Below are 72,089 nucleotides of genomic sequence, written 5' to 3'. Positions count from 1 at the left end.
CATCCAGATGATCGATCTCTTCCAAAACCTGCACAGCAACAAACACAAAAGATTCACATTGAACCAAGTGGCAAAACCACTTGGCTGTTAGAAATAATTCAACAGTGAAGATAAGCATAGCACATCCGAGCTGATCCAAGCCAGGGAACAAGTCCCAACTCAAAGCATGCACACAACTCACAAGGATCAGTGCATGCCCAACACCAACACAATCACATAGGCTAGTCAGCACAGCCCAAGCCCTTGTTGTCGACCAAGGAGAGCAGGGCATAGCCATATAAATGAAGTGTTCCAGGAAACTAGATCAACACATCGACAAGATCATCCAAACAACATAGTTGTTCATCTTCAAGAACACCACTTAGCCACAAACCAAAAACATGGGTAGCTAGAAGAACTTGCAATAATAGCCAAAGAAGGAGAAGGGCAGTATCACAAGCACATCACCAGCATCACAATAGCAGAAGCAAAACCTCTACATCAGCAATTATCTAGGAGCTAGAGTGAGGTATACCACAAATCCATGAGCAAGCAAATGGTTTTGCTCATACTTGCACAACATGCACTAACACAAAGCCATAGGGTAAGGTTACGCTAGTTCATCATCACTTGGTCCTAGACCATGTGATGCTCGCAATAAGGGAGAGGCCAGAGATATAAGCCATATAGAATCCTGGGTATGCCCAAATGAACCAACATAGTGGCACAGCCAAGAGAATCCAAATTTGGACTTAATCAACTGCAAAGCCTAACCAGAATCACCTAGCAGAAGAAGTGAGCCTAGCTCATTCGGTTAGGGAAGTGGATGTACAACCCAGCCACCCAGGTTCAAGTCCCCACGGACACAGAAATGGGTTCTTATTACTGAAGGGCTTCCCCTACCGTATTCCTCTCAAAAAAAGAATCACCTAGCAGCACTAGCCTGGCAGAAACCTATGTGATTTTTCAACATCAAAGGCTACTAGAATCAAAGAATTGATTACCAGTAAGTTTGAGCCTTGCACAGAAAGCATCCCATTTGGTAGAAGCAACCATAGCTAGCAATAGATTACTGCTAGGGTTACAACAACTACCCAACCAACCATATATAACTATCATTACTCCAGAGAGTTCAAAAGTAAATTGGGGTACCAACAGTAGTTGGTTTCCATCCAAACTTGTACAAAATAATAAGGAAATCATCACCGCATAAAGCAGTTCATTCCAAATATCTGAAATCTTGAAGCAAAGCTTCTTAGATAATCATATCAAGCAACAACAAGCTTACAGAGATGATAAACAAGCACCAGGTAAATCACCATAGCTACCAGTATGCTTTAACAAGCATAAGCAACCACCAGTACATGGTGAGGAGCTTCACAGACCAAGCAGTAGTATATGATAATAAGTAATATATACATATATATATATATATATATATATATATATATATATATATATATATATATATATATGAAGCCAGTAAGTACATGAACAACATGTGATGATCACATGATCATACAAGGCCTGCATACACATGCAGGTGTATCAGTAGCCACCAGTAATGGTGAGGAACTGCAAGCAATTGCAGTAGCAGCAACAACTAAACATCATAATTTTATAATTGTATCCAAAAGCACATCAATAAGGAATTGATGCACCACAACAGCAATAGACAACACCGGCACCAGCATATCAAATCCTATCATGGATTCACCAGCACCACTGGCACTTGCTCAAGCAAGAACTGCTAGCAGCAGTTTGCCAGGGAAACCTCACAGAGGTAGATGGGAGCAGGAACTAGCAGCAGCAACTAGAACAACATAGCCAAGCAATAGCAGTAGGAGTAGCATGAGAAATCCAACAAGAGCATGACAAGGCTAGGAGCATGGCAGTATTAGCAGTAGAGCTAGCACAGGTGAACTGGCAGGGTCAGTGCCCTAAGATAGGGAGTTGGCCAGTGCATCCAGAGGAAGGAGATGAAGGAGGAGCGATAGAGAGAGAGAGTAGAAACAAGTACCTGGAGCTGGAGCACCGTAGACACAGCCATGGCGACACGGCGACACGGACCGGCCACGGTAACGCCAAGCCACGGCCAAGCCAGGTGATGGTACTTGACGTAGCGTAGATTGCACACCGTTGGGAAACCCCAAGAGGAAGATGTCATGACCACATCAGCAAGTTTTTCCTCAGTAAGAAACCAAGGTTTAATCGAGCAGTAGGAGAAAGGCGTGGAACCTGCACACAACACAACCAAAATACTTTGCCCCAATGATACGTCTCAAACGTATCTAGAATTTTTGATGCTCCATGCTTGTTTTACACCAATTCATATATGTTTTGCTTACACTTTGTTGCACTTTTACACGATTTCCGGTACTAACCTATTAACAAGATGCACAATGCCAGTTTCCTGTTTTCTGTTGTTTTTCTATTTCAGAAAAGTTGTACAAGAAATATTCTTGGAATTGGACGAAACATAAGCCGAAGTAAATATTTTACCGAAACGAGACGAAGTCCGGAGGGGGGACAAAGTGGCGCCACAGGGTGGCCACACCTGCCCTTAGCGCGGCCAAGCCTGGGCCCGCGCCAAGGCATGGTGTGGGCCCCCCAGGCACCCCACGGACCTAAATCCTCCACCTATTTATACATCTTCTCGGGAAAACCTTGGAGACCCGAGTCTCCATCCACAAAAAGTTCCATCGCGGCCGACATCGTCGAACCCATCTCGGGGGGTTCTGGAGCTCTTCCCGGCACCCTACCAGACGGGGAAATCATCGCCGGAGGCATCTACATCACCATGTCTGCCTCTGAAGTGATGTGTGAGCAGTTCATCCCTGGACTATGGGTCCATAGCAGTAGCTAGATGGTTGTCTTCTCCAAATTGTGCTTCATGTATAGATCTTGTGAGCTGCCCTACATGATCAAGATCATTGATGACCCACAAGTATAGGGGGTGTATCGTAGTATCTTCGATAAGTAAGAATGTCGATCCCAACGAGGAGCAGAAGGTGTTGACAAGCAGTTTCAATGAAGGATTCACTGTAAATGCTCACAGACAAGTATTCAGGGGGTTTTGATGTAGCAGATGAATAAAGTACGACTAAGTAAAGTGCGAGAATAATAATTGCAGCGAGTGGCCCAATCCTTTTTAGCACAAAGGACAAGCGGTTTGTTTACTTATAATGACCAAACGTTCTCGAGGACACATGGGATTTTAGTCTAGTGCTTTCGCTACATACGGCTAATTAATCTTCATTGTTTTGATAAGTGTTGTGTGGGTGAACCTATGCTAATGTACCGCCCTTCCTAGGACTAATACATACTTGTGATTATACCCCTTGCAAGCATCCGCAACTACAAGAAAGTAATTAAGATAAATCTAACCACAACCTTAAACTACGAGATCCTCGCTTATCCCTCCTGCATCGATATACCAACGGGGGTTTAGGTTTCTGTCACTCCGGCAACCCCGCAATTGGCAAACGAGTACAAGATGCATTCCCCTAGGCCCATAAAGGTGAAGTGTCGTGTAGTCGACGTTCACACGACACCACTAGAAGAATAACACCACAACTGAAATATCATAACATTGAATATTACTCAACCATACTTCACTACTAACATTTAGACTTCACCCATGTCCTCAAGAACTAAACGAACTACTCACGAGACATCATATGGAACATGATCAGAGATGATATGATGATGAATAACAATCTGAACATAAACCTTGGTTCAACGGTTTCACTCAATAGCATCAATAACTAGTAGAAATCAACACCGGGAGAGTTTCCCCTATCAAACAATCAAGATCAAACCCAAATTGTTACAGCGGTGACGATGTGCAGCGGTGGAGACGGCGGTGATGATGATGATGGTGATGGAGATGATGTCCAACTCGATGGCGGTGACGATGGCGTCGATTTCCCCCTCCGGGAGGGAATTTCCCCGGCGGATCTCAGCCTGCTGGAGAGCTCTTTTCTCTCTGGTGTTCTCCGCCCCGCAGAGGCGGCTGTGACTCTTCGCGACCTATCCCCTGAGCTTAGGTTTTCGGGACGAAGACGTTCGCGAAGAAAAGGAGGCGAGAGGGGGCTGTGGGCCCCCTCCTCACAGGGCGGCGCGGCCAGGCCTTGGTTCGCGCCGGCCTATGAGGTAGGCCCACCTTGGGTCCCCTCGGCTCCCCCTTCTGGCTCCCTTCGTCTTCTGGAAAAATAGGATTTTTCATATAATTTCCATCAACTGTTGATCTTCCGAAATATTGCATTCTGACGGCGCTTTTTCCAGCAGAATCCTGACTCTGGTGCGCGATCCTCCAATAATCATGAATCATGCAAAATAGATGAAATAACATAAGTATTATCCCCAAATATAAAATATATCAATGAATAACAGCAAATTATGATATAAAATAGTGATGCAAATTGGACGTATCAACTCCCCCCAAGCTTAGACTTCGCTTGTCCCCAAGCGAAACTGAACTCGGTAAACAGGACCACATGTTTATGGAGTGAAGAGTCGATAAATAAAATACGGACAAGAAGCATCATATTCATTCACACAAGACATTCTAGTAAACAACTTCCTCATATAATTCAACTTGAAACAAGTATAAGGTAATCACAATGAAAGGTGCATAAGAAATCATAGTTGGTGATGGCAAACTTCGTTCTTGGTCAAAGAAAAGTTAACAGGTTATACTTATCTATCGAGCAGCGCTCTTATGTTAAAGTTTGTATGGCACAACTTGCATACTCAATCTTAATAATCTCCTCATGATCATTGATAACTTTCAAAGCTATATTCATTCAGATAAAACTTGTACTAAACAAGGAAGAGTAAAAGACATGATGAGGTAAATCACAATATAGTTGTTTGATCACAACAACTCAAATGCTTGCTTAAGATGGAGGGAAATAGGTTTACTGACTCAACATAAAGTAAAAGATAGGCCCTTCGCAGAGGGAAGCAGGGATTAAATCATGTGCTAGAGCTTTTTTAGTTTTGAAATCATATAAAGAGAATGAAAGTAACATTTTGAGAGGTGTTTGTTGTTGTCAACGACTGGTAGCGGGTACTCTAACCCCCTTGCCAGACCAACCTTCAAAGAGCGGCTCCCATTTTATTTTTATTTTTGTGTGGCACTCCTTCCAACCTTTCTTTCACAAACCATGGCTAACCGAATCCTCGGGTGCCTGCCAACAATCTCATACCATGAAGGAGTGCCTTTTTATTTTAGTTTTATTATGATGACACTCCCCCAACCTTTGCTTACACAAGCCATGGCTAACCGAATCCTTCGGGTGCTGTCCATCAATCACATACCATGGAGGAGTGTCTATTTAGGTTAATTAGTTTGGGACTGGGAATCCCATTGCCAGCTTTTTTTGCAAAGTTATTGGATAAGTGGATGAAGCCACTAGTCCATTGGTGAAAGTTGCCCAACAAGATTGAAAGATAAAACACCACATACTTCCTCATGAGCTATAAAACATTGACACAAATAAGAGATAATAAATTTTGAATTGTTTAAAGATAGCACACGAAGTATTTACTTGGAATGGCGGGAAATACCATGTAGTATGTAGTTATGGTGGACACAAATGGCATAGGTTTTGGGTTGAGGTTTGGATGCACGAGAAGTATTCCCTCTCAGTACAGGTCTTTGGCTAGCAAGGTTAATTAGCAAGCACAAGAGTTGAGGGAAACAAACAAATATAAATGTGATAGAAACAATCATGCATCTTCCTTGTAAGCACAAACAATTTTAACTTCAGAATAATAAACTATGAGCTAACAAGAAAGGAAGATAATGAAACAACTACGAGTATTTCTCTTTTCTAATCCTCAAAGTGTTATTGCTATTGACCAATGCTAAGTTTGCCAAAACCAAATAGATTTATTCAATGCTCCCAAAGTGATACCAATACTAATAACAAGATCAATCATATAATAAGGATTGCAAACTAAAATAAGATGTGCAATATGTAAATGATAAGACTTCTCATTAATATTCCATAACGATAACTCACACCAAGGGATACATAGACAATCAACTAAAGGAGAGATACTTCCACACTGCAACCCATCTTATATGATAACTTCCCTACTCATGATATGACACTACTTGATAGTAAAAAGTAAAAGATAGTGATGATGTGATACCGCGGCACTCCCCCAAGCTTGGAACAAACCAAGGGGATGCCAATACCGATGATGAATTACTCCTTCGGCGATGGTGGTGATGAATTCCTCCCGCGCTTCTTACAGATCTCTTTCAGCTTCAGTTTCTCAGTTTGGCAATTCTGCACTAAGACTCGAAGAGATTCATTGTTATCTGAAGTTGGCGGTGGCGACCTTGTGATGGGAATCGAGTAATATTCCAGCATTCAACGGAGACGGTAATTCTCCTCCTGGAGTATCTCCACTTCTCTTCTTAGAGCCTGGTATTGATCACAAAACTCATCGGTGGTCCGTAGAGCTTCTTCCAACACGGGGAAAGAGTCGAGGCTAAGAGTCGGTGGTAAGGGTCCCTGCAAGTTATGAGAAAAAGAACGTCGAGAGTCAACAGATCCCACCAAGATTTGCTTACTCCCAACGGCTTGTTGCTCTTGTTTTGATGACACCCTTTTCACTTCTTCCTCCGAAAGCCCCTTGCCCTTGTTGTTGGAGGCCATGGTGCTCCTAGATTGAAAACGAATCCTGGCAGAAACAGCTCGAAACAAAACACGTCGAGAAAACGATATACGGACCTCCAGGGGTCCGGGGGATTATATAGCAGGAATTTGTATGTCATAAGGAAAGTACCAGGTCGAACCAGAGTCGGAAAGAGGCGACGAGGCGGCCAGCTCATAGGGCGGCGCGGCCTGGCTGGGGCCCACGCCGGCCTATGAGGGCACGCCCTCGTGCATCTCCTCCACTCCGTTTCGATCTCGTAATTTTTCATATTTTCTAAAAACAGCAAAAACATTGTTCGGAAAGTAAATTGCGAACTTTTCATTACCAGTGCTGTTACCTATTCAAAGTCGAGTTCTGGCGGACTGTCAATTTGACCTTTGATGAAAGCTCCGGTGTTTCCACTCGAATAACATCAACATCTACATTGTAAGAATCACCTGAGATATAATGCTTGAGTCTTTGTCCATTCACCACTTGTGTAGCATTGCCTTGGAGAGAGCTAATTTTTATTGCTCCTGAACGATACACCTCCTCAACAACATATGGTCCTTCCCATTTTGAGTGTAATTTCCTTGCAAAGAATCTGAGACGAGACCGATACAATAGGACTTTATCCCCAATATTAAATTCTCTTTTGATAATCCTTCTATCATGCCATTTTTTAACTTTCTCTTTAAAGAGTTTAGCATTTTCATAAGCTTCACTTCTCCATTCATCTAGAGAACTCAATTGCAGCAACCTCTTATTACCAGCTAGTTTACGATCCTTATTTAATTCTCTAACAGCCCAATAAGCTTTGTGCTCTAGTTCTAAAGGTAAATGACAAGCTTTTCCATAAACCATTTTATAAGGTGACATTCCCATGGGATTTTTATAAGCAGTTCTATAAGCCCATAGTGCTTCCTTCAATTTACTAGCCCAATTCTTTCTAGTTTTATTAACAGTCTTTTGCAAGATAGATTTAATTTCTCTATTTGATAATTCTACTTGCCCACTAGTTTGAGGATGATAAGCGGAAGCAATTCTATGATTAATACCATATTTAGCAAGAGTTTTTCTAAAACCGCCATGAATAAAATGAGAACCTCCATCAGTCATAATATATCTAGGAACTCCAAATCGAGGAAAAATAATATCTAAAAGCATTCTTAAAGAAGTCTCACCATCAGCACTTTTTGTAGGTATGGCTTCCACCCATTTAGTAACATAATCAACAGCAACAAGTATATGAGTGTTACCTTCTGAAGAGGGAAAAGGTCCCATGAAGTCAAATCCCCAACAATCGAACGGTTCAATAACAAGAGTATAATTCATAGGCATTTCATTGCGTTTGGAGATATTACCAACCCTTTGACATTCATCACAAGATAAAATAAACTTCCTTGCATCTTTGAAGAGAGTTGGCCAATAAAAACCTGATTGTAGAACCTTTTGCGCGGTTCTATCTCCGGCGTGATGTCCTCCATAAGCACTACCATGACATTTACTCAATATCTCTTGTTGTTCATATTCGGGAACACATCTTCGCAGAATACCATCCACTCCTTCTTTGTATAAGTGTGGGTCATCCCAGAAATAATGCCTCAAGTCATAAAAGAATTTCCTCCTTTGCTGAGCTGAAAAGGTTGGAGGCAAGTACTTGGAAACAATAAAGTTAGCATAATCAGCATACCAAGGACTGTCTCGCGAGCTCACCTTTATTACAGCCAATTGTTCATTTGGAAAACTATCATTAACAGGAACAAGATCATAAGCAATATTTTCCAATCTAGACAGGTTATCAGCAACAGGATTATCAGCACCTTTCCTATCTACAATATGTAAATCAAATTCTTGCAACAGAAGTACCCATCTAATAAGCCTTGGCTTAGCATCTTTCTTTTGCATAAGGTATCTGATTGCAGCATGATCAGTATGTATAGTAACTTTTGAGTCAACAATATAGGATCTAAACTTATCACAAGCAAAGACTACAGCTAACAATTCTTTTTCAGTAGTAGCATAATTTCTTTGAGCAGCATCAAGAGTTTTACTAGCATAATGAATAACATTCAATTTTTTATCTACTCGCTGTCCAAGAACAGCACCTACAGCAAAATCACTAGCATCACACATAATTTCAAATGGTAAGTTCCAATCAGGAGGTTCAACTATAGGAGCAGTTGTTAAGGCTTGCTTTAGAGTTTCAAAAGCTTCCTTACAATCATCATCAAAAACAAAAGGTACATCTTTTTGAAGAAGATTAGTAAGAGGCTTTGAAATCTTGGAGAAGTCTTTAATAAACCTCCTATAAAACCCAGCATGACCAAGAACACTACGAATACCTTTAACATCCCTAGGATAGGGCATCTTCTCAATTGCTTCAACTTTAGCTCTATCAACTTCAATACCTCTCTCAGAAATTTTATGTCCCAATACAATTCCTTCATTAACCATAAAATGGCATTTCTCCCAATTAAGAACAAGGTTAGTTTCTTCACATCTCTGCAAAACTTTATCAAGGTTCCGCAAGCAATTATCAAAAGAATTCCCATAGACAGAAAAATCATCCATGAATACCTCTACAATACTCTCGCAAAAGCCATGAAAAATAGCAGACATGCATCTTTGAAAAGTAGCAGGAGCATTACATAAACCAAAAGGCATACGTCTATAAGCATAAGTTCCATAGGGACAAGTGAAAGTGGTTTTCTCTTGATCCTTAGTTTTAATAGCAATTTGTGAAAACCCAGAATAACCATCAAGAAAACAAAAATGAGTATTCTTAGACAACCTTTCTAACATTTGATCAATAAAAGGTAAAGGGTAATGATCTTTCTTAGTAACTTTATTAACTTTTCGATAATCGATGCACATTCTATACCCTACAACTACTCTTTGAGGTATGAGCTCATCATTATCATTAGGCACAACATTCATTCCTCCTTTCTTAGGAACACCATGCACAGGACTAACCCATCTACTATCGGCAATAGGATATATAATACCAGCTTCAAGAAGTCTTAATACCTCATTTCTTACCACATCCTTCATCTTAGGAATTAGACGACACTGAGGTTCAACAACAGGCTTCGCATCATCTTCCATATTAATGGCATGTTGGCAAATAGAGGGAGAAATCCCCTTCAAGTCATCAAGAGTGTAGCCAATAGCTCCTCGGTGCTTCTTCAGTATTTCCAATAACCTTTCTTCTTCAAACTCTGAAAGCTTAGAACTAATAATAACAGGATATATTTTCTTGTCATCAATATGAGCATATTTAAGATTATCAGGCAATGGTTTTAAATCAAAGACAGGATCTTCCTTGGGTGGTGGTGTTGTACCCAGATCTTCTACCGGTAAATCATGCTTAAGAATAGGTTGACGAAGGAAAATTTCATCAAGCTCATCTCTTTCTTCCCTAAAAACTTCACTCTCACTATTCTCCAAATGTTGCTGCAAAGGATTATTAGGAGCAAGAGCAATAGATGCACACTGTTCAACTCTAAAATCATTATTAGGCAAATCAGCTTTATAAGGAGTTTTGGTAAATTTAGAGAAGTTAAACTCATAAGATTCACCAACAAATTTAGTCAAAATTTTCTCTTTCTTGCAATCTATAATAGCTCCACAAGTATTTAGAAAAGGTCTACCAAAAATGATAGGACAATATTTACTAGCAGCAGAACCAAGTACCAAAAAGTCAGCAGGATATTTAATCTTACCGCATAGAACTTCCACATCTCGAACAATACCAATTGGAGAGATAGTTTCTCTATTAGCCAACCGAATAACCACATCAATATCTTCAAGTTCACAAGAACCAATTTCGTGCATAATCTCCGTGTAAAGCTCATAAGGAATAGCACTAATACTTGCACCAATATCACATAAACCATAATAACAATGATCCCCAATTCTAACAGATAACATAGGAACACTAGCTTTCTTAGACTTATTAGGATGTGAAACAATATTAGAAGCATCTTCACAAAAAATAATATGACCATCCTCCACATTTTCAGTCACAAGATCTTTAACTATTGCAACAGCAGGTTCAACTTTTATTTGTTCTTCAGGTTCTATAGGTTTCTTTTCACTTTTATGAACCGCACTATTTATAACAGAGTACTCCTTCATTTTAGCAGGGAAAGGAGTTTTTTCAATATAAGCTTCAGGAATAACATGATCAACAGTTTCAACTACAACACATTTATTAATAGATGAATCAATTTTATCTTTATACGGTTCATGATACTTATCAAAATTATTCTTAGGCAATTCATAATGAGAGGCAAAAGCTTTATAATGATTTGCAGCAACTTGAGAATCAAGACCATAAGTAGCACTCATATTACAAAATTTATCAGTATCCATAAAAGCTTCAATGCATTTGTAATCATAATTTATACCTGATTCTCTATCTTTGTCGTTCTCCCATCCTTCAGTATTTTCCTGGATCCGATTAAGAAGGTCCCTTTTAAACTCTTCTTTGTTGCGCGTAAATGATCCAGAACAAGAAGTATCCAGCAAGGTCTTGTCTTCAAAAGAAAGTCTTGCATAGAAATTATCAATAATAACATTACCAGGAAGCTCATGAATGGGGCATTTGAGCATTAAAGACTTCAATCTCCCCCACGCTTGGGCAATACTCTCTCCATCATGAGGCCAAAAATTATATATGCGGTTCCGATCCTTGTGAATTTCACTTGGAGGATAGAACTTAGAATAAAACTGGGGCACAATATCATTCCATTCAAGAGAATCCCCATTATCCAGTAATTTATACCAATGCGCCGCTTTACCAGACAGCGATATAGAGAATAGTTTCTTCCTCACTTCATCCATAGCAATACCTGCACACTTGAATAAACCGCATAATTCATGTAAGAACAGTAAATGATCTCCAGGGTGGACAGTTCCATCCCCTGTATAACGGTTATCCACTACACGTTCAATAATTTTCATAGGTATTTTGTATGGCATTTCTTCCTCTCCTGGCGCCTCATCCACTACCTTTGCAGTAGTAGTAGATTTTCCAAATAAAAACTCAAGAGAAGATCTCTCCATAATGAATTATGGCAGCAGGCAGAAATAAAATCAGCACAAACAGTAGAAATTTCCCTTACCAATTCCACTTACCAGTAGCGCTTCATGATACGTCCAAAACGTATCTACTTTCCCGAACACTTTTGCTATTGTTTTGCCTCTAATTTGTGTATTTTGGATGCAACTAACACGGACTAACGCTGTTTTCAGCAGAACTGCTCTGGTGTCTCATTTTTGTGCAGAAATCCAACTTTCGGGAAAATCCTCGGAATTTATGCAGAAGGCCCTATTTTCTCAGGAAACTAACGGAGCCAGAAGGAGAAGTCAGGTGGAGGCCCGAGGGCCCCACACCATAGGGCGGCGCGGCCCAGGGGGGGCCCGCGCGGCCCTGTGGTGTGGCCCCCTCGGCCGGCCTCCGACGCCCTCCTTCGGACTATTTATCGGCCTCGACCTAAAAACGCACGGGGAGAAGTCGAAGTCGCCAGAAACCCTCCAGAACGCCGCCACATCGCGAAACTCCGTCGCGGGAGCCAGAAGTCTCCGTTCTGGCACTCCGCCGGGACGGGGAATTGGAGGAGATCATCACCGCCATCACCGCCATCACCTCTACATCAACCAGCCATGTTTCCCCCATCCATGTGTGAGTAATTCCCCCGCTGTAGGCCGAAGGGGATGGTAGAGATTGGATGAGATTGGTCATGTAATAGCATAAGATTGTTAGGGCATAGTGCCTAGTGTCCGTAATTGGTACTTTGATGATATTGTTGCAACTTGTTATGCTTAATGCTTGTCACTAGGGCCCGAGTGCCATGATCTCAGATCTGAACATGTTATTGCTTCATCAAGATAATCATTGTTTATGGTCTTACCTATAAGTTGTATACACATGTCGCTGTCCGGAACCGATGGCCCCGAAGTGACAGAAATCGGGATAACCGGAGGGAATGGTAGCGATGTGAGGATCACATGTGTTCACGGAGTGTTAATGCTTTGCTCCGGTACTCTATTAAAAGGAGTACCTTAATATCCAGTAGTTTCCCTTGAGGCCCGGCTGCCACCGGCTGGTAGGACAAAAGATGTTGTGCAAGTTTCTCATTGCGAGCACGCATGACTATATATGGAACACATGCCTATTGATTGCTTTGTACTTGGACACCGTTTTATTATTATCTGCAAATACCCTGCTATGATTGTTACATGAGTTTCTCTCATCCATGCAACGCCCGTTATCCGTCCCCGTGCCTACAGTATTTTAATCCTGCTGTTTACTAAAATCACTACTGCTGTCTCTTTACTCGCTGTTATTTCACTACTGCATCTGCTATAAACCTGTTACTCTTGATAAACCCTTGCGAGCAAGTCTGTTTCCAGTGCAGCTGAATTGACAACTCATTGTTAAGGCTTCCAAGTGTTCTTTGTCTCCCCTTGTGTCGAATCAATAAATTAGGTTTTACTTCCCTCGAAGACTGTTGCGATCCCCTATACTTGTGGGTCATCAAGACTATTTTCTGGCGCCATTGCCGGGGAGCATAGCTTTATTTGGAAGTTCACTTGGATTAATATTGTTCGCTGCAAATTCTCCATCATGGGTAAACCTCGCGATACTAAGATCGCCATATTACCATCCACTACAAGAAAAGGTACAATTCTGAATACCTCTGCTGCTCTTGATTCACCATCTGTGATTGATAAACTTGTTTCACCGCCACATGCTTCGCATGCGGGTACTTCTGCTGAATCTGAAAACTCTCATAATATTGATAATGTTTCTGCTGTGCTTGATGATAGTGGTTCTTTGGGATCCTTTCTAGATGCTACAATTGCTAGGTCTAGACAAATTGAAAATACTGAAACTCCTAATGCTACTACACCTGTTAGTTCACCTGAACTTGATTATTTTAGTGATGATCCTGATGAAGATTATGTGGAGCTTAATGATGATTTTATTGAAAAATGCAATGCTACTACTGATGCAAGAAAAATTAAAAAGTTGCTTGCAGAACATGCCGTTAGATATAAAGCTGTCTCTGATCCTAAGTTTGCCACATCTCCTATAAACATTAGGGATAAAGATTATGATTTTTCTCTTGATTTATCTCATATAGCTATTGTTGAGAAAACACCCTTTTGTGGTACTGAAAAAGAAAGTGCTGTTGAACACATGACTGAGTTATCTACTCTGAGTAGCTTGTTTTCTGATGATGTCAAGATGCGTACTTACTTTGTTGCTAAAATCTTTCCATTCTCATTGAAGGATGACGCTAAAACTTGGTATAATAATTTGCCACCTAATTCTATTAGAAGTCCGAAAGAATTGCTTGATGTTTTCTTCCGCAAATACTTTCCTGCTAGTGCTCAACATATTGCTTTGCAGAGAATTTATAACTTTGATCAGGGAGATGAAGAGAAATTGCCTGAGGCTTGGGCGAGATTTTGCTCTCTTATTAGAGCTCAGCCTGATCATGATTTGGAAAAGCATGATTTACTTGATATATTTTATAGCGGACTAACCATTGAGTCTAGGGCATACCTGGATAGTTGTGTTGGTTGTGTTTTCAGGAAAGAACTCAGGGCGACGCTGAAGAATTATTGGCTAAAATAAGCCGGAATCATGATGATTGGACTACGCCTGAACCAACTCCAACGCCAATATTGAAGAAGAGGGGTTTAATTAAATTGAATGATGAAGATATGAGGGAAGCCAAGAAGTCTCTCAAGGAGAAAGGTATTAAATCTGAAGATGTGAAGAATCTACCTCCTATAGAAGATATATGTGAGATAATTCCCCCTTCATCCATGATTGAGGTAAACTCCCTTCAACGCTTTACTAGGGAAGATATTCCGTATTCGAAACCTCCTGCACAATGCTTAGATGAGTTTGATAATTATATTGTTAAGCAAGAAAATTTTAATATGAGAGTAGAGAATCATTTAATGGAAAATTCTCGAGCTATTAGTGAATTGCATGATATTGTGGAGAGAACCTCCAATGATGTTAAGATGCTTGTTAAACATTTTCATATGATTCAAACTCAAATTGATCAACTCACTAAAGTGCAAAATGACTTGTTAGGGAATAATTCTAAAGAGAAACATGCTTATGAAGTAACAACTAGAGGTGGTGTCTCTACCCAGGATCCTCTATATCCTGAAGGGCATCCCAAAAGAATTGAACAAGATTCTCAACGCATTGAACCTAGTGCTCATTCTAGGAAGAAAAAGAAGAAGAAGCATAAAAATGTTGCAGAATCCTCTGAACCTGTTAATGATCCTAATAGTATTTCTATTTCTGATGCTGAAACTGAAAGTGGTAATGAACATGATAATGATAAAGATAATGATAAGAATGATACTCCTGATAAAGAAGAGGTTGAAGAAGAACCCGAGAAGCATGCTAAAAATAAAAAGTACACTAAAGAAGATTTTATTGCTGAGAAACATGGTAATGAAAGAGAACCTTGGGTGCAAAAGCAAATGCCTTTTCCCGCTAAGAAACTAAAATCAAAGGAAGAAGAACACTATAATAAATTTTGCGATTGGATGAAACCTTTATTCTTGCAAATCCCTTTGACTGATGCTATTAAATTGCCACCTTATTCAAAGTATATGAAAGATATTGTTACTAACAAAAGGAAAATCCCCAATGAGGAAATTTCCACTATGCTTGCTAATTACTCTTTCAATGGCAAAGTTCCAAAGAAGTTGGGCGACCCAGGTATACCTACTATTCCTTGTTCTATCAAGAATAATTATGTTAAAACTGCTCTATGTGACTTGGGAGCCGGTGTTAGTGTTATGCCTTTTTCTCTTTATAAGAGACTTTACTTAGATAAGTTGATACCTACTGATATATCTTTGCAAATGGCTGATAAATCTACTGCTATTCCTGTTGGTATATGTGAGAATGTTCCTGTTCAAGTTACTACTAACTGCTTGATATTAACTGATTTTGTTGTGTTGGAAATGCACGAAGATGATAATATGTCTATTATTCTTGGGAGACCTTTTCTTAACACCTTGAGGCTGTTATTGATTGCAATAAAGGGAAGGTTACTTTCAATGTTGATGATAGGGAACATACCGTTTATTTCCCCAAGAGGATTGAGAAAGCGTGTGGAGTTAATACTATTTCTAATGTGAAAACTATCAAAGTGGGAACTATTGATTGTCCTATATATGAGCCTAAAGAAGAATATCAAACTCTCGTGATTGGATCCATATCAATACAATTCAAGGTAACATGATTGATTTGAGGTTTATTTCTTCTTATGCTATGAAAAAGTTATTTGGTGACAAGACTTGATCAACCTTGTTAACAAATACCTTTTACATGCATAGAGAGGGTAAACAACATCTCTTTCTTCCTCCACTTGCTCTAGTTGCTGTAGCACTTTTAATTTGCAAAAGTTCCTTAGTTATTTGAAGATTTCAAAAATTTTCCTGGCCAGTAATAATAAACTAAATACCCAGAAATGTGCGTTTTTCAAAGTTTTCAAAAATTCACAAAAATTATACCGTTGGTCCTATTTTTCGACGAGGCACCTGGGAGCACCAGAGGATGACCTGTGGGGCACCAGAGGGCGCCAAACCACAGGCCGGCGCGGCCAAGGAGGTGGCCGCGCCACCATGTGGTGTGGGCCCCCCTTTGCCCCACTTTGTCATCTCTTTCTCCCAGCACCTTCTCTCTCCCGAAAAAACTCGTACCAAGTTCCTCTCACTCGCGTTTTTGCTCCAGAGCTCCAGATTTCTCGATCTCTTTGCTCAGCCCAGATTTCTGTCTGAAATTTGGCACATTTGCTCTTCGGTATGTGACTCCTCCACCCATCCAAGTAGAATTTTGTTTGGTTGAGTATATCTTGAATAATTTGCTGCTGTAGGTAACATGTTTAGTGAGCTTGCATGCTTGTTCTAAGTGGTAGAAACTAGTTTTGATGCATGATTAGTACTCTAGCAAGTTCCTATGGTAGTTTCCCTCAATTATATGTCACCAAATCAAATTTTTATATTGTTTGTTGAAATTTCAGAAAATGGAGTGGAATAGATATCACTTGAACCAGCAAGAATTGGAAGTCCAACAAGTTATGATAGTCAATCGTGAAGAGGGAGTATACCCCTCTTACTACCCGTGCGCGGATTTCATGAGAAGCGTGGGGATATTTGAAGATGTTCAAACTCTAATTTCTCGTGCAGGGCTGAGTGACTTTGTTGAAGGAGAGCCAAGACAATATGTAAAATTAACTATGTCTTTTGTGCAGGACTTCAAGTTCAATTGGTCGCGATCTAACCCCACGGTCCAGTATAAAATTTACAATAAAGCTGTCAACTTGCCATTTAGTGCTTTTTGTGCAGCAATTAGAGTACCGCAATGGGGGTCATGCGAGAAGATAAGGGGATCGCCGCAAGAACTCTCGGATCTCTACAAGATGATTTGCGATGGAAGGAGTTTCTCAGGTGATAGTGGTAAAATCACTAGTATTCAGCTCCCGGCTATCCGCTACTTTGCCTATTTTATTACCAAATGCGTTCTTGCTAAAAGGATTGGTGGTAAACTTTCTATCCCGGATTTAGCTTTTCTAGCTGCGGCACTGCAAAATAGTAGGACTTATAATTTGGGGGCATTGATAGCCTATAGACTTGCTACTAACCGTGAGAAAGGTGGAATTTGTGGAGGTCTCATCGCCTCTCGTTTACTATCTTTTCATAATGTAGAACCTCATCATTTTGATATTCCATTCCCCATAGAAAAACTTGACATAGCATCTATGATTAAACATGAATTTGTTTCTGATTCCTCCAACTTGGGTAACCTGTATTACAAGATGATATTTTATAAGAAAGTCTGGAGAATAACTAAGAAAACTGAGAAATTAGTAAGATTGCCTGCGCCTGTTCTGTCTAACCTTGATTCCAGGGAAGATTGGTCGGTCACAGAAGGTGCACTGGATGCACACATAGAGAGAGGAGGCCATCATGCAAGAGACGACATAGAGGTCGAGGAGCACCTCGACTCATCATCCGATGCAGCAAGTTCCTCGCATCAACATGGTGGATATGCGGAGCCTCCACGCTTTTCTTCTGCACAGGAACTTTACTATGACTACTCCATGGACTACCCACCGGCGAGGAACAATGACCCTCGTTGGGGTTGAACTTCACTTAAGCCAAAAGCCTAAGCTTGGGGGGAGGTATACCGGCATCACTCATTCTTTGCATATTATGGTTGCTGGATACTTGCACATACTTGTTTTGTTCGTTTGAGTGGTTTTCTAATGAGAGGAAGATGATATTTGGGGAAGTACTGCCTGAAAACAGATTCTGGAACGTTACCGTAAAAATTCTCAAAAATAGCCAGAGCGTCATTTAGAGCTTCCAATTTTTGTGCAGGTTCCCCAGGTTGTTATCTAACTTTCATTAGTTGAACACTTTTCGATCTGAGCAAAGTAAGATTTTTGTAAAAATCGATTTCTGTACTGCTGTCAAGTTTTGGCAGATTTCTGTCATCCAGCTGTTCTGTGTTTCTTTTAATTTGCTATTTCTTGTTCTTGCTTTGTTTCCTTCCCAAAACACAAAAAGACCAAAAATATTTCTGTTGTTTCTCTTCACCATTTGTTTGCTTTGGTTTCTTGCATTTGTTTCACTTTATTTGCTATTGCTAGTTTGCTATAAGAAAACCCAAAAAGATTTTGCTTTGTTTGCTTGTTTCCTTTTGTTCTTGTTTGCAATTTGAAACACCAAAAACATTTGCTGTTCTTCTTTGGTTTGTAAAGTTCTTTATGAGTTCAATGGTCTTCGGTGGCTGGAGCGTGGTTTTTATTTCATATTATCCAAGCTACACAAGTGAAAAGGCAATAATGACGATATACGGCAATCTGATTGTGGTGAGAGGCTGGTATGAACTCTATTTGTTTTCATTCTTGTACATATACTCATCCATGTGAGCATGCTTAGTTGGTTCATGTGAGGTATATGTTATTTGAGAAAGTCTAGTAGTTCATGATCTCTCATGTTTAGCTCCAATTTATTAATATGAGTAGCATGTCATGGATGTTTGCTTGCATTGTTTTATTCATAAGTAAGTATGGCATTGTGGTATCCTCCTCTGAATAATTCATTTATATCGACTTGGCACATGCTCACGCATGCATATGACTGAACAAAAAGTCAATTAAGCCTCGATGATCTATATTGCTTCAGAGTTCTTGTATCACTTTTATGCCTCCGTTAATTTATTTTGCCGCAAGCATGATTATGACGATTCTTGCTCTCTTGATTTGTCGCTCCCTAGTCTATTGCTAGCCTTCACTTGTACTGAGCGGGAACGCTGCTCGTGCTTCCAAACACCTGAAAACCAAGTTATTCCAGAGTGTCCACCATAAATACCTATGCATGGCATTTCAAACCATTCCAAGTAAATTCTCATGCGCTACCTTTAAAACCTTCAAAATGCTTCTCAATTTTTGTTTATGTTTCATAGCTCATGAGGAAGTATGTGGTGTTTAGCTTTCAACCTTGTCATTTACTTTTGACGGACTCTCATATGGACTAGTGGCACATCCGCTTATCCAATAATTTTGCAAAAAGAGCTGGCAATGGGATTCCCAGTCCCGAATTAATTAACTTAAATAGACACTCCTCCATGGTTTGTGATTGTTGGACGACACCCGAAGGATTCGGTTAGCCATGGCTTGTGTAAGCAAAGGTTGGGGGGAGTGTCATCATCATAATAAAACTAAAATAAAAAGGCACTCCTTCATGGTATGAGATTGTTGGCAGGCACCCGAGGATTCGGTTAGCCATGGTTTGTGCAAGAAAGGTTGGAAGGAGTGCCAAATAAATATGCAATAATTCATGGGAGCCGCTCTTGAAAGTCCGGTTGGCAAGGTAGTTAGTGTACCCATTACCATTCGTTGACAACAACAAACACCTCTCAAAATAATTTTACTCCTGTCTTTATAAAAATAAAAAGCTCTAGCGCATGTTAATCCCTGCTTCCCTCTGCGAAGGGTCAATCTCTTACTTTTATGTTGTGTCTCCATTATTTCTTTGAGCACTATCTTGAGAGCACAACTGTCATTCTTAGTATAATATGCTTGTCTCAGAATATGATTGATTGTGGTATAACTTTGATGCATTTATCTTTTGACAATCACTACTTCTAGTCTTTCTATGAACTCCAGAGGTGCCGGGCATTTATGTTTTTGCCAATCAAATACGGGCAAGCGAGATACCACTTTATCATACTCTCTTATGAACATTGCAATCTTGCTTATATACATGATTCATGATGCTTCTTATTAATTGTTGGTACCTCTCCATGATTGACATAGCTGTTAGATGATCTTATTTGCATGTATCTCATTATGAACTGCTTAAGTATTAGCCATTGCATGAGAATATATACATCATATGAGCAAATGTGTTCGTGAAAGTTCTTTTATCGCTCAGTTGTTAACTGAATTGCTTGAGGACAAGCAATAAGCTAAGCTTGGGGGGAGTTGATACGTCCAAAACGTATCTACTTTCCCGAACACTTTTGCCATTGTTTTGCCTCTAATTTGTGTATTTTGGATGCAACTAACACGGACTAACGCTGTTTTCTGAAGCGCATACAGTGTCTCGTTTTTGTGCAGAAATCTAACTTTCGGGAAAATCCTCGGAATTTATGCGAGAAGGCCCTATTTTCTCGGGAAACTAACGGAGCCGAGAAGGAGAAGTCGGGTGGAGGCCGAGGGCCCCACACCATAGGGCGGCGCGGCCCGGGGGGGCCGCGCGGCCTGTGGTGTGGCCCCCTCGGCCGGCCTCCGACGCCCTCCTTCGGACTATTTATCGGCCTCGACCTAAAAACGCACGGGGAGAAGTCGAAGTCGCCAGAAACCCTCCAGAACGCCGCCACATCGCGAAACTCCGTCGCGGGAGCCAGAAGTCTCCGTTCTGGCACTCCGCCGGGACGGGGAATTGGAGGAGATCATCACCGCCATCACCGCCATCACCTCTACATCAACCAGCCATGTTTCCCCCATCCATGTGTGAGTAATTCCCCCGCTGTAGGCCGAAGGGGATGGTAGGGATTGGATGAGATTGGTCATGTAATAGCATAAGATTGTTAGGGCATAGTGCCTAGTGTCCGTAATTGGTACTTTGATGATATTGTTGCAACTTGTTATGCTTAATGCTTGTCACTAGGGCCCGAGTGCCATGATCTCAGATCTGAACATGTTATTGCTTCATCAAGATAATCATTGTTTATGGTCTTACCTATAAGTTGTATACACATGTCGCTGTCCGGAACCGATGGCCCCGAAGTGACAGAAATCGGGATAACCGGAGGGAATGGTAGCGATGTGAGGATCACATGTGTTCACGGAGTGTTAATGCTTTGCTCCGGTACTCTATTAAAAGGAGTACCTTAATATCCAGTAGTTTCCCTTGAGGCCCGGCTGCCACCGGCTGGTAGGACAAAAGATGTTGTGCAAGTTTCTCATTGCGAGCACGCACGACTATATATGGAACACATGCCTATTGATTGCTTTGTACTTGGACACCGTTTTATTATTATCTGCAAATGCCCTGCTATGATTGTTACATGAGTTTCTCTCATCCATGCAACGCCCGTTATCCGTCCCCGTGCCTACAGTATTTTAATCCTGCTGTTTACTAAAATCACTACTGCTGTCTCATTACTCTGCTGTTGTTATTTCACTCTTGCATCTGCTATAAACACATTACTCGATAAACCCTTGCGAGCAAGTCTGTTTCCAGGTGCAGCTGAATTGACAACTCCGCTGTTAAGGCTTCCAAGTGTTCTTTGTCTCCCCTTGTGTCGAATCAATAAATTGGGTTTTACTTCCCTCGAAGACTGTTGCGATCCCCTATACTTGTGGGTCATCACTTCACTCCCCGGCAACGGTGCCAGAAAATAGTCTTGATGACCCACAAGTATAGGGGGTGTATCGTAGTATCTTCGATAAGTAAGAATGTCGATCCCAACGAGGAGCAGAAGGTGTTGACAAGCAGTTTCGATGAAGGATTCACTGTAAATGCTCACAGACAAGTATTCAGGGGGTTTTGATGTAGCAGATGAATAAAGTACGAGTAAGTAAAGTGCGAGAATAATAATTGCAGCGAGTGGCCCAATCCTTTTTAGCACAAAGGACAAGCCGGTTTGTTTACTTATAATGACCAAACGTTCTCGAGGACACACGGGATTTTAGTCTAGTGCTTTCGCTACATACGGCTAATTAATCTTCATTGTTTTGATAAGTGTTGTGTGGGTGAACCTATGCTAATGTACCGCCCTTCCTAGGACTAATACATACTTGTGATTATACCCCTTGCAAGCATCCGCAACTACAAGAAAGTAATTAAGATAAATCTAACCACAGCCTTAAACTCTGAGATCCTGCTATCCCTCCTGCATTGATATACCAACGGGGGTTTAGGTTTCTGTCACTCCGGCAACCCCGCAATTGGCAGACGAGTACAAGATGCATTCCCCTAGGCCCATAAAGGTGAAGTGTCGTGTAGTCGACGTTCACACGACACCACTAGAAGAATAACACCACAACTTAAATATCATAACATTGAATATTACTCAACCATACTTCACTACTAACATTTAGACTTCACCCATGTCCTCAAGAACTAAACGAACTACTCACGAGACATCATATGGAACATGATCAGAGATGATATGATGATGAATAACAATCTGAACATAAACCTTGGTTCAACGGTTTCACTCAATAGCATCAATAACTAGTAGAAATCAACACCGGGAGAGTTTCCCCTATCAAACAATCAAGATCAAACCCAAATTGTTACAGCGGTGACGATGTGCAGCGGTGGAGACGGCGGTGATGATGATGATGGTGATGGAGATGATGTTCAACTCGATGGCGGTGACGATGGCGTCGATTTCCCCCTCCGGGAGGGAATTTCCCTGGCGGATCTCAGCCTGCCGGAGAGCTCTTTTCTCTCTGGTGTTCTCCGCCCCGCAGAGGCGGCTGTGACTCTTCGCGACCTATCCCCTGGAACTTAGGTTTTCGGGACGAAGACGTTCGCGAAGAAAAGGAGGCGAGAGGGGGCTGTGGGCCCCCTCCTCATAGGGCGGCGTGGCCAGGCCTTGGGCCGCGCCGGCCTATGAGGTGGGCCCACCTCGGGTCCCCTCGGCTCCCCCTTCTGGCTCCCTTCGTCTTCTGAAAAAATAGGATTTTTCATATAATTTCCGTCAACTGTTGATCTTCCGAAATATTGCATTCTGACGGCGCTTTTTCCAGCAGAATCCTGACTCTGGTGCGCGATCCTCCAATAATCATGAATCATGCAAAATAGATGAAATAACATAAGTACTATCCCCAAATATGAAATATATCAATGAATAACAGCAAATTATGATATAAAATAGTGATGCAAATTGGACGTATCAATCATCCTTATGTAATCCTACATGTTGTGTTTGTTGGGATCCGATGAATATTGTATACTATGTTGAGGTCGATTATATATTCATGTCATATGTTATTTTTGATCTTTCATTCTCTCCGTTGCTAGTGGATACTCTGGCCAAGTAGATGCTTGTGACTCCAAGAGGGGGTATTTATGCTCGATAGTGCATTCATGCCTCTAGTTTTCTGGGAGAGTGACAATAACTTCTAAGATTGTAGATGTGTTGTTGCTACTAGAGAGAAAACAACAATGTTTTATCCAAGGGTAATTCTATTGTTTAGTTTACGCACATTACTTAATGCGATAATCCGTTGCTTGCAACTTAATACTGAAATGGGTTCGAACGATAACCAAAAGGTGGATTATTAGTCATAGACGCAGTTGGATTACGGTCTATGTATTATGTTGTAATGCCCAATCAAATCTCATAGTAATCATCTTGTCATGCATGGTCGATATTATGTCAATTGCCCAGCTGTAATTTGTTCACCCAACATGCTATTTATCTTTATGGAGAGACACCTCTAGTGAACTGTGGACCCCGGTCATGTTTCCTTTACACTGATACAATCATCCTATTTACTTACTGCAATTCTTGTTCTCTTTAATTTCTGCAAACATCTCTTTCCACTCGATACATCTAATCCTTTGTGTTCATCAAACCGGTGAGATTGACAACCTCACTGCAAGTTGGGGCAAGGTACATTGGTTGTGTTGTGTGGAGGTTCCACGTTGTTGCTGATGTCAGTAGTGCGCCCTTACACTAGTCAGCTAGCAACACCTTCAGAAGTCACGCCTTTCTGCTACTGGTCGATAAAACCTTGGTTTCGTACTGAGGGAAAACTTGATGTTGTGCTCATCACACCTTCCTCTTGGGGTTTCCCAACCGCTTGCACAACAACGCTCAACAAGATTGTCTGGCGCCATTACCGGAGCACCATCAAGTTTTTCTGGAGCCGTTATCGGGGAACTGAAGAAAAGTTACACCACAGAGATTTCCAACACCCACGGCAATCTGCGCACAACAATATTTTCTGGCGCCGTTGCCGGTGAGGAAGAGGATTTCTGCAAGGGGAGTCTCCCATATCCAATCTCTTTACTTTGTTGTAGTTTGTTTAGTTTACTTTATTTTGTTTTGTTTGCTTTATTATATAAAAACACACACAAAAATTAGTTTCCTTTTATAGTTGTCTTTATATCAAAAACATAAAAAATTAGTTTCTATTATAGATGTTATTTCTGTTGCTTAGTTTTAATTTTGCTAAAATGGGTTCCGCTGAAAATACCAAGTTGTGTGACTTTACTAGCACCAACAACAATGATTTTATTTGTACACCTATTGCTCCGCCTGCTCCCGAAGCAGCCTTCTATGAAATTAAACCTGCTTTGTTAAATCTTGTTATGAAAGAGCAATTTTCTGGTGTCGGTACTGAAGATGCCGCTTCTCACCTTAATAATTTTGTTGAACTTGTGAGATGCAAAAATATAAGGATATAGATGGTGACATTATGAAACTGAAATTGTTTCCTTTCTCTTTGAGAGTTAGAGCTAAAAATTGGTTGCTATCTTTGCCTAGAAATAGTATTGATTCTTGGGTTAAATGCAAATGCTTTTATTGGATAATATTATTCTCCTGCAAATAGTATATCTTTGATAAGCGACATAATGAAATTTAGACAATTTGATAATGAACATCTTGCTCAAGCTTGGGAAATAATGAAATCTTTGGTAAAGAATTGTCCCACTCATGGACTACAACTTGGATGATCATCCAAACTTTTTATGCATGACTAAATTTTTCTTCAACAAATCTCGTGAATTCAGCTGCTGGAGGTACCTTTATGTCCATTATTTTGGGGGCTGCAACTAAATTACCTGATGATATGATGATAAATTATTCTGAATGGCACACCGAGAAAGCTCCACAAGGTAAGAAGGTAAATTTTGTCGAATAAACCTCCTCCTTGAGTGATAAAATTGATACTATTATGTCTATGCTTGTTAATGGTAAAGCTCATGTTGATCCAAATAATATTCCGTTAGCTTCTTTGGTTGCACAAGAAGAGCATGTTGATGTGAACTTCATTAAAAACAACAATTTCAACAACAATATTTATAGGAATAATTTTGGTAGCAACAATTATAGGCCATATCCTTCTAATAATGGTAATGCTTATGTCAATTCTTATGGTAATTCCTACATCAATAATAAAAGTGCACCCTCTGATATTAAAGTCATGCTTAAGGATTTTATTAGTAAACAAACTGCTTTCAATAAAACTGTTGAGGAAAAGCTTGGAAAAATTGATATTCTTGCTTCTAAAGTTGATATCCTTGCTCATGATGTTGATTTTCTTAAATTAAAAGTGTGGCCTCATGATGTTAAAGAAATTAAAACTTTTAATGCCATTCAAGTTAGAATTGATGAAAATGTTAGGATGTTGGCGGAATTGCATGCTAGGTGGGAAAGAGAAGATGAAATTGCTAGAAACAATAATTTGACTAAAGTTTATACCATCACCACCACCAGTAGTAATGAAGTTTCAAATGCTAGCCACACTCCTACTATTAATGGTAAAATACTTGGTGTTGGAAAAGTCCCCGCTCCTTCTACAAAATTGCCTCGAACCACTGAAACTGCTCCTGATAAGTGTGCTGAAATTTTTCGGAGTATAGGAGACAAGAGTCCTCTTACTTTTTGATAAAAGTGAGTTTGATTTTGATGATTGCAATATCTCTGAAGTAATTAAGTTCTTACAAAAGCTTGCTAGAAGTCCTAATGCTAGTGCTATAAATATGGCTTTTACAAAGCATATTACAAATGCTCTTATGCAAATTAGAGAGGAGAAATTAAAACGTGAAGCCTCTATTCCTAAAAAGTTAGAAGATGGCTGGGATCCCATCATTAAGATGAAAATATATGATTTTGATTGCAATGCTTTATGTGATCTTGGTGCAAGTATTTCTGTTATGCCTAGAAAAATCCATGATATGCTTGACTTGTCACCATTGGAACAATGTTATTTGATGTTCATCTTGTTGATATTGCTGCAAAGAAACCTTTGGGGAGAGTTGATAATGTTCTTATTATGATTAATAATAACCTGATCCCCATTGATTTTGTTGTTTTGGATATTTAATGCAATGCTTCTTATCCAATTATTTTGGGAAGACCGTTTCTTAGAACTGTTGGTGCTGCTATTGATATGCGAGATGGGATTATTAAATATCAATTCCCACTCAAGAAAGGTATGGAACACTTCCCTATGAAGAGACATAAGTCACCTTATGACTCTATTATTAGAACAAATTATGATATTGATGCTTCTTCACTCGATAATATTTGAAGCTCACTCTTTTTCTGCGCCTAGCTGAAAGGCGTTAAAGAAAAACACTTTTGGAAGATAACCCATGTTTATTTTCTGTAATTTTTTTTTTGTTGAGTCTTGGAAGTTATTGCCTCTATAATAACTTATCCTTATCATTTTTATTTCGTTTTTATGCTAAGAATAGCCTATAATAGGAAGAAAGTAAGATTTGGGGAAGTTGTTGTCCTGAAAACAGATTCTGTGATGTTATCATAAAAATTCATAAAAATATCCAGAGAGGAATTTCAAGCTATCATTTTTTGTGCATATGCCCCAGGTTATTATCTAACTTTAGTTAGCTTACCACTTTTCGAGATGAGTAATAGAGAATTTTCGAACAAATCGATCATTACCTGCTGTTCTGTTTTGATAGATTTCTGCACTATTTGCATTTTCCTCTTAAATCTCTTTATTTTTTAGTTCTTTTGATCAAAGATATTTTTGAAAGGTTGCTATAGTATCTAATTCTTTAATAGATGCTTGAGATATGTTAGTACTGAATCCAACTGGATTTATTTATTTTGATTGTACTAATGCTGCTAATAGAGAATTGTGTGAAGTTTTGTATGAAGGAAGTTTTCGGAGAGTAGGATGTCTCAAGCTTGGGGATTCCCCTGCATATAACACCCCAACTTTTGCAACCTTGTTAAGTGTCCAGAGTGAAAAAATCAGGGGAAACAAAAACTTTTTCTAAATACTAATTAAGATGAATTGCCTTGATGTGCTTGTTACCATGAATTGCTTTGGTTTGCTTGTAGATGATTTGCCTTGGTCTGTGTAACAGCCCGGGATAGTACCCCTAATAGATTTTGCTTGTTCTTTTCTTTCATACATCATCTTGGAATATGCATCATATCATTCATGGTTTTAATAAAATAAAATTATTTTTAATAAAAACTATTTCATTTTCCCTTCTCATATGGTTTATAAAATAAACCTCCTCTATGTCTTTTCATTTAACAAAACCTTAAAACCAACACTATAAAATAAATAAATTATTTTCCAAATTATTTTCTGTTGCTTGGGTTTTATTTGAAAAGGATTTGTAAACCAGTTTAAAAATTAAAGAGAAAATGTTTTTCTAAACAAACCTAAACCCTCCTCCTTCCTGGGCCTCTCTCTCCCCTAACCAGCTAACCTCCCTGGACCTATCTACCCCGGCGGCCCAATCTCTCTCCCTCCCCTTGGTTCTTTTCTCCTCTCACCCGGGCCCAACTCCTTCCTCCAAAACCTGGCCCGTAACTTCTCCAGGAGACCGAGTCTCCTCTCCCTTCTCGTCGTCTACAGGCACGCGAGAAGCGTGCTCGTTTTTCTCCCCGTGGTCGACGTCACCGTCAACAACCGCGCCAAGCTCTCTCCTCCCGTGGTCCTCACCTGCTTTATCTCCTGGAGAGATCCTCCACCACGCAACCATCAGCCCCACCTGCTCCCTCCTCTCTTCTTCTGCAAGGCAACGAGAAGGAGAGGGCCTTTTCCTCCCCACAGAACCACCGCGCCCGTTGCAGTATCTTCGACCTTGTCGTCGATTCCGGCCGCCCCTCGTCGTCCTGAGAGCACCACCAGAACCCCCTCGTCCCCCTCCATCTCTGGGTGCAAGAAATCGAGCCAGGGAGCCCGTATATCGACGTCCACGTCGCCGTTCCTCAACTCTGGCCGCGCCATGTCGACGATGATGGCGTCACCGTCCGGCCTCCTCCGGACTCCCCGACCCATTCTACAACATCTTGGTGAGCCGACGCACCTCCCAGTCCTTTTCTCGTTCTTCCTCTCACTCTCAAGTGCTCCACCGGCGCTGACCGCTGCTTGCCGCCGCAGGTGCTCGCCGTCGGCGTCGCTCCGGTGCGTCCCCGGCTTCAACTCCGCCAGATACTGCATCCCCGTGAAGTTCCGCGTCTAACGCACTCGCTCCCGACGCCCCTCGAGCTCTCCTTCGTCAGATCGGTGCTCAACCAGAGCTCCTTTCCGCCATGGCCTTCATCCTCGAGGTCCGTGCGTACCTGCTTCACCTTGCCGCGCGACCACCTCTTGACACGATCAGATCAACAGCCCAGTGGTAACTACTTGCTTGCTTACCCATCAGATCCTGGGATCAACTTCCAAGTCCTGCGATTTAACCCAACCTTTTCTGTTCTTTTTCATCAGATCTAGTTCCTACTGGGCCTTGGCCCGTTTCTCTCTGGCACTGATGCGTGCCCAGCAGCTACCCCGCGCCGGCTCAGTTCCCTGGCCAGGTCCGGCCCGGCTACACCCCTCTGCTTATCTTTTCTTTTTGCAAAATCTTGTATAAATCATATCTTTTAAATGGTAACTCGAAATAAAATGTGTTTTATATGAAAATTGATCAGAAAAATATGCTGAACATGAATATGCCATACACACATCTGTTTGCATCTTGCATCATTTCGAGACGTGATAGTTATGCATGTTCACCTCACATATATGCGGAGTATTTCGGACACCGACTAAGGTTTTCCCCGCTCCGTTTAATTTTGAAGTAGCGCACCCTTGCCATGTTATGCCATGCTAACAACCACTTAATTTTGGCGGTAGCAAATGCAACTCCAACTCTAAATTATTTGTCCGGGGTTCCGACTCCGAATAATATGGATAAGTTGCACCGCATCATCCTTGCCATGTCATGCATATCATCTTGAGCATGCTGGTTCTTTATCCACAGTAGTAAGATTGCATATGTTGTTTGTTCCAGCATTTGCTTCTTCCCGGATAGGATCGCGAAGTGGTGTGGTGAGATACGACAAGTTCTCCGGATGTTCCTCGGCGAGCTTTAACAGGCAAACATTTTCCCTTATACTCCTGTCCCTGCAGGAGTCGCTCACCTATTTTATTTTGCCTTCTCCCTCATGCTATCCTTAAGTTGCGTTCTTGTCACGTGTCCCTTCCACTTGTTACCTCAAGCAGCCTATATTGACTCCACCAACCACCTACAGCTATTGTTTGGTTATCGGGTCTGCCTTGCGAGTCGTAGTGCATGCAAGTGCTATTTTATCTCGTTACCGTTGTTGTTAACTTATCGGGATATGTTGGGTTGTTGGGAGGTTATCACATGCTATATCAATTGTTGGAGATACACATGCTTTACTTAATTGTTAACAACTAAAATTGTAAGCAGAGGCATCTGTGAGCCCCTTTGCGAAAGCATCGGAACTTTGACTTGCTAATGTCCCCTAGGATCCGAGTTCTTGTTATCTGTTCCGAGATTGAGCGCTCTACCCGTACGTGGGGGAGTGGGACCCCCATCACCCACTACCTTTCCTCGAGTCTGTTTATTGGGAGCCACAACATTGGTTTTATTTGCTCATATGCACGATGCACGTTTTACTTCCTGTTGCCTTCGGGTGTTTATATTCTGTATTGTACTCATAACGCGGGACTCTTTATCCTTGGCCGGTCGTTAGTGCCCGCCTTGGAAGCCGACGCAAACCTCTGAGTCCGTATCGGAGTACGGCCGAACTTCGTCACGGGTAGCTTAGTTGGGTGGCTCCCATTAAACTTTCTCTTGCATTGGGAACGGTCTTGTTGTGAGACTCCACCTGTAATAAGTGGGTTCGAGCATGCGTATGGTTACATTTGGGCAACCCCTGCAGGGTGTACATCTTATCGATAAGCCGTGTCCGCGGTTATGGACGACTTGGAATTCTATAGCTTGATCATAGAACAACTTACACCGTTATCTTGTTGCTAATAATCTGATAATAACTTGCGTAGTAATATAGCCTTACTACAACCGTTACCCAATAAAACTTGTCCACCGTTGAGTGCCTTTTACATTGCCTCTTCGCAATTGTTGGAGGGGATATGTAATCGGCTGGGTTATGTTTGTGTAGTATTTTATATGTTACCTTATGCGCTCTCTCACCTTCTCTGATTAGACGAATGTTGTAGAGTGTCTCTATAGGTTTTTAGTGCTTGCGCTGCCGCTTAACTCCACCATATTGCCTATGAAGTTCCTCTTGCGTCCTCTAAGTCCCCTGCGTGCCTCAAGTACAAAGGACGACTGGTTGACGAATGCTTATACGTCTTGAAGTCTTGTTAAGTACGAACCCGTACTTATTGCTGCTTCTACGGGATATAACCGGGTAGGTATGAAGATATGTTCGATGAAGACGACGTTAGCAAGGTTACCCTTCCGGCTTGGCCTAGGCAGGGTTATGGACGCCACTGGTTATCTTCAGGACTCTTAGTCCAATTTGTATCTTGTCCGTACTCGGACGTATTCGATCTTCTGTATGATTTGGATCTTTGTATTGTATATTTGTATCTTGACTCGTTGGAGTCGTTGTTGTAATATATGTAACTTGTGGGCTCTATTGTAATCCTGTTGTAATGTTATCGCTCGTGTTAATTCCTCTGGCATCACGTGTGTGATTCGTCGCGCACGTCGTGTCGGAGGGCGTCTCTGAATCGATATCGTGCGGATTTCGGCGGGATCGCTGGAATCCTCAGGATACCGGTTCCGGGGCGTCACAGTCTGCTTGTTTAGGTTTTCTGGAAAACCTCAACACTTCAAGATCACCTCTTCTCAACCAAGTCTTGACTGATCCAAATTTGTGATATGGTCCAACCTTACACCTCTGACTCGAATACCTCCACAGGTGGCAATGTCAATGCACCTACCTTGGAATCTTCCTTGTGATCTATTCTAACTCACATTGTCCTTGATTCAAAGCTTGGGTTCATCTACTCCTTAATACACCCCTCTCTTTTACCCTAGACAAAAACCCTAAGACCTCACAAATTTGGCTAAGTTATCAGGTTCCATTTTGGAGCCTCTCGATTAAGCTACCCCTTGCCATCTAAGGAAATGCACTTGGTCCTGAACCTACCTTCTCTTGAGCACTTCCAAACTATACCATTTCCTTGGACCAGATCACTCATCTACCCACTATTCCTTGGTGGTTTTGAGGCCAAGTCAGAAATCTATTTTGGCAGTGTTAAAAAGTTCAAACTTTGGCAGTTGCTCTCTAAGCACCCCCAGTTGTTATTGGTGAACCCAGGGCATGGATCCCATCTATTCAACTCCCTCTACAACTTCCATGTCTTGCATGTCTCCTGCTATCCTTGCAACCTATATTTTCCGCTTGATCTTGTACACTATCCAATATTTAAACTTAAGATCACTTATTCCACTTTTACCTCTTTTTTTCTTTAATCCAAGTTTAATCTTCACAAAACCAAGTGTGGAAATGATTGTTACATTATGTGGTGATCATCTACCCTCGAGATCATATTTCCCAAATTTATTCTTGCTTTCTTTTAAAGAAAATTTCCAAAACCCTATTTATTTTCTTCTCTAGTTTTAACTACAAAACTACTTCTAGTTTTATTAAACCTTTTCAAATTATTTCTTCAAATAAAACAAGGGGATGAGATTGGTATGTTTGTCATCTCATTTCCACCCAAAAATAATTTCTATATACTTATCCTCTTGGTTCTATTTTCTTTTTGGACAAAATCATGTTATGGTACTTGTACCATTTCTTGCTTATTTTAAGATTTGAGAAAATCTACCTTGCTTAAGAAAGTGAGTAGTGTTTTTTTTAATTATATTTTCTAACTTGTTTCTCTCGAAACTTTCAACTTCCATTCCGATCAAATTCCTTTCAAATTTTTCATGGACATTGAGGTGATTCCAATACCTATCTAAATGAATTCAAATTTGGAGGACAAACCTTATTGCACCTTATGCACATCCCTGTTTTTTTCTACCAGCCACAACCATTCCACTAACCCTTGATGTGGTCAAATAATCATTTGATCAATCAAATGATTAATGTCCGTTTCCTCTATAGGTCTCTAATTCTTCTCAAATCAACCTCAAAGCCACCTTTGCATCAAACCAACTTCAGCTCCACTTAACCCTTGCTTTGTTCTGCAAAGGTGCATGCCATCTAGGCCATGCAAGCAAGTGAGAAGTGGCCGGCCCTTGCCAACCATGGTGCATGTGCATCCCTACTTCCCTCTCTTTCTCATGCATGCTTTGACCTGTCAATGGGATATCACGAGCCTGCACCACCCCTGCATCATATCCTTCTCTCTCTGGTCGACCCTGACACCTGGTACAATACCCCCTTGTTCTTTTCTGTTTTGAAACCATGCATGGCCGGAGACAAGATCTTGAAAGAGATAGTGGCATCTCTCTCTATCCCTCTCACCCAAGCCAAATAAATGGACAACACTACACCTGCAACCCTCCTGCACCACCAGCACGCATGGCACCGCCCCCAACTAGCCCAAACCTCTCTCTCTCTCTCGTGTGCCCTGGTGCACCGATGGCATGCACTCGGATGCAAACGTGCTCCTTTGCCCGAACCACCGAGCCACCAGCCTCTCCTTGCCGTCCCTAACCAAACTAGCATGGACCCTCTCCATTGTCTTCTTCCTCCTGGCCGCGATCGACCTCGCTCTGGATGCCGACATGGCATCGAACACCTTGTGTGCGTCCTCTCGTCGACCTCCCTCCGAGCTGATAGAGCCTCCCCTGACCTGTCCCCTCTACCCTGACGTCGCCCCATTTCCCTCCACCATCTGGCGCAGCCTCGGACTCGTTCCTCTGTCGTTTTCTCCCTGGCTTTGCACCACCCGAGGCTGACCTATGCGCGGCGAGCAACGCTGCTCGCTGTCGCACATGCACGCCACCCTCCCCTGTCTTTCCTAAGCCCCCTATCTTCACCCACCGCTACACACTTCTCCCTCAACCTTGCAGACCATCAGAGTGCAGCAGTAGCTGCTCTTCCCCTCCCTAAAGCTGGGGAAGGCGAGTTCTGACTCGCGAACAACCACACGTGCCCGTGCCGAGCATGGGATGGCTCACGCCCATCTCCCTCCGTTTTCTCTCTCCCCTTCTAGTTCTTCCTGCGAGTAGATTGAGCCCTGATCACCATGTTTTTGCCATGCAGCTCCCCTAACTCACGCCGTTGTCGAGCCCGTGGCATGCATCGTCGTTCTTCTCCCACGTCGCGCGCGTGACCGCCTGGTTCGCCGCGCGTCCGAGTCAGCCATGCCGAGCAGCAGCGCGTCTCAACGCCGTCTGCCGCTCCTTCTCTGCATCTTCTCCCTCGTCCCCGAGCTGCCATCTCCGTCATTGCAGGCATCCTTGGCCTTCGTCCGACCGCCGCAGAATCTCGTCGAGCCCGTCCTTCCCGGCCTCATCTCCTTCCCTGGAGCTCTCTCCCAGTTCGGCGGCGTCGCGGTGTGGTCCTCCTCGGTCTCTCGGCACATCCGAAACGGGCCCTCCTTCCAACTCTGGCAACGCGCCGGCAAGACTCCCGGTGAGCCCCCGCCTTACTTCTTTCTCCGCCTCCCATGCATGGCCGATTGATCGTGGGCTGCTAGATCTCCATCCTGCGGTCACGAGCGCGGTTGGACTTGTCAACCCGGCCCCTCGCGCTGACGCGGTAGGTCCCGCCTTGGGCCGTTCAAATCTGCAACCTCCCGCACGCTAGCAGCTGCAGCTGGGCCTGCCCGCGACCGGATCCTGCGGATCTGGCCGATTTGGCCCGGTCCCCTTCTTCTCCTGTTCCTAGAAATAAATGGACTGTTAGATCTTCTCCAGCTTTTTAAATTTTGTAAATTCCTCGAGCACCCAAATTTGATGATTCAAAATCCTGGATACTCCTGGTAAAATTCCTAACCACATAAATTTCTTTTCATGTGAATGACTCTTTTACTTTTGTGTTGGTAAATAAACATCTGAAATGTTGCTGTTACTGTATATTAGTTATTGTGTGAATTTGGTGAAATATTTTTGTATGAAATTAATTTTGTTGTGAAGTATAAGTAAATACACTTCTTTTGGCATTGGTCCCAGATGCAGGAGCTTCCTGGATGTGGTTTGGTTTGCAAGTCATATCCAGTCCATAGATCCCTTTCTTGATTTTTATTTTGAAAAATACAAATAATTTTGGATCAAACCCAAGTGATACTAGTAGATATCATGATAGGGTACACTCGTGTCTATGTAATTATTTTTGTGAGTGGTAGTTTATTTTTGAGCATTTTACTAGTGAAACATGGTACCTTTTCAGTATCTGATTTTTGTAAATTATTTTACTACTCAGAAAAATGCAAAACCAGTGGGGTTAGATCACAATTAGTTTCAGCTATCCATGATTATGATTGTATATGGTTGATGGTGCTCTGATACTAGTGTGCCTAGCTATTGATTTGCTCTGGTTTCTATCTTGTTTAATTTTTCTAATTTATTTGAAAATTTATTTGCATGTGATTCTTGTGCAAGTGTGTTCTACATGTTGATAACTTTCAGTAGGTGTGCTGCATGTATTTTTGTGACTCACAGAAAGATTTACGCCAATTATTTGGTCCCCAAGTCAGTTATGATTTTATAAAAATCTTATCTATTGTTTTAAAAACACAAATTTAGTGAATCCAATTTCTCTAGCTTTATAAAGTCGAGCTTTACTCTCTGTGATATTACCAAAATTGTGTGTGCATTATTCTGGAGTGGCTTGTTAAATTGATGCTAGTGCTTATTTTACCTATAGGGAAATTGGGTTGTTTTTTGTTTAAAATACTTTTTAATGAACCTTGGCACCAGACCCCTAATGGTGGTTTCCAAAGGTATCAGCCACCTTTGATTGTGTAGATTATGATTTGTTGTGAGGCAGAGCCTTTTTAGCAAAAAAGCCATCTTTCCCAAGGTGCTATTTGTTTGAAGTGTTCATTGTCTTTGATTGAGTTGTTTGTTATTAGTTTTGTGAGTGTGTTTGATGCGATGGCTATGTGTTGATTGCCTTCTTTTTTTTCTTCCAGGCATTAGAATGTGAACGCTATCGGAGGGAAAGGAGAGGATCATGGTGAGGACTTCGAAGAGGAAGGAAGAGCATATGGTTCATGAAGATGAAGTCCAGGGACAAATAGCCAACCAAAGCAAGCCAACTCTTGATGCATATCTCATCCTAGTTATCTTACTGATCTTGCATTATTTAGCAGTTTTATAAATTGCATGGTTTATTTATTTATGTGAGTGGTCCTACCACTCAGTGTTTTATTATTCCACCCTTACGGGTGCAGCCCTCGTGATGCCTACTGATCAAACACAAGCTAGGGATATGGTGCTTAACACCTTATCATCCTTGTTGCCACTTTCAAGAAAAATTGGACTATAGGTTGGGAGCCCTGGAAAAATGGTTATGAAAATGTTCTCAAGAAAGGAAGATTTTCGAAAAACTTGGAATGGGGTAGCCCTGGCCAAGTGTGGATTTGATTAATTTGTATTTGAACATAAAGGATTTGCTGGGAGCAAGTGAAGCGAAGAAAATTGTTTTTGAAAAACCTTTTGTTGACTGAGTACATCACCGGACCTAGCCAGTACAACCACATTACCCTTAAGTGGGACGGGGCATAGCGTAGTAGTTTGTCTCGCCTTAGTTTGGGTCCTGCAAGTGTAAGGGTAGTGCGAGCATGGACACCCTATCGACCGTGGCCTCCCCGACGAACCGAGGACGCCTTTCCATTGCGTATCAATGGCAGGGGTACAACCTATGAGCTCCCATTGAAAAATGCCCCACAGTTGGTCGTGGCATTCCGGAGGATCGAGCTGGTCAGGGAATTTGGTACTCCTAGGTAAACTACCCCTCGGACTCTGGTGTTGGGAGGTACAACTCTAGGCGGCTTGTCTTAGGCTAAGGCGAGCAGGCGAAAAACTACGATCGGGTGCTTGTTGTGGCATATGTTGTTATGCAGGGATGATGCCCACACGATAAGTATTCGGATCTTGTGGGGAAAGTGTACAACCTCTGCAGAGTGTAAATCTATTCGAATAGCTGTGTCCGCGGTTATGGACGTGGGAAAGTAAGTGATGAGTATCAAAGGGATTTTTGGTTTATAAAAGTGTTTTTCTCAAAAATGTTTTGGGAAAGAAAACTAATGGGACTGGTGGAGATGTACATGGGAGGTACGATGGAAAATTAGCAAAGTTGTTTTGGTCATCCTGTTGGCCGAAAATGAAAATGGGTCACCCTTATCTATTAGTCTTCCAAAGAAACTTGTTTTCAAAAAGGTTTTTCAACAAAGATATAGGGATGTCCTACTCTCGAGAGAAACTATCTCTCACTCCTTGTAACCCTAGAATAGTGCATGTTCCTTGCTACTGCCAAATTGCATATCCTTTACTTCTCTCTAAGGTGGTTTGTGAGTACAATTCATAATGTACTCATGGCTTTGTCCCTGGCTATTTACTTGGCCAGACTTGGTGAAATCCAACAGATGAAGGAGTCGACGACGTCTATGCGAGCTAGGAACGTTTTTCCAGTCAGTTGCCTGTTGGGTTATGGCATGACTTGGACCATGCGAACGCTTTCGCCTGAAGTATTTCCGTTGTGTGGTTGATGATCTGTGCCATTATGGCTCTCATGTAAGTATTGATCAAGTGACCTATTGTAATCTTTTTATTCGGTATTGTAATGGATGATGTATTTGATACCAGTTCGGTTATGCCTTCACGACCCACTGATCATGGGATCATGAATGTGTATGCATAACGGGTGTTTCGGACAACTTGTCTGGAGCCCCACACTGCACCCCAAGATATATTCAAGAGGTACAAGCGTCAAAGCTTGGGGATGCCCAAGGCATCCCCTCTTCGTCAACAAAGCAACAGGTCATCTTTTCATGCGCTATATTTTTATTGCTTCATACGCTATGTGTTGTTCTTGGAGCGTCATTATTTTTGTTTTACTTTTTGTTTTGTTTTGTTTGTTGTAGCATATGTTAGATCCCGACACATTTGTTTTGGAGAAAGACCCGCTCCATTTTAATTGAATAGAACGCTCTAGTTTTCGCTGTTATTGTTCTGCGGATGTTCTAGTTTTCTGGTACTGCGTTTAGGTCTTGTTCTTTCACTTGAATTTTTTTCAGAGCTCATTAGTATTCTTTATTTATGTATGATTATCTCTCTGGTCCATGTTGTATTTCATCTCTGAGAGTTATTTCAAATAAGTTGATTGGTGTTGGATACGAGTAAAATATTTCATGACTATAGTGATGCAAAAGGAAGCTTGTCTAGACTGTGGCATAGACTTTAGCATGTCATGTTGGATGTTATTCTAGTCATATGCTTAGTATTTAATGTTTTAGCATGACTTGTTTCAAATAGCTGAGAGTGCATAATGCGTCATTGAAAGAATCATGTGTTGTTTTCATCATAAAAGCATATATTGTGGTATTCTCCTTTGATGCTTTATTGGGTTGACTTGGCACATGCTTATACCATGGTATGATTATAACCATTCAACTAAAGCCTCTATGATCATTTAGTTTTTGACTTGTAATATCACTTTATGCTTTGGTTGATAATGTTTTGTCGCTATGCATGATTATGGCCATTATTTCTCTCTTAATTGGTCGCTCCCAGTCTTTTGCCACCCTTCACATGTACTGAGTATGAACTCTACTCGTGCATCCAACCACCAATAACCAAAGTTTGCCAATTGTGTCCACCATATCTACCTAGTAGCATTATTTCTATTCCAAGTAATTCATCATGTTTTTATTTATCTTCCAAATTAAATTTTGGTATGAGAAAATTAGTTAGTAAAGCTCTCACGAACTTGATGGCACATTTACTTTCTTGCACTTAATAAACTTGATCATTGTGCCTATCTTATGAAGTTTATATGGTTGCAAATTTCAAGTTGCGAGTTAGTATAACCATGCTTTCATGGGAACACTTTCAGCATTGCACTTATTGTTTACTTGATGTCATGTTCTTTTGTTTATGTATGCCTAGAAGTGCAAAATAAAATTGAAACTTGTAAGTCGATGGAGTTTGTATACGATTTAGGGAAATGACTGGGCCGCTAATCTAAGCCATGCATCATTCATGGTGGAAATTTACAGTGAACCATAGTGAGCATTCGATGAAGCATTTTCAATAAAAAACTATACACATAGTAAATAAAAAATTGCTGAGATGCTCATTGTCTGTTTGTCTTGTCATTTTGGTTTGGGAATGCTCCCATGTCATGAGGCAAGAGGTACCCCGTAGGCGGTTCTCAATGATACATGTATACTTACAATGACAAGAACTTATTTGGGACCTAAGTTGAGTAGCATGAGGTTTAGGTACTCGCATTCAAGGGGCATGAGATTTTCAACTTGTGATTTGCAAGCATATAGCTAATTTCATCTCATAGAGCTATTTCAAACAAGTTGATTCGTGTTGGATACCAGTAAAATGTTTCATAACTATAGCGATGCAAAAGGAAGCTTGTCTAGACTGTGGCATTGTCAACACCCGGATTTTTAAGTCCGAATGCCTATTATGTCATACATCGCAATCCCAGGAATATTGTTGTTGCGAGGCATAATAGTTAAGTATCACAGTCATCATTCATTACAAACCATAAGTCTTACAAATTGGAATCACATGATCCATATTACACGAATAGTTGATCTATTGATCAACGAACAAACACAAGTTCATAGTTCAACATAGCGGAAGCGTAAGATACAAGGACTCTCTAGTCCACAGGCCAACGCTTGACGTCGGAAGGCGCTTAGTTGTCGTAGGCGTCCTGCTGGTCATCTCCTTGGTCATCTTCATACTCTGGCCATTTGAATAGCCAGGGACAAAGCCGTGAGTACGTTGAGTACTCGCAAACTAATACTAATTAAAGTGCTAGACATTCTAGTAAGGTTTGCTAAGCTCTAGTTTATTTGCATAAAGCTAGTTTTAGTTCACAAAGTTTTGAGAAAAGCTTACTCAAGTGCTAACTAACTCAAGTGGGAACATTAGTGTCATTCCCACCATTCAAGTGGTGAATTCAATTCAATCCACCACAAGTCATTTCACCATCACCTTTCAACATCATTTTCAAAAGTATGACATTGGAAACTGTATGGCCTTTCCAACCGTCCGTAATCGTGGACGCGGCTATTCGAATAGGTTTACACTCTGCAGAGGTTGCACACTTGTGCCACAACATTTGATTTCATCCGTCGGGATTTCCCCGAATAATCGTAACACGCATGCGCGGATCATCAACCATAACCTTTCACTTACGAACCCTAGTATGAGCACCTCTCCCCATGAGCTTGGCCTCCCGGTGAAGACCAACCGTCAACACAGGAACCGCACGGGAGCTTGGGCCGGACATTCACCTCATTTCGCATCATATCGTATCGTTTCTTTTGTGGTAGAGGCAGCTTTCGGCATAACCCCGATGACGCTTGTTTAGAGGGAACCCATACTAAGACGCATAAACTTCCAGTTAAGCCCTACCCATAATCAGGTATTGTGGGGGTACTTGAGAATTGGAAAGGTATCGCATTCAAACCAACATCATGTTTTATCAAAAATCACCATCTTCTCTTGGTCATATTCACCTTCAAAAATCATTCCATGGAATGCATCTTCATTCCAAGGTTTCAAACTCTTTTCAAAATCACAAGGTTCCCATCTAGAGTAGTCAAGTTTAGTTTATTAGCACTAGCTCTAATTCATGAGGGGTGCTATCCTGCTTTGCTTGGAAGAGACTAACTCACTACTCTAGTACCCAACTTGTACTTCGACCAAAGTTAACTATAAAAGTAAACCATTTAGAAAACCAGTAAAAACTTGGGATGGGTTCACATAAGAAAAGATAAGAAACATGGTGCCATGCCCCAAGGGGCTTTGCACTTTGCAAGAGTAAAAGCTTGCATAGTAATTTAGCTTGCCTTGGTAGTTCTCAAACTGTTCCTCCTCCTCCTCCTGGTAGCAACCTTCTTCTTCGGCGTACTCTCCGGTGCTACCGTCTAAATTTGAATACGAGTATAATTACTCACTAATTCAATGGCTATTCCATACATCACAAATAAACACACAAACTACTCTATGCACACACATAAATAAACTAGGGTGCATGAGTTGTGGGATTTAAATAGAATTTGTATTCCATAGGGTTCTTGAGAAATAATTTCCTCTCATTGAACTCTTCTTAAGATTTAATCTCTTCAACAATCATGGATGAACTCATCTTGACCTAAGTCAAATGTTCATCATCATCATCATTTGGGAGAATGATTTAAATGAGGTGGAACACCTCCTACCATTTAAATAACACTACATTTGATTTAAATCTCAAGAATTTCATATAAGAGAGTTTGGAACCAGGGGTCCAAACATCCCATGAATTCATGTGAGACAAGTTTAAATGAAGTATAAGACTTCACACAATTTAACTTTAATAGTTTTGGACAATATCAACTAGTTAAACTAGTCAAAATATCCATTCACTAAACCATGGCATGATCATGCAAAGTGACCACACCATTTTATTGCATAAACAATTACTGTAAGTCAAATGTGAGCTATTAGAGTTGGAATTAACTTAATATATATTTTGGTTGATTTTTAAGAATTATTTGAATAGGGAAAAGTCCCTGCCTTGTTATTTTTGTCACATTAATTCTACAACGAAATTGACCATGAGGCCAGTGGCATTTTGTAGAGAATTTCAGTGGCTTTCCAACAATATCAAATTCACTAAATTTGGTTTAGCCAATTTGAAACTATTTAATTTCAAAGTTTGTGCAGTATTGGATTGTTTGGAAAATGTTTAAAACGAATTTGAATTAAACAGGCCGGCGGGAAACCAACGTGGGCCGAAACGGTTTAAACAGGAAAAAAAAATGGCCCAGCAGCGCATCCAGTGCGCGCGGGCCTGCTGACAGGGTGGGGGCCACCCGTCAGTGGGCGTTTAAACCCGAAACGGTACGGGGTGACGTGGAGCGTAGGATTAGAAGGAGATCCAACGGCGCACGGTCGTCGTCTTCTCCGGCGAGATGCCGAGGTTCTGGCGGCGAGCCTAGGGGGTGGGAGAGCTAACCAGGGCTCCCGCGGTGGCTGGCAGTGTGCGTGATGTAGATGTGGACGACGGCGAAGCTCCTGGCACCGGCGGCGTCTCCTGGATCGGCTTCAATCGACGGCGATCTTCCGCGGCGTCCGGCGGCAGTGAGGTGGCGATTGGGTGGCTGCGGTGGGGAATGTCGACGGTGGAGTGGCTCAGGCGGTCAAGTGAGAAGAGGGGAAGGCGATGGTGTGCTCAGATCGACGAGCGGAGCTCTCCTTTTATAGGCGAGCGAGCGACCGTGGGGGCTGCGGCGAAGTCGACATGCTCGCGGCGATTCCGGCGAGCGGTTGGGCTCGGCGAGGGTGCTGTCGGGTTCTCCTCTGCCAGGCGATACGTTTGGCGGCGACAGCGCGGTCGGGGGAGGCTGGGTTAGGTCGCATTGCTTCCGTGTCCGTCGCGTCCGCGGCGGACCAGGGTTCTCTTCTCCGGCGACGGCGGTTGCGGGTCTTGGTCGAGGGCGTGTCTGGGAGCGTTGCGGTGTCACGGTGATGCTCAACGTGCTCGCAGGGGGTCCAGGGGGTGCTCGAGGTCGTGGCGCGGCGCGTGGCCAGTGTGTGTCCGCGTCGGGCACACGCGCGACGTGAGCGGCGTCCAGGGCGTCGTGGACGCGTGCTGGTCTGGGCGTTGTCGAGCTCCTCCTCGACCAGGGCTGGGCTAGGGTGGCGTAGGAGAGGCGGTGGCATGCTGTGGCGCAGGGCCGAGGTTGGGGAAGCAAGGGAGAGGGGGTGGTGCGGCATGGCCGGCATGTGGCCGGCATGGCCATGCCATGCTTGCTCTCTCTCCCTCCTTAGCTCCACTATGTTTCATTTAGGGTTTAAGGGGACCAGGGAACATTGTAGTATAGCTTTGGTTTAAATTTGGTGAGGTAGATCACTATTTGCAATAGTTGCAAATAGTGCCCAATTTTGGAAAATGCAAAATTATCCAAATTGGAAAAAGTTCAAAAGGTAAAATTTTGTGATATGTGAAGGTTGAGATAAGTTGTAATTGACCAGAGATGAATTGAGGTGGTGGTGGAAAAATTAGATTTCAAAAATTGGGCCAAAATGGCTAAGTGGAGATTGTTGAACTTGTTATAAAGTTGCAACTTTGGATGAGCATAGCTAGTGATCAAAGATGAATTTGGCAGGATGGTCTTCATCAAAGTTGTTCACCTTGATGTTGACTTTGAAATGGTGCAAAGAGTTAGCAAAGATTGGTTTGGGAAAATTGAATTGCAGGGGCTCAAAGTGGTGATCAGACTAAAATTGGCAGATTTGGTCATCATCACATGTGAGTGGGAAAAGTGTTTGAAATTCATTTGAATTGTGCAACCCTGGTTCCAAAAGTTGTAATAAGTGTTTAACAACATTATTCAACTAATGGTGAAGACCAAATAGGTCTAGGGTCAAAATTTATAAAAATGCCATAGGGCATATGTGAGGGTTTTTAGGGTTTTGCCTTTTATTTGATTTTCTTCCTCTTTGATTTATTTGGTGGGTGATCTTCATATGATCACTCTAGGGTTTTAGAGCACATCAAAATACAAGTAATAACAATCATCATGGCATATCACTCAAATGCACAAGTCCTATGCATGGTACTATATGCAAAAGAAAAGTTTTTGTTGGTTTGAAATTTTGTTCTCTGGAATTCTCTAACTTTCTTTTCATTGAAATTTGGGGTGTTACAAACCCTTCCCCCTTACAAAAGATCTCGTCCCGAGATCAGAAAGAAAGTTAGGTACTAAAGAGATCTGGGTACTCCTTCTTCATGAAGTCTTCGCGTTCCCATGTGGCTTCATCCTCGGTATGATTGCTCCATTGGATCTTTAGAAACTTGATGCTTCGGGTGCGGGTGGTTCTGTACGCTTCTTCTAGGATGCGAATCGGCACTTCGCGGTAAGTCAGATCCTGGTTGATATCCACCGATCGGTGATCGATGTTCTTGAACACTTCGGTCTTCTCAGGGACTTCAAGACATTTCGGAGAAGTGAGATGTGAAAAACGTCGTGCACAGCCGACATTTCTTCAGGCAACTCCAGTTGATAAGATACTTCACCTCGGCGGCTGAGGACTTGGAAAGGTCCCACATAGCGAGGTGCAAGCTTTCCTTTCAGCTGAAACCTTTGCATCCCTTTCAAGGGGGATACTTTGAGATAGACGAAATCTCCGATCTCAAAGGTCATCTCCCGACGTCTCTTGTCGGCGTAGCTCTTACGTCCGGATTGCGCAGTCTTGAGATACTCGCGGATCTTGTGAACCTTCTCTTACGCTTCACGAAGAACGTCTGGGCCGAAAACTTGACTCTCTCCGACTTCGACCAGTTCAGGGGGTACGGCACTTCCTTCCGTACAAGGCTTCAAAGGGGGCCATCGTAGGCCGGCTTGGTAACTATTGTTGTAGGAGAATTCTGCGTAAGGCAGGCGGTCTTCCCACTTGGATCCGTATTCCAAAGACGCAGGCTCTAAGCATGTCTTCCAGGATCTGGTTTACTCTCTCTCAGTCTGTCCGTCGGTCGAGGGTGATAGGCGGTGCTGAAATTTAGGCGAGTGCCTAGTCCTTCATGCACCTTCTCGCGTAACCTTGAGGTGAACTGTGATCCTCTGTCTGACACTATCGATTTGGGGGTTCCGTGCAAAGCAACTATTCTGGAGATGTAAAGTTCCGCTAACTTGGGGCCTTGATAGGTGGTTTTGACGGCGATGAAATGGGCGACTTTGGTCAATCTATCGACCACTACCCATATAGAATCATTGCCTTTGCTGGATTTGGGCAGTCCGGTGATAAAGTCCATTCCTACGGAGTCCCATTTCCATTCCGGAATCTGAAGGGGTTGCAACAGTCCAGCGGGTCTTTGGTGTTCTGCCTTGACTCTCTGGCAGATGTCACACCTAGCGATATAGCTACCGATCTCTCTCTTCATTCCGTGCCACCAAAATTGTTCCTTTAGGTCCTGGTACATCTTGGTACCTCCGGGGTGGATTGAGTAAAGGGTGTCATGGGCTTCTTGCAAGATGACTTGTTTCAAGTTAGAGTCCGATGGTACGCAGAGACGTTCTTTGTACCAAAGCACTCCGGCTTCGTCTACGGTGAATCCGGGGGCTTTTCCTGCGGCTATCTGTTTCTTGATTCCGTCAATGCTAGCGTTGTCCTTCTGGGCTTCCTTGATCTGACCAATCAAGGTGGGTTGCAGTTCTATGCTGGCTAGGAATCCTTCACTTACAAGTTCAAGTCTGAACTGTTCAAACTCTTGGTGCAAACTGGGCTGTTCGGTTGCGAGCATGGAGTTCAACTGGCACGGCAGTCGACTCAAAGCATCCGCTACCACATTGGCCTTGCCGGGGTGGTAGTGAATCTCCATGTCGTAATCCTTGATCAATTCGATCCATCGGCGTTGTCTCATGTTCAACTCCTTCTGGGTGAATATATATTTGAGGCTTTTGTGGTCGGAGTAGATCTCGCATCGATTACCCATGAGGTAATGACGCCAAACTTTCAAGGCTAAGACCACGGCTGCAAGCTCGAGGTCGTGGGTTGGGTAGTTCTGCTCATGTTGCTTGAGTTGTCGTGAAAGATAGGACACAACCTTGCCTTCTTGCATAAGCACGCATCCAAGTCCAGTCTTGGAGGCGTCGCAATATACGTCAAAGGGCTTTGCGATATCTGGCATGATCAGGATTGGGGCTGTTGTCAGTCTACTCTTGAGCTGTTGAAAGCTCTCTTCACACTTGTCGGTCCACTCAAACTTTCTGTCCTTTTTCAGCAGTTGGGTCATTGGTCGAGCGATGCTCGAGAAACCTTCCACAAATCTGCGATAATATCCGGCTAATCCAAGAAAAGCACGGACCTCAGTTTGTGTGGTTGGGGCTTTCCATTCCATAACAGTTTTGATCTTGGCGGGATCTACGGCAATTCCTCCTGCAGACAAGATGTGTCCGAGGAATCCAACTTCTTCCAGCCAAAACTCACACTTGCTAAACTTGGCGTACAACTGGTGCTGTCTAAGGGTTTCTAGGACAATCTCCAAATGCTGTTCATGTTCCTCTTCGGACTTGGAGTAGACCAGAATGTCGTCGATGAAAACAACGACAAACTTGTCCAAAAAGTTCATGAAGATCTTATTCATGAGATTCATGAAATAAGCGGGGGCATTGGTCAATCCAAATGACATGACGTTGTACTCATACAACCCATATCTGGTGGTAAAGGCAGTTTTTGGAATGTCGGTGGCTCGGATCTTCAGTTGGTGGTATCCAGTTCTAAGATCAATCTTCGAGAAAACTCGGGATCCGGTGAGTTGGTCAAACAAGTCTTCGATCTTGGGTAAGGGGTATTTGTTTTTGATGGTGACATCGTTAAGTTTACGATAGTCCGTGCATAAACGATTTGCACCATCCTTCTTGTCGACAAACAAGACGGGGGATCTCCAGGGGGATGCACTTGGTCTAATCCAACCTTTGGCTAACATGTCATCTATTTGCTTCTTCAGCTCCACAAGCTCGGCTGCGTTCATGCTGTAGGCTCTCTGGGCGATGGGTCCAGTTCCAGGGATTAACTCGATGATAAACTCGATATCCCGGTCCGGGGGCATACCGGGTAGATCATCCGGAAACACATCAGGGTAGCGACAAACGACCCTGATTTGATCCAGAGTTGGCTTGGATACACTTTGGTTGCAGGTAAATTTTCTGGGTAGTTTTTCAGAGACGTGCTCAACTACGATACCGGTGCTGCTAGTCATGGTTATGGCTTTCCTGGCGCAGTCTATCAACCCATTGTGCTTGGACATCCAGTCCATTCCTAGGACAACTTCCAAACCTTTGGTTCCCAGTATGATTAGATTTGCAAAGAAATCTACATAATGGATTCTGATGGGCACATTTTTGCAAAATTTTCTGGCTTTGGTGGTTGACCCGGGGATTTGAACTATCATAACGTGCTTCAAACTGAGGGGTTGAATTTTACTTGTTGATGCAAAATCTTCGGTGACAAAGGAATGCGATGCTCCGGAATCAAACAACACTCTAGCAGGGGTGTGATTGACAGAAAACATACCCAGCACAACATCTGGTGCTTCCTGGGCTTCTTCGGCGTTCATGTGGTAGAGGCGGCCGTTGCGGTTGTTGGGGTTGTTGGGGACGAACTTCTTGCCGGTGGAGACACGGCGTTGCTGCTGAGCAGGAGCAGCGGTGTTGCCGGCGAGCTTGGCAAGACGCTTGGGACACTCGTTGGAGTAGTGCCCCACTACACCACACTCATAACAAGTGATAGTGCTCTTGTCCGGCTTGTTCGCAACGGGAATGGCATTGCTCCCGGTTCTGGGGTTAGTGTTGGTGTTGGTGTTGTTGGTGTTCGGGGCTCGGGGTGGAGCGCGGTTGTAGCTGTTGTTGTTGTTGTTGTTGTTGTTGTTGTTGTAGCCTCCTGGCTTGGAGTTTCCTCCACTCCGGTTCTGATAACCGGGGCGAGAGTTCTGCATCGGGGGTTTGTTGTGTCTCGGAGTGAAACCTCCGCTGGAGCTAGGGCGAAACTTTTGGGGGTGGCTTGATCCACTCTGATTTGCCATGCGGCGCTTGCGGTTCTCATTGGCTTGGTTTAACTTGCCCTCCATCTGGATGGCGGAGTCAACAAGGGCTTCGAGGTCGGCGAAGGGGATGTTGACAAGGACAGTCTGCATCTCATCATGCAGCCCGTTCAGGAATCTCTCCTTCCTCTTCTCAACGGTGTCAGTCTCATCAGGGGCATACCTTGACAAAGTGAGAAACTTCTCGCGGTATTCAACCACCGTCATGCGACCTTGTTTTAGTTCACGAAATTCATCCCTCATCTTCTTGATAAGACCCGGGGGTACATGGTACTTGCTGAACTTGAGTTTGAAATCCTCCCAAGTCATGAATTGACCTCCGTTCATGGCACGGGTACTTGTCCACCAAGCGCGAGCTGGTCCAGCGAGATAGTGAGTGGCGAACAACACCTTCTCGTTGGCTTCCACTCCAGCTACTTCCAGATTGTTCTCCATAGTCTGGAGCCAATCGTCGGCGTCGAGGGGCTCCTCGGTCTTGCTAAACACCGGAGGGTTGGTGTTCTGGAAGTTCTTGAGCTTGGATCCGGGGTGGTCATGATTTCCATGGCCTTGGTTGGCGAGGTTCTGCAAGGCGATGATGTTGGCTTGTCGCTCGGCTCTCTCGGTTTCCCGGTCTGCAAGCAAGGTTTGCAGAAGTTGCATCATCGCGTCGTTGGTGCGATTCGGAGGGGCCATCTGAGGATATAGAAGATCATGAGATAAGAGGGAACATTCTATGGTTCATTTTGGTTAAGTTTGAAAAACACTTGAAAACTTGTAATCTTTTCATGACAAACATAACATTCATTCATTCATGCAACACATAGTACAAACTACACACATACTCCAATGGTTTTAAGAACCATTCTCATGCTACGATACAAAGGACGGGATACAACTCACACCTACTATAAGTGAGACTAGTGCAACTACTCCTCATCATCGATATCGATCGGGACGTAGTCATCCTGTCCGGCCTCCAGGAACTCGTAGTCCTCCTCCTCGGTGTTCTCGTCCTCCTCAAAGTCATCGTCATCGCTCAGAAAGGCGTCTCCTCCCTGAATGTCGATGCCTCCATCGTCATCCTCTAGCTGAAGAATCTGATCCTCCTGAGCCTTGACAGTGGCCTCAAGTGACGCGATCCGGTCGCGAAGGCGACGAATCGTAGCGTCCTTCTTGGCACGCTGCTGGCGAAGGTTCCTGCGGTCGTTGTTGAGTAGCTTGATCGCCTCACCCTGCTCGATGATGTGAGCATGGGTCTGGTTCGCGTAAGCGCGAGAGGCGTCGAGGTCCCTCTGAGTCTGGTAGAGCATGAAGTCCAAGTGATCCACATGGTGCCTCAAGCGGGGTGGAGTGGCACATCCATGGGTCTTCCGTCAGAGTTACGCCTTGCGAGATGCGCAAAGCGTTCCTCACGAAGGGCTTCTGCATTCTGTCCGCACAGACGAGCAAGTGCTTCCTGAAGAGCACGTGCAAGTCCGTCGAGCCAGTTGCTTTCCCTGAAAGAGAAAAGGATCCTCTCCGAGGTGGGAGGCTCCAGCTTGCCCCTCAAGTCGGCAGTGATAATCCACTGCAGTTCCCCTCCCGGCTGGTCGTCCACCTGAATCCCGTGAAACTCGGGGTGTGGGCGGCCAAGGTGATCCGACAGGGAGTCGAGGTCATGCTCGAAGATCAAGCTTCCTCCGTTCCCAAGCTGGTAAAACTTGGTGTTGAGGGGTTCATTCGGCTCCATCTGAAAGAGAATTGGATGAGTAAGTTAGAGAGTGCAAAGTGTGGCAAGTTTTAAGTTGATTCAAATAAGATAGAACATGATTCATCAAATTTTGGCAAAGTCTCAAAGACAAGAGTGTAGTAAATTTTCACAAATAATTTCTTTCATTTGATTTCAAAGTTAAATTTTTCAGAACGCCCATTCTAACTAAGGTCTTCTAAGGTCAAACAATGGCTCTGATACCAACTTGTCAACACCCGGATTTTTAAGTCCGAATGCCTATTATGTCATACATCGCAATCCCAGGAATATTGTTGTTGCGAGGCATAATAGTTAAGTATCACAGTCATCATTCATTACAAACCATAAGTCTTACAAATTGGAATCACATGATCCATATTACACGAATAGTTGATCTATTGATCAACGAACAAACACAAGTTCATAGTTCAACATAGCGGAAGCGTAAGATACAAGGACTCTCTAGTCCACAGGCCAACGCTTGACGTCGGAAGGCGCTTAGTTGTCGTAGGCGTCCTGCTGGTCATCTCCTTGGTCATCTTCATACTCTGGCCATTTGAATAGCCAGGGACAAAGCCGTGAGTACGTTGAGTACTCGCAAACTAATACTAATTAAAGTGCTAGACATTCTAGTAAGGTTTGCTAAGCTCTAGTTTATTTGCATAAAGCTAGTTTTAGTTCACAAAGTTTTGAGAAAAGCTTACTCAAGTGCTAACTAACTCAAGTGGGAACATTAGTGTCATTCCCACCATTCAAGTGGTGAATTCAATTCAATCCACCACAAGTCATTTCACCATCACCTTTCAACATCATTTTCAAAAGTATGACATTGGAAACTGTATGGCCTTTCCAACCGTCCGTAACCGTGGACGCGGCTATTCGAATAGGTTTACACTCTGCAGAGGTTGCACACTTGTGCCACAACATTTGATTTCATCCGTCGGGATTTCCCCGAATAATCGTAACACAGTACGCGGATCATCAACCATAACCTTTCACTTACGAACCCTAGTATGAGCACCTCTCCCCATGAGCTTGGCCTCCCAGTGAAGACCAACTGTCAACCTGGGAACTGCACGGGGCTTGGGCCGGACATTCACCTCATTTCGCATCATATCGTATCGTTTCTTTTGTGGTAGAGGCAGCTTTCGGCATAACCCCGATGACGCTTGTTTAGAGGGAACCCATACTAAGACGCATAAACTTCCAGTTAAGCCCTACCCATAATCAGGTATTGTGGGGGTACTTGAGAATTGGAAAGGTATCGCATTCAAACCAACATCATGTTTTATCAAAAATCACCATCTTCTCTTGGTCATATTCACCTTCAAAAATCATTCCATGGAATGCATCTTCATTCCAAGGTTTCAAACTCTTTTCAAAATCACAAGGTTCCCATCTAGAGTAGTCAAGTTTAGTTTATTAGCACTAGCTCTAATTCATGAGGGGTGCTATCCTGCTTTGCTTGGAAGAGACTAACTCACTACTCTAGTACCCAACTTGTACTTCGACCAAAGTTAACTATAAAAGTAAACCATTTAGAAAACCAGTAAAAACTTGGGATGGGTTCACATAAGAAAAGATAAGAAACATGGTGCCATGCCCCAAGGGGCTTTGCACTTTGCAAGAGTAAAAGCTTGCATAGTAATTTAGCTTGCCTTGGTAGTTCTCAAACTGTTCCTCCTCCTCCTCCTGGTAGCAACCTTCTTCTTCGGCGTACTCTCCGGTGCTACCGTCTAAATTTGAATACGAGTATAATTAAGCACTAATTCAATGGCTATTCCATACATCACAAATAAACACACAAACTACTCTATGCACACACATAAATAAACTAGGGTGCATGAGTTGTGGGATTTAAATAGAATTTGTATTCCATAGGGTTCTTGAGAAATAATTTCCTCTCATTGAACTCTTCTTAAGATTTAATCTCTTCAACAATCATGGATGAACTCATCTTGACCTAAGTCAAATGTTCATCATCATCATCATTTGGGAGAATGATTTAAATGAGGTGGAACACCTCCTACCATTTAAATAACACTACATTTGATTTAAATCTCAAGAATTTCATATAAGAGAGTTTGGAACCAGGGGTCCAAACATCCCATGAATTCATGTGAGACAAGTTTAAATGAAGTATAAGACTTCACACAATTTAACTTTAATAGTTTTGGACAATATCAACTAGTTAAACTAGTCAAAATATCCATTCACTAAACCATGGCATGATCATGCAAAGTGACCACACCATTTTATTGCATAAACAATTAGTGTAAGTCAAATGTGAGATATTAGAGTTGGAATTAACTTAATATATATTTTGGTTGATTTTTAAGAATTATTTGAATAGGGAAAAGTCCCTGCCTTGTTATTTTTGTCACATTAATTCTACAACGAAATTGACCATGAGGCCAGTGGCATTTTGTAGAGAATTTCAGTGGCTTTCCAACAATATCAAATTCACTAAATTTGGTTTAGCCAATTTGAAACTATTTAATTTCAAAGTTTGTGCAGTATTGGATTGTTTGGAAAATGTTTAAAACGAATTTGAATTAAACAGGCCGGCGGGAAACCAACGTGGGCCGAAACGGTTTAAACAGGAAAAAAAAACGGCCCAGCAGCGCATCCAGTGCGCGCGGGCCTGCTGACAGGGTGGGGGCCACCCGTCAGTGGGCGTTTAAACCCGAAACGGTACGGGGTGACGTGGAGCGTAGGATTAGAAGGAGATCCAACGGCGCACGGTCGTCGTCTTCTCCGGCGAGATGCCGAGGTTCTGGCGGCGAGCCTAGGGGGTGGGAGAGCTAACCAGGGCTCCCGCGGTGGCTGGCAGTGTGCGTGATGTAGATGTGGACGACGGCGAAGCTCCTGGCACCGGCGGCGTCTCCTGGATCGGCTTCAATCGACGGCGATCTTCCGCGGCGTCCGGCGGCAGTGAGGTGGCGATTGGGTGGCGGCGGGGGGGACGGTCGTCGGTGGAGTGGCTCAGGCGGTCAAGTGAGAAGAGGGGAAGGCGATGGTGTGCTCAGATCGACGAGCGGAGCTCTCCTTTTATAGGCGAGCGAGCGACCGTGGGGGCTGCGGCGAAGTCGACATGCTCGCGGCGATTCCGGCGAGCGGTTGGGCTCGGCGAGGGTGCTGTCGGGTTCTCCTCTGCCAGGCGATGCGTTTGGCGGCGACAGCGCGGTCGGGGGAGGCTGGGTTAGGTCGCATTGCTTCCGTGTCCGTCGCGTCCGCGGCGGACCAGGGTTCTCTTCTCCGGCGACGGCGGTTGCGGGTCTTGGTCGAGGGCGTGTCTGGGAGCGTTGCGGTGTCACGGTGATGCTCAACGTGCTCGCAGGGGGTCCAGGGGGTGCTCGAGGTCGTGGCGCGGCGCGTGGCCAGTGTGTGTCCGCGTCGGGCACACGCGCGACGTGAGCGGCGTCCAGGGCGTCGTGGACGCGTGCTGGTCTGGGCGTTGTCGAGCTCCTCCTCGACCAGGGCTGGGCTAGGGTGGCGTAGGAGAGGCGGTGGCATGCTGTGGCGCAGGGGCCAGGGTTGGGGAAGCAAGGGGAGAGGGGGTGGTGCGGCATGGCCGGCATGTGGCCGGCATGGCCATGCCATGCTTGCTCTCTCTCCCTCCTTAGCTCCACTATGTTTCATTTAGGGTTTAAGGGGACCAGGGAACATTGTAGTATAGCTTTGGTTTAAATTTGGTGAGGTAGATCACTATTTGCAATAGTTGCAAATAGTGCCCAATTTTGGAAAATGCAAAATTATCCAAATTGGAAAAAGTTCAAAAGGTAAAAGTTTGTGATATGTGAAGGTTGAGATAAGTTGTAATTGACCAGAGATGAATTGAGGTGGTGGTGGAAAAATTAGATTTCAAAAATTGGGCCAAAATGGCTAAGTGGAGATTGTTGAACTTGTTATAAAGTTGCAACTTTGGATGAGCATAGCTAGTGATCAAAGATGAATTTGGCAGGGTGGTCTTCATCAAAGTTGTTCACCTTGATGTTGACTTTGAAATGGTGCAAAGAGTTAGCAAAGATTGGTTTGGGAAAATTGAATTGCAGGGGCTCAAAGTGGTGATCAGACTAAAATTGGCAGATTTGGTCATCATCACATGTGAGTGGGAAAAGTGTTTGAAATTCATTTGAATTGTGCAACCCTGGTTCCAAAAGTTGTAATAAGTGTTTAACAACATTATTCAACTAATGGTGAAGACCAAATAGGTCTAGGGTCAAAATTTATAAAAATGCCATAGGGCATATGTGAGGGTTTTTAGGGTTTTGCCTTTTATTTGATTTTCTTCCTCTTTGATTTATTTGGTGGGTGATCTTCATATGATCACTCTAGGGTTTTAGAGCACATCAAAATACAAGTAATAACAATCATCATGGCATATCACTCAAATGCACAAGTCCTATGCATGGTACTATATGCAAAAGAAAAGTTTTTGTTGGTTTGAAATTTTGTTCTCTGGAATTCTCTAACTTTCTTTTCATTGAAATTTGGGGTGTTACAGGCATAGACTTTGACATGTCATGTTGGATGTTATTCTTATCATATGCTTAGTACTTATTGTTGTAGCATGAATTGTCTCAAATATCTAAGATTGCATAATGTGCTATTGAAAGAATCATGTTTTGTTTCCATCGTACAAAGCATAATATTGTGGTATTCTCCTTTGATGCTTTATTGGGTTGAATTGGTACATTCTTATACCATGTTATGACTATAACCAGTCAACTAAAGCCTCTTATGATCATTTAGTTTTTGACTTGTAATATCACTTTATGCTTTGATTGATAATGTTTTGTCGCTATGCATGATTATGGCCATTATTGCTCTCTTAGTTGGTCGCTCCCAGTCTTTTGGTAGCCTTCGCCTGTACTGAGTATAAACTCTACTCGTGCATCCAATAAAAATAACTAAAGTTTGCCAATTGTGTCCACCACATCTACCTATTAGCATTATTGCTATTCCAAGTAATTCATCAGGTTTTTATTTATCTTCCAAATAATTTTGGCATGAGAAAATTAGTCAGTAAAGCTCTCACGAACTTGATGGCACATTTACTTTCTTGTACTTAATAAAATTGATCATTGTGCCTATCTTATGAAGTTTATATGGTTGCAAATTGAAAGTTGGGAGTTAATATAAACATGCTTTCATGGGGAACACTTTCGACATTGCACTTATATTTAGTTGATGTCATGTTCTTTTGTTTATGGATGCCTACTGGTGCAAAATAAATGGAAACTTGTAAGTCCATGGAGTTTGTTTATGAGTTGGGGAAACGCCTGGGCCGCTAATCTAAGCCATGCATCATTCATGGTGGAAATTTACAGCTAAACCATAGTGATTATTCTATGAAGCATTTTCAATAAAAAGCTATACTCATAGTAAATAAAAAATTCCTGAGATGCTCATTGTCTGTTCGTCTTGTCATTTTGGCATGGCATTGCTCTTACAAGAGTACCTCCATATTATGGGGCAAGAGGTACCCCGTTGGCGGTTCTCAATGATACATGTATACTTACAATGACAATAACTTATTTGGGACCTAAATTGAGTAGCATGAGGTTTAGGTACTCACATTCAAGGGGCATGAGATTTTCAACTTGTGATTTGCAAACATATAACTCATTTTTGACTCACATTAACTTTAACAATTCAAGATGCTTATGATAGGGGCAATGAGAGCTCAAAGCTAATAAGTACCATACTTTTTGGAAGGTTTATAAAACTTGTTTATCTTGCTTACTCTGCAAAGAGTCTCTCTTTTACTATTATGTTGAGTCTTCATCTTCTACTTTATGCACCGATTAAGAGAGCATAATTGTCATTCTTAGTGCAATGTGCATAGTCCCAAAATTATTATTGATCGATTCATGATTATGTTATTATGTTCTTAAATTACTTGTATCTAGTCACCCTCTGAACTTTGAAGGTGTCCTAGCATTTATGTTTTGCTACTCCATTGATGACCCACAAGTATAGGGGGTGTATCGTAGTACTTTCGATAAATAAGAGTGTCGAACCCAACGAGGAGCAGAAGGTGTTGATGAGTAGTTTCAATAAAGGATTCTCTGTAAACACTAGAAAACGGGTTTTCAGGGATATTTGATATTGCAAATAAATAAAATGCGAGTAAATAAAAGGCGGCAATAATAATTGAAGCAAGTGGCCCAATCCTTTTTATCACGAAGGACAAGCCTGTTGTTCTACTTATATCGACCAAACGTTCCTGAGGATACACAGGAGGTTTTATGTCAAGTGATTTCGCGTCGCATCCGTGAATAATCTCTATTGGTATGGTAAGTGTTGTGTGGGTGAACCTATGTGATGACCCACAAGTATAGGGGATCGCAGCAGTCTTCGAGGGAAGTAAAACCCAAATTTATTGATTCGACACAAGGGGAGGTAAAGAATACTTATAAGCCTTAAGAACTGAGTTGTCAATTCAGCTGCACCTGGAAAAGCACTAGCAACAGGGGTGATGTGAAAGTAGCAGTAATATGAGAGCAGTAGTAACAGTAACACAGCAGCGGTAACAGAACACAAAGGCGATAGCACCAGAAAATAGTTGATACTACTTCCAATGACATATAGAAACGAGTGTATGATGATGAGAGATGGACCGGGGTTCCCAGCGATCTACACTAGTGGTAACTCTCCAATAACAAGTGACAAGTGTTGGGTGAACAAATTACAGTTGGGCAATTGTTAGGATTGATAAAGCATTAAGAAAGAACATCAATTCATTAATCATGTAGGCATGTTTTCCATATATAGTCGTACGTGCTCGCAATGAGAAACTTGCACAACATCTTTTGTCCTACCAGCAGGTGGCAGCCGGGCCTCTAGGGAATCTACTGGATATTAAGGTACTCCTTTTAATAGAGCACCGGAGCAAAGCATTAACACTTCGTGAAAACATGTGATCCTCACATCACCGCCATCCCCTCCGGTTGTCCCGATTTCTGTCACTTCGGGGCCTTTGGTTCCGGACAGCGACATGTGCATACAACTTGTAGATACAATCTAAGCAATAATTATAAAGCTCAAATCTAAGATCATGCCACTCAGGCCCTAGTGACAAGCATTAAGCATAACAAGATTGCAGCAACAATAACTTCACAAACTTTATAGATAGACTAATCATAATGTATCATCCATCGGATCCCAACAAACACAACACCGATTACATCAGATGAATCTCAATCATGTAAGGCAGCTCATGAGATCATTGTATTGAAGTACATGGAGGAGAGTATAACAACTAGCTACGGCTAGAACCCGTAGTCCATGGGGGAACTACTCACGGAGCATGATGGAGGCGGTGGCGTCGATGGAGATGGCTTCCGGGGGCACTTCCCCGTCCCGGCAGGGTGCCGGAACAGAGACTTCTGTCCCCCGAATTGGAGTTTCGCGATGGCGGCGGCGCCCCTGGAGTCTTTCTGGAGTTTCGTCAATTTGGTCTTGCGTTTTTAGGTCGAAAGGGCTTATATAGGCGAAGAGGCGGCGCAGGAGGGCGCCTGGGGCCTCCTCCCCATAGGCCGGCGCGGCCAGGGTGGAGCCCGCGCGGCCCTGGCTTGTGGTGGCCCCCTGGCCCGCCTCCGACTCTCCTTCGGTGTTCTGGAGCCTCCCGGGAAAAATAAGATCTTTGGCGTTGATTTCGTCCAATTCCGAGAATATTGCCCGAACAGCCTTTCTGGAACCAAAAACAGCAGAAAACAGGAACTGACACTATGGCATCATGTTAATAGGTTAGTTCCGGAAAACGCATAAAAACATTATAAAGTGCAAGCAAAACATGTAAGCATTGTCATAAAACAAGCATGGAACATCAGAAATTATGGATACGTTGGAGACGTATCAGCATCCCCAAGCTTAGTTCCTACTCGTCCTCGAGTAGGTAAACGATAAAAAGAATAATTTCTGTATGACATGCTACTTACATAACCTTGATCATACTATTACAAAGCATATGAAATGAATGAAGTGACTCAAGGCAATAATCTATAGTTGCTAACAAATAGATAACATATAGCAAAACTTTTCATGAAGAGTACTTTCAAGACAAGCATCAAAAGTCTTGCACAAGAGTTAACTCATAAAGCAATAGATTCAAAGTAAAGGCATCGAAGCAACACAAAGGAAGATATAAGTTTCAGCGGTTGCTTTCAACTTTCAACATGCATATCTCATGGATAATTGTCAACATAAAGTAATATGATGAATGCAAATAAGCAAGTATGTAAGAATCAATGCATAGTTGACACAAGTGTTTGCTTCTAAGATGGAAGGAAGTAGGTAAACTGACTCAACATAAAGTAAAAGAAAGGCCCTTCACAGAGGGAAGCATTGATTGCTATATTTGTGCTAGAGCTTTGGTTTTGAAAACATAAAGAGAGCATAAAAGTAAAGTTTTGAGAGGTGTTTGTTGTTGTCAACGAATGGTAGTGGGCACTCTAACCCCCTTTCCAGACAAACCTTCAAAGAGCGGCTCCCATGAATTATTTTTATTTTTGGGTGGCACTCCTTCCAACCTTTCTTTCACAAACCATGGCTAACCGAATTCTCGGGTGCCTGCCAACAATCTCATACCATGAAGGAGTACCTTTTTATTTTAGTTTTATTATGATGACACTCCTCCCCACCTTTGCTTTCTCAAGCCATGGCTAACTGAATCCTTCGGGTGCCGTCCAACAATCACATACCATGGAGGAGTGTCTATTTTTGTTAATTAATTTGGGACTGGGAATCCCATTGCCAGCTCTTTTTGCAAAATTATTGGATAAGCGGATGAAGCCACTAGTCCATTGGTGAAAGTTGCCCAACAAGATTGAAAGATAAACACCACATACTTCCTCATGAGCTATAAAACATTGACACAAATCAGAGGTAATAAATTTTGAATTGTTTAAAGGTAGCACTCAAGCAATTTACTTTGGAATGGCGGGAAATACCACATAGTAGGTAGGTATGGTGGACACACATGGCATAGGTTTTGGCTCAAGGTTTTGGATGCACGAGAAGCATTTCCTCTCAGTACAAGGCTTAGGCTAGCAAGGTTGTTTGAAGCAAACACAAGTATGAACCGGTACAGCAAAACTTACATAAGAACATATTGCAAGCATTACAATACTCTACACTGTCTTCCTTGTTGCTCAAACACTTTTACCAGAAAATATCTAGACCTTAAGAGAGACCAATCATGCAAACCAATTTCAACAAGCTCTACGGTAGTTATCCACTAATAGGTTTAAACTACATGAAAAAAACTTAATCATGATCTACTTGAGAGCTCAAAACAATTGCCAAGTATCAAATTATTCAAGACAACATGAGGCATTTTCTGTTTCCAACCAAATAACCATAAGTATTGTAGCTTCCAACTTTTATCATTGAACATTAAAAGTAAAACGAAGAACAAGTGTTCATATGAAAAAGCGGAGCTTGTCTCTCTCCCAAACAAGGATTGCTAGGATCCGAATTTATTCAAACACAAACAAAACGAAAATAAACACACAGACGCTCCAAGTAAAGCACATAAGATGTGACCGAATAAAAATATAGTTTCAATAGAAGAAACCTGATAAGTTGATGAAGAAGGGGATGCCTTGGGCATCCCCAAGCTTAGATGCTTGAGTCTTCTTGAAATATGCAGGGATGAACCACGGGGGCATCCCCAAGCTTAGACTTTTCACTCTTCTTGATCATATATCATCCTCCTCTCTTGACCCTTGAAAACTTCCTTCACACCAAACTTCTCATAAACTTCATTAGAGGGGTTAGTACTCAAAAAAAAAATTGAATCCACCTTGGTCCTGTAGTGACACATTGCAAGAACTCAATAAAACATTATCTACAGCTCTCTACGTCTAGAAAGCCTTGCTTAAAGTCCACAAGAGACAATGCAAAAAACAGAGACAGAATCTGCCAAAATAGAACAGCCAGTAAAGACGAATTTTAAAGAGGTACTTCCATTCATCAATTCAGAAAACTCAAAACTAATGAAAGTTGCGTACATATCTGAGGAGCACGCACGTAAATTGGCAGATTTTTCTGAGTTACCTACAGAGAAAACAGCCCAGATTCGTGACAGATAGAAATCTGTTTCTGCGCAGAAATCCAAATCTAGCATCAACCTTCTATTGGAGGCTTCACTTGGCACAACAATGCAATAAAATAAAGATAAGGAGAGGTTGCTACAGTAGTAACAACTTCCAAAACACAACAAAACAGTAGCAAAATAAACACATGGGTTATGTCCCAAGAAGTTCTTTCTTTATAGCCATTAAGATGAGCTCAGCAGTTTTAATGATGCACTCGCAAGAAATAAGAGTTGAAGCAAAAGAGAGCATCAAAAAGCAAATTCAAAACACATTTAAGTCTAACCCACTTCCTATGCATAGGAATCTTGTAAACAAATAAATTCATGAAGAACAAAGTGACAAGCATAAGAAGATAAAACAAGAGTAACTTCAAAAGTTTCAGCATATAGAGAGGTGTTTTAGTACCATGCAAATTTCTACAACCATATTTTCCTCTCTCATAATAATTTTCAGTAGCTTCATGAACAAACTCAACAATATAACTATCACATAGAGCTTGTTTCTCATGATCCATAAACATATAATTTTTATCAAGTTCAAAAATAGTGGGATTAAAACTCTCAAACACACTTTTATCAATAATATAACATGATGATTGATCAATCTCAAGAGATATGGGACTCGTAGATAAATTCAAGAACTCTCCAATCCCATTTTCATTAGTAGTACAATTAATATTATCAAGTAACATAGGACCATCATCAAGAGCTTTATCATAAACATTTGCTACGCAAAACTCTTTAGTACAATGCATTTCGACATCAGGCACAAACAAAGCATTATCATAAGATTTATCAAAGTAGCATGGATTATCATAAATAACAGTAGCATAATTATTCTCACAAGTTTTACTCATAGGGAATATTTCAAGAGAATCCACAGGAACATAATATTCAACCTCTTTCGGTAAGCATGGAGGACAATCAAGTAGTGTAAGAGATAAAGAGTTACTCTCATTAGAAGGTTGGCATGGGTAGCTAATCCATTCTTCCTCCTTTTGTTCATCACTCTCCTCTTCTTTTTCATCTAATGAGCTTTCGGGTTCATCAATTTCCTCCTCTTTTTCATCCAATGAGCTTTCAGGTTCATCAATTTATTCTTCCACAGGTTCCTGCAAATTGTGAGTGCATTCTTGTGCATTAATGAGTCTCTCTTTATAATCAATGATATAAGGATTATCACTGTAACTTTCATTGCAAAAATTAAGGATAGAAGAGACATAATCTTTAAGGTCCTTACAAACAACACAAGTTTCATAATTTTTAGCCATGAAGGATTCTATCTCAGAGGCTCCCATAAATATGACAAATTGTTCTACTTCTTTGAACCCAAGATGAATATAGCTATTCCAATTATAGTTCTTAATTAAAACTTCTTCACTAAAGCGACATTGAAATTTCAGATGTTTAGTATCCTCTTTAGAGCAACAATTTATATCATGGCGTTTAAGCAAGATTTTAGCAATTGTATTCAATTTTTCTATCACAGCACTCATGACTTTACCAGTTCTTGATTCTCTATAATTATTATAATATTCTATAAGCTCCAAGTAGGTTGTAGGTTCTCCCATAACAGCAGTTTTTAATTTTTAGGTTTTTCAAATTTTTATGGATTTTTGGGTATATGTGAAAAATAAAACAAGACAAAAAAAGAAACTAAGTAAAAGTAAACTAAGCAAAATAATACTAGACGGAAATAAACTAAGCACAAATAAAATAAACAAAAGTAAATAAAGCAAAACAAAATAAAATAAAACAGAGAGAGAGGTAGAGTGTACTCCCCAGGTGAACTTATGAGTAGAGCTATGCCTCCCCGGCAACGGCGCCAGAAAACAGTCTTGATGACCCACAAGTATAGGGGATCGCAGCAGTCTTCGAGGGAAGTAAAACCCAAATTTATTGATTCGACACAAGGGGAGGTAAAGAATACTTATAAGCCTTAACAACTGAGTTGTCAATTCAGCTGCACCTGGAAAAGCACTAGCAACAGGGGTGATGTGAAAGTAGCAGTAATATGAGAGCAGTAGTAACAGTAACACAACAGCGGTAACAGTAACACAGAGGCGATAGCACCAGAAAATAGTTGATACTACTTCCAATGACATATAGAAACGAGTGTATGATGATGAGAGATGGACCGGGGTTCCCAGCGATCTACACTAGTGGTAACTCTCCAATAACAAGTGACAAGTGTTGGGTGAACAAATTACAGTTGGGCAATTGATAGGATTGATAAAGCATTAAGAAAGAACATCAATTCATTAATCATGTAGGCATGTTTTCCATATATAGTCGTACGTGCTCGCAATGAGAAACTTGCACAACATCTTTTGTCCTACCAGCCGGTGGCAGCCGGGCCTCTAGGGAATCTACTGGATATTAAGGTACTCCTTTTAATAGAGCACCGGAGCAAAGCATTAACACTCCGTGAAAACATGTGATCCTCACATCACCGCCATCCCCTCCGGTTGTCCCGATTTCTGTCACTTCGGGGCCTTTGGTTCCGGACAGCGACATGTGCATACAACTTGTAGATACAATCTAAGCAATAATTATAAAGCTCAAATCTAAGATCATGCCACTCGGGCCCTAGTGACAAGCATTAAGCATAACAAGATTGCAGCAACAATAACTTCACAAACTTTATAGATAGACTAATCATAATGTATCATCCATCGGATCCCAACAAACACAACACCGATTACATCAGATGAATCTCAATCATGTAAGGCAGCTCATGAGATCATTGTATTGAAGTACATGGAGGAGAGTATACCAACTAGCTACTGCTAGAACCCGTAGTCCATGGGGGAACTACTCACGGAGCATGATGGAGGCGGTGGCGTCGATGGAGATGGCTTCCGGGGGCACTTCCCCGTCCCGGCAGGGTGCCGGAACAGAGACTTCTGTCCCCCGAATTGGAGTTTCGCGATGGCGGCAGCGCCCCTGGAGTGTGCATGGGGCCTCCTCCCCATAGGCCGGCGCGGCCAGGGTGGAGCCCGCGCGGCCCTGGCGTGTGGTGGCCCCCTGGCCCGCCTCCGACTCTCCTTCGGTGTTCTGGAGCCTCCCGGGAAAAATAATATCTTTGGCGTTGATTTCGTCCAATTCCGAGAATATTGCCCGAACAGCCTTTCTGGAACCAAAAACAGCAGAAAACAGGAACTGGCACTGTGGCATCTTGTTAATAGGTTAGTTCCGGAAAACGCATAAAAACATTATAAAGTGCAAGCAAAACATGTAAGTATTGTCATAAAATAAGCATGGAACATCGGAAATTATGGATACGTTGGAGACGTATCACTATGCTAATTCACTACCCTTACTAGGATAATACATACTTGTGATTAAATCCCTTGCAAGCATACGCAACTACAAGAAGGTAATTAAGATAAAATCTAACCACAACCTTAAACTCTGAGATCCTACGCTCCCTCATGCAATGGTTTCCTAACGGGGGTTTAGGTTTCTGTCGCTCCGACAACCCCGCAATTAGTATCCAAATACACGATGCATTCCCCTAGGTCTATAAAGGCGAAGTATCATGTAGTCGACGTTCATATGATACCACTAGAAGAATAACACCACAACTTAAATATCATATCAATACATATTACTCACATAGCTCCACTACTAACACAAGACTTCTCCCATGTCTTCAAGAACTAAACGAACTACTCACGGGACAACATATGGAACATGATCAGTGGGTATATAATGATGAATAACAATCTGGAAATATACCTTAATCCGATGGTTTCACTCAATAGCATCAAATACAACAAGTAATCAATACTGGGAGAGTTTCCCCTTCGAGATATGCGAGGTACAACCCAAATAGTTACAGCGGGACGAGGTGGAGACGACATTGATGATGGTGCTGATGGTGGAGATGATGAGGATGATGATCACGATGAAGTCCAGCTCGATGGCGGTGGCGATGGTGACGATTTCCCCCTCCGGGAGGGAATTTCCCCCGGCAGATTCCTATCTGCCGGAGAGCTTTTCTCTCTCCGGTGTTTACCGCCTCGTAGCGGCGGCGGAATACTTCTGCGAGCTGCCCCCGTTCTTAGGTTTTCATGGGGATGATATACGCAAAAGGGCGGCGTCAGATGTGGGCCAGGGCGGCCATACATGCCCCAGGCGCGGCCAGGGTAGGGCCCGCGCCTGGGCATTGTATTGCCGAATGGTGGCCCCCCTCAGGTCCTCCTTCTAGCTATCTCCGTCATCCAGGAAAGTAAGATCTTCGTGAAAGTTTCTGGAATTTTCTGATCTTCCGAAGTATGGTACCCTGATGACCACTTTTCCAGCAGAATTCCAGCTCCGGCAGCAAATCCCGTGAAAATCATCAAACATGCAAAAATAGATAAAATAACATAAGCATCATGTCTAAATATGAAATATATCAATAAATAACAATAGATTATAATACAAAATAGTGATGCAAATTGGACGTATCAACTCCCCCAAGCCTAGACCTCACTTGTCCCCAAGCGAAAGCTGAGCTCAGTAAACCGGACCACAGGTTTATGGAGTGAAGTGTCGATAACAAAATACGAACAAGAAGCATCACACTCACCAACACACAAGCCATCATAGACAACAACATCCTCAAATATGATCCACTTGCAATGAATAAGGAATCAACACGTAGGAGTATGTAAAGGAAATCATAATTGGCATGTCAAACCTTTTGTTCTTGGTCAGAGAACAATTACAACTAATAAATTTTCACATACCGTAATGCTAAATTATTGCATCCTATTTTCATTCATAGATGGCTTTCAACATTGTATTCATTTGGGTAGAAACATTGTGCTGCACAAGTAAGAGTTAAAAAGACAATTGCATACATCAACATTCATAGATGATTGAATCACAATGGTTCACATGCTTGCTTTGAGATAGAAGGAATATGTGCACTGACTCAACAAGAAAGTAAAAGAATGGCCCTTCGCAGAGGGAAGCAGAGATTAAACATGTGCTAGAGCTTTTTGTTTGGAAAAATGAATAAAAGATTGCTTTGAGAGGTGGCTGTTTTTGTCAACGAATAGGTACAAGTGTTTTTGTCATCTTCCATACTAAACAAGTTTGAGAGCGGTTCTGAAATATTTTGGCAAAGCCTCTTTTTATTCATGCTATTTATAAAACCGTGACACTCCTCCCATCCATTTCTTAGACATACCATGGCTAGCCGAATCCTCGGGTGTCGACCAACAATCACAAACCATGGAGGAGTGCCACTTTCTTATACTTTCCTATTTTCTTCCCCTTTTGGAAGTTGTGGTCAAACCAGCTCTTTTTCTTTTTTATATCTATCATTTTTTTATTGACAAGCAAGATGAAGCTCACGAGTCTTGCTGTACTTAGTAAAGTATGGAAGACGACAATAATAACTTTCACATCCTCATGAGCTAAAAACATAAACACAAAATGCGATGCAGTTGAAGGTTTTAAAGGTAGCACACGAAAATTTACTTGGAGTGGCGGTGAAATACCACATATAGGTATATATGGTGCACACAAATGGCATGAGTATTTCCTCTGAATACGGGCTTTTGGCTAGCAAGGTTGGGTAGCAAGCATATGAATATAAGTGAAACAAGCAAATATACATGTATCAAAAAGCAATTCAAATAACTCATCTTGAAAGTACAATCGATCTTGATTTGAGAATACCAAGCTTTTGAGCCAATCAAGAAATAAAGAATATGAATAATATATCTGCATGTACATTTTTATTTTTCTCTTCGATCTTCAAAATAATGTTGCTAATGACCAATAATAGATTTGCCAAAGCCAATAAGATGTATTCAATACTCCCAAAATGATACCAACACCAATTAGCAAGAATGATCACACCGCTGAAATTGCAAACTAAAATAAAGTGTGCATAAAGTAAATAAGAGGACTTCTCATTAATAATTCATATAGGCAACTCACACCAAGGGATACAATGAGACAAAAATAAAATAACGATACCTCCAATCCGCAAAATATCCTATATGACAACCACTTTATTCATGATATGACTCGAATAAAAATAAAGATAAAGGTGATAGTGATACCGCGGCACTCCCCCAAGCTTGGAACAAGCCAAGGGGATGCCTATACCGAAGACAATCACTCCTCAGGTGCCGGTGGTGGTGGCGCGTTCCTGCGATGCTTAAAGATCTCCTTCAGCTTCAGCTTCTCAGTTTGGCAGTTCTGCACTAAGACTCGAAGAGATTCATTGTTATCTGAAGATGGCGGTGGTGGCCTTGTGATGGGAATTGAGTAATATTCCAGCATTCTGCGAAGTCTGGTGTTCTCATCAAGGAGTCTATCCACCTCCTTCCTCAGAGCTCGATAATTATCACAAAACTCATCAACAACACGGACGGCTTCTTCAACTGAAGGGACATAGCTTAGGTTCAGAGTCGGTGGCGTTGGTCCCTGCAAGTTATGAGAAAAGACACGTCCTCCGTTAGTTTCCCTTGAAGCAATATGTCCCTCCTTATTGATCTCGGCAACAAGCTCGACATGTATCTTGTGAATAATGTGCACTTCACGCTCCGCCATCTTCCTGTACTCAAAGACTTCCTGCTCCAGCTTTTCCACCCTGGCTTCAAGATCAACCACTCCTTTAGGTCCGCGGACATCTTCTATTTGCACCTTCTCATCCTTGAACAACAACTCCTTGGGATGCGTCATCAACTCGTTCAGGTACGGGTTGATGCCGCCCATGAAGGGGCTGACTCCAGTTGATCCGGACGAAGACATGGCGGCACTAAACAACGAATATTCCTAGCAGAAACAGGTCGAAACAAAACGCGACGAGAACTCGAGATACAGACCTCGGAACTTCCTCGGGATTAAATAGCGAAAAGTTTCACAATATAAGGGAAACACAGGACGAAAACGGGGCGGAGACGGACTCCGGGGTGGCAATACACACCCCAGGCGCGACCAAGGGTAGGCCCGCGCCTGAGCCATGTATGGCCATGATGACCCACAAGTATAGGGGATCGCAACAGTCTTCGCGGGAAGTAAAACCCAATTTATTGATTCGACACAAGGGGAGCCAAAGAATACTTGAAAGCCTTAACAGCGGAGTTGTCAATTTAGCTGCACCTGGAAACAGACTTGCTCACAAGAGTTTATCAGTAGCAACAGTTTTATAGCAGTAGCAGTGGTGAAATATCAGCAGCAGTGTAACAAAGACAGCAGTAGTAATTATAGTAAACAACATGATTAAAATACTGTAGGCACAGGGATGGACGAACGGGCGTTGCATGGATGAGAGAAACTCATGTAACAATCAAAGTAGGGCATTTGCAGATAGTAATAAAACGGTATCCAAGTACTAAACAATCCATAGGCATGTGTTCCATATTTAGTCGTACGTGCTCGCAATGAGAAACTTGCACAACATCTTTTGTCCTACCAGCCGGTGGTAGCCGGGCCTCTAGGGAATCTACTGGAAATTAAGGTACTCCTTTAATAGAGCACCTGAGCAAAGCATTAACACTCCGTGAACACATGTGATCCTCACATCACCGCCTTCCCCTCCGGTTGTCCCAATTTCTGTCACTTTGGGGCCTCGGGTTCCGGACAGCGACATGTGTATACAACTTGCAGGTAAGATCATAAAACAATGAATATCATCATGAAACAATAACATGTTCAGATCTGAGATCATGGCACTCGGGCCCTAGTGACAAGCATTAAGCATAACAAGTCGCAACAATATCATCAAAGTACCAATTACGGACACTAGGCACTATGCCCTAACAATCTTATGCTATTACATGACCAATCTCATCCAATCCCTACCATCCCCTTCAGCCTACAGCGGGGGAATTACTCACACATGGATGGGGGAAACATGGCTGGTCGATGGAGAGGCATCGGTGGTGATGATTGCGATGATCTCCTCCAATTCCCCGTCCCGGCGGAGTGCCAGAACGGAGTTTCTGGTCCTGAGACGGAGTTTCGCGATGGCGGCGGTGTTCTGGATGGCTTCTGGCGATTTCGACTTCCCGTATCGCGTTTTTAGGTCGAAGACCTTAAGTAGTCCAGAGGGGGGCGTCAGAGGCTGGCCGAGGCGGCCTCACCATAGGGCGGCGCGCCCCCCTCCTAGGCCGCGCCGACCCATGGTGTGGAGGCCGTGGGCCTCCCCCTGGCCTGCCCTTCTGGCTCCGTGAATCTTCTGGGGAAATAAGCCCTTTGACATTAATTCCGGGGATTTTCCTGAAAGTTGAATTTCTGCACAAAAACGAGACACCAGAGCAAAAAATGCTGAAAACAGCGTTAGTCCGTGTTAGTTGTATTCAAAATACACAATTTAGAGGCAAAACAATAGCAAAAGTGTTCGGGAAAGTAGATACGTTTTGGACGTATCAACTCCCCCCAAGCTTAGCTTATTGCTTGTCCTCAAGCAATTCAGTTAACAACTGAGTGCGATAAAAGAACTTTCACCAACACATTTGTTCATATGATGTAAATATTCTCATGATATGGACAAGTACTTAGGCAATTCATAATAAGATACATGCAAATAAAATCATCTAATAGCTATGTCAATCATCGAAAAGGTACCAACAAATTAATAATAAGCATCATGAATCATGTCTATCAGCAAGATTGCAATGTTCATAAAAGGATATGATAAAGTGGTATCTCGCTTGCCCGTATTTGTACAGAAAAACATAAATGCTCGGGCACCTTTGAAGTTCATGGAAAGACTATAAGTAGAGATTGTCAAAGATAAAAGCATCAAAGTTATACCACAGTTAATCACATTTTGGGACAAGCATATTATACTAAGAATGACAGTTGTGCTCTCAAGAAAGTGCTCAAAGAAAGGATGGTGACTCAACATAAAAGTAAAAGATTGACCCTTCGCAGAGGGAAGCAGGGATTAACATACGCTAGAGCTTTTCATTTATAAATCAGGAGTAAAATTATTTTGAGAGGTGTTTGTTGTTGTCAACGAATGGTAATGGGTACTCCAACTGCCTCGTCAACCAGACTTTCAAGAGCGGCTCCCATGAAGGACGTTATCTCTACCAGCAAGGTAGATCATCCCTCTTCTGTTTTGTTTACACACGTATTTTAGTTTTATTATGGATGACACTCCCCCCAACCTTTGCTTACACAAGCCATGGCTAACCGAATCCTCGGGTGCCTTCCAACATTCTCATACCATGGAGGAGTGTCTATTTGCAAAATTAAGTTTCTTACTGATGAATCAGGGCAAAACATGTGAAGAGAATTATTAATGAAAGTTAATTAATTGGGGCTGGGAACCCCGTTGCCAGCTCTTTTTGCAAAATTATTGGATAAGCGGATGTGCCACTAGTCCATTATGAAAGTCTGTCAAGAGTAAATGACAAGGTTGAAAGATAAACACCACATACTTCCTCATGAGCCATAAAACATTGACACAAATTGAGAAGCATTTTGAAGGTTTAAAGGTAGCGCATGAGAATTTACTTGGAATGGTTTGAAATGCCATGCATAGGTATTTATGGTGGACACTTTGGAATAACTTGGTTTTCGGGGGTTTGGAAGCACGAGCAGCGTTCCCGCTCAGTACAAGTGAAGGCTAGCAATAGACTGGGGAGCGACAATCAAGAGAGCAGTAACTATCATAATCATGCTTGCGGCAAAATAAATTAACGGAGGCATAAAAGTGATACAAGAACTCTGAGGCAAAGTAAATCATCGAGGCTTAATTGACTTTTGTTCAGTCATATGCATGCGTGAGCATGTGCCAAGTCGATTCAAGTGAATTATTCAGAGGAGGATACCACAATGTCATACCTATTTATGAATAAAACAATGCAAGCAAATATCTATGACATGCTACTCATATTAATAAACTGGAGCTAAACATGAGAGATCATGAACTACTAGACTTTCTTAAATGACATATACCTCACATGAACCAACTAAGCATGCTCACATGGATGAGTATATGTACAAAAATGAAAACAAATAGAGTTCATACCAGCCTCTCACCACAGTCGAATTTTCGTAGATCGTCATTATTGCCTTTCACTTGTGTAGCTTGAATAATATGGAATGAAAACCACGCTCCAGCCACCGAAGACCATTGAACTCCATAATGAACTTTACAAAACTAAAGAAGAACAACAAATATTTTTGGTGTTTTCGAATTGGAAACAAGAACAAAAGGAAACAAGCAAACAAAGCAAAATCTTTTTGGATTTTCTTATAGAAAACCAACGATAGCAAACAAAGCAAAATAAAAGCAAGAAACAAAAATAAGCAAATGGTGAAGAGAAACAACAGAAATATTTTTGGCCTTTTTGTGTTTTAGGAAAGAAACAAAGCAAAAACAAGAAAATGAAAACTAGAAGAGTCACATACCGGAGAGCAAATGTGCCAAATTTCAGACAGAAATCTGGGCTGAGCAAAGAGATCGAGAAATCCTGAGCTCTTGAGCAAAAACACGAGTGAGAGAAAGTTGGTACGAGTTTTTTCGGGAGAGAGAGTGAGATAGGAGGAAGTAGTGGGGCAAGGAGGGGCCCACACCACAGGTTGGCGCGCCCCCTCCTTGGCCGCGCCGGCTGGTGGGGTGCAGCCCTGGGGTGCCCCACTGGTCATCCCCAGGTGCTCCCAGGTAGCTCTTCGAAAAATAAGACCAACGGTATAATTTTTGTAAATTTTTGAAAACTTTGAAAAATGCACATTTCTGGGTATTAAATTTATTATTACTGGGAAGAAAAAGATTTTGAAATCTCTAATTGACTAAAGAACTTTGCAAAACAAGTAGTGCTACAGCAAATAGAACAAGTGGGGGAAAGAAAGAAATGTTGTTTAGCTCCTCTATGCATATAAAATGTATTTGTTAACAAGGTTGATCAAGTCTTGCCACCAAATAAATTTTACATGACATATGAAGAAATAAACCTCAAATCAATCATGTTACCTTGAATTTTATTGATATGGATCCAATCATAATATTTTGATATCCCTCTTTAGGCTCATATATAGGACAATCAATATCTCACACTTTGATAGTTCTCACATTACAAATTGTGTTAACTCCACATACTTTATCAATCCTCTTGGGGAAATAAACGGTATGTTCCTTGTCATCGACATTGAAAGTTACTTTTCCTTTGTTGCAATCAATAGTAGCCCCTGCGGTATTAAGAAAAGGTCTCCCAAGAATAATAGACATATTATCATCTTCAGGCATTTCCAACACAACAAAATCAGTTAATATCAAGCAGTTATTAGTAACTTGAACAGGAACATCCTCACATATACCAACAGGAATAGCAGTAGATTTATCAGCCATTTGCAAAGATATATCAGTCGGTATCAACTTATCTAAATAGAGTCTCTTGTAAAGTGAAAAAGGCATAACACTAACACCCGCTCCCAAATCACATAGAGCAGTTCTAACATAATTATTCTTGATGGAACAAGGAATAGTCGGTATACCTGGGTCGCCCAACTTCTTTGGAACTTTGCCATTGAAAGAGTAATTAGCAAGCATAGTGGAAATCTCCTCATTAGGAATTTTCCTTTTATTAGAGACAATATCTTTCATATACTTTTGTTATCACCAGAATTTGACCGGATCAGAGGTGGGCCGTGATTAAAGATGGACTTGAAGAATATACACGGAAGATATACATGAATCGGCCTTGTACACGAAGTTTGGGCTAGTTTGCCAGTGTATCTGTAAATATAGTAGGATACGTGTCGGTTAGATAGAATTTGGCTCGTGCACGGTTGGGATTATTCCCACGTTAGAAAGTCTACGGACTATAAATATGTATCTAGGGTTATTGAGAAAAACAACAATCACATTCACCACAAACCAATCTAGGCGCATCGCCAACCCCTTGTTTCGAGGGTTCCTTCCGGGTAAGCATCATGCTGCCTAGATCGCATCTTGCGATCTAGGCAGTGTACGTTTATTCGTTATTCATGCATTGCTCGTACTGAAGCCTTGTTGATGGCGAGCAACGTAGTTATCATAGATGTGTTAGGGTTAGCATTGTTTTACCGTGTCATATGCTTTTATCCATGCAACCCTTAGACGTCTAGCCGCCTCTACACCTATCTTAGGTGTAAGGGCGGCACCTTGCTTGATCTTTGTTCAGTAGATCCGATCCGTTATGATTGCTCCTTGTTCTTCAAGGATTAGTTTAATATCTGCATAGTTAGGCCTTGCAAACGGGTTGAAGGATCCAGTGGTACGTAGGGTGTAGTTTGCTAGCCCTAGATAAGATGTTCCGGGAATCAACTCCATGTTGGTTTTTAGGCCTTAGCTAGGGCTGGTTTATTATCATCTTACGTGGCTGCCAGGCTCAATCACGTGTAGGATGTTCCGATTATGCGGTGAAAACCCTAAATCGTCGTAGGTCGTTTTAGCTCTATATTGATCAAGCAGGACCACCATGTGATCGTAGACCTCATACGAATCATGGGTGGATCGGCTCCTTGAGCCGATTCACAGGACAACCTGAGAGCCGATCGAGGCTCGTATTTAATGTTTACGTGTATGCCATGCAGGAAACTAAGCGAAGCAGATCATCACCTTCCTGACCAGGTATAGGTCAGGTGGCACGCCCTTGCACCAGCATCGGGACGTGCGTGCCGGAGCTTTGCGGGCCGTCGCTCGAGGGACCAGGGCCAGCCGCAGTTCTAGGAGCCTCCCGGCTCTTCGTGTTGCCCGTCGTTGCTCGCCGGTGGGTTTCGGACGCCAACACATTCTGGCACGCCCGGTGGGACCGTCTTCGACATCAACAGCATCAACGGCATCGCCATCTGCATCTGAGATGGCGGAAGGTCCTCCAGTTACGTACGAAGATCTGACTGAGGAGCTCAAGAAGAAGTATGACGATGTCAAAGCTATCTTCGAAGCCAACCTCATCGGCTCTTTGCAGAGGACCCGCTCACACGGCATCAGGTGGAAAGGGTTCTCACCTGAAGGCGCGCTCGATGGAGTGGACCTGTCTACCCCTTCAGAAGAACGCACCAGGTCTCTTCGTCAGGAGGTTAATCACATGGTAGCTCATTCGCTACACCGCCATTCTGAGAGCCTGGTGAACGCTTTGGAGCGTGTCGCGCTTCGGGTGATCCAGGAAATCATGAGACACCAGTACTCTCCGTCAGGACCTGCTCTAGGGACTCACCAAGGAGAGATACCACTCCAGACCCGACCACCGCTGCCATTCGCGCTAGCAGCACCAGAAGTGCCGAGTTCACCGGATTCGTCGTTCACAAGATCGGTGGTGACCCTAGTGATTACCAGTTCTTGTATGAGGCGCCTAAGGAGATCCCTCACGGATACACGTGCACATATGTGCCAGACT

General features: G+C 42.4%; 2 long non-coding RNA genes across 3 annotated transcripts; both read left to right on the top strand.

The window, feature by feature from the left end:
* The first annotated feature begins 27,860 nt into the window (after positions 1-27,860).
* On the top strand, positions 27,861-30,848 carry LOC127306946 (uncharacterized). Of its 2 annotated transcripts, XR_011747444.1 has the most exons (5): positions 27,861-28,225; positions 28,314-28,551; positions 28,641-28,729; positions 29,206-29,290; positions 30,600-30,848. It is a non-coding gene; the product is annotated as an uncharacterized lncRNA (long non-coding RNA). The 2 variants fall into 2 exon arrangements; XR_007854987.2 differs by having other exon boundaries at positions 27,862-28,225; positions 29,206-30,848.
* Positions 30,849-32,138: 1,290 nt separating this feature from the next.
* On the top strand, positions 32,139-35,495 carry LOC139832840 (uncharacterized). The gene is made up of 2 exons (XR_011747443.1): positions 32,139-33,787; positions 35,289-35,495. It is a non-coding gene; the product is annotated as an uncharacterized lncRNA (long non-coding RNA).
* The last annotated feature ends 36,594 nt before the right edge of the window (positions 35,496-72,089 follow it).

The sequence above is a fragment of the Lolium perenne genome, chromosome 6 (genome assembly GCF_019359855.2).
Source record: "Lolium perenne isolate Kyuss_39 chromosome 6, Kyuss_2.0, whole genome shotgun sequence".
In the NCBI taxonomy this organism is placed as follows: Eukaryota; Viridiplantae; Streptophyta; class Magnoliopsida; order Poales; family Poaceae; genus Lolium; species Lolium perenne.
The sequence above is the reverse complement of the archived record's forward strand: the minus strand, read 5'-3'. Positions and strand labels throughout refer to the sequence as shown.